The sequence below is a fragment of the Setaria viridis genome, chromosome 1 (assembly GCF_005286985.2).
Source record: "Setaria viridis chromosome 1, Setaria_viridis_v4.0, whole genome shotgun sequence".
NCBI lineage: Eukaryota > Viridiplantae > Streptophyta > Magnoliopsida > Poales > Poaceae > Setaria > Setaria viridis.
In genome coordinates, this window is record NC_048263.2 from 5,171,528 (window position 1) to 5,233,942 (window position 62,415).

Here is a 62,415-nt window from a genome sequence, read left to right on the forward strand (position 1 = left end):
ATAAAACTTTGTAGCTGACAACTTTTGTATTTGAGATCATTTAATAGCTCAAAAATACATTTTAAAATAAAAATAAAATTTGAGAAATAATTTTAGGGGTGGGTGGCGCTACCCGCACCTGGAAATAATTTCTAGGGGTGGGTAATGGTGTCACCCGCCCTGGAAATCATTTCTAGGCGCGGCTGATGGCACGACCTGCCCCTAGAAATGGTTCCACGCAAAAAAAAAATAATCATAATTTTTTCATAAAACCTCGGATGAAGATAAAATTTATATCAAAGTTGTAGATCTTGACAAGATCTAAAACTTTGTAGTTGACAACTTTTTTATTTAAAATTCTTTAATAGTCCAAAAATATATTATAAGTTCACAAAAGAAACATAATGTGCCACGTCATCGATCCACACCATCCAAACCAAACACTCCTGTTAGTCAACATTCCTTCGGATACCCTTTTTACCTTATCTCCCTCAGTTCTCTGTTTCCTCTCTCACTTCTCTTCTCTTCTATCTCTGTTTCCTCTCTCTCACTTCTCTTCTCTGTTCTCCACGCGTGGTTGGGCGGGTGACGTCATGATCAACCCTTGCATGTGATGGAGGTACATATACTTTCCTTTTGAAGTAACCTGTGGAGGCCTTTAGTACCGGATCATAACACCACCCGGTACTAAAAATGCCCCTGCTTGTAGGTTTGTGTGTCAATCGATAGACAACGTTGTAGGGCAAGCATGATAGTCTCATAATTGGAATTTAGCTTCCATCATTGGAGATAGTTATCATAACATTTTCATGCATGTATACAATGTAATACATAGAATAATTAAATTTTATCATAGGTAGAGGACGAGGAGGACAAGATTGCCCTTGAATTTTAATTGGTTTAGTTCTTGATCAAACAAACAAAGCAAAAGAAACTGGAGACCAAAATGACATGAAAGGAGAGATGAAGCAAAGGCTCATGCATGATCAGTCCTCTCGAGGAAAAAAGAAGACTCCCTAGGTAGGAGTAGCTAGTAGCTTTGGTACATATCCATTGCCCTTTTGCAGAGCCAAGTGTGTGAAGAACGGACGGCCAAGAGCGTTGCTAGAGGCAGCAGGCTTTCTTGCAAAGTAAATGCGAAGTGGAAATGGGTATGGTCCGAGGGGAACAATGAGCCGCCCCTTTCGCTTTTGCCACTTCAAAGGTCTTGATTTACACATAGACAGATATATAGATAGATGGATACGATCAAAGTAGCAGCGAAGGAAAAGATACGAGCAAAAAGTTGGCTAACCATATGTTCATGTTAGGCTTTTGCCCATCCTAAAAGGGATGATGATCGAAGAAGGTCTTTTTGTACAGTAGCCACAAACCCTGCCTCTACATCCTGCAATTGTTTCTTGGAACCCCTGAACAAGGAGTGACCTTGATGATTGCTTGTGGTAGCAATTTCTGCGCCAATCGGTTTCAAGGAAATGCATTTTTTTTTGGGGGGGGGGGGGGGGGGGGGGGGGGGGGGCGGAAGAGCAGTGGAAAATAAAATTTTGTGCCAAAGCTTACTGCAACAGGTGGCATGTTACATCATTTGTTGTTGAACTCTTGTTGAACCGTCTCCATTTCACACACGGCTACGTACTTTCGTTTTCCTTTTGGCTTGGAGCACCATTGATGCTTGGTACAGGTCCTTTGTTCTCCCAAGCCACGTATGTAGGGGTAGTGGTCCATGAATTGTGGAAACTAAAATGTATTGCTAGTTAATGGAGATCGAATTTTCCGATGACCGCGACACATCTATATACAGGATAAAATTCGGTTCTGAGGATATATTGCTTGCTTGCTTGCTTTGCTTGGTAGTGTGTGGTATATTCTTCTAGGCTATATATACAATAATGCAAGGGCATATTAATTAGGTGCACAAGAGTATATATTGATGGTCATACGCAGATACTCATTCTCGTATACGAACTAATCTGAGTGGCTCATGCGACCTTTGTATGCGTACATGCACTACTACATTTTCAACATTTTTCATGTGCTTCTACTACGAATAGCCGACGGTTAATTTGGTCTCTTTATAATTTTCTCAGATGGCTAAGAGATTTTTAGTCTAATTAAGACATTGTTTTATAGTCAGTTACTATGTGAAGACATGGATTTTTTTTATTAAGGACTTTTGGTTGCTAATTTGTTGTCATCAGGATTGTTCAAATTAGACTACAAATTAAAACACTCGATTGGCCACTGGAGAAAAAATTGTGAAAAAGAAACAATAGCTCTCAGCCATTTGAGAGAAAAAAACACTATATTGGAACAATGTTAGATATGTTTTTATGATGAGAGATTTTAGAGTGATTGAGAAAAATGAGTGTCAATTTATCCCTGGAGGAAATAAAATAGGGAGACTATCTTCATTGTTGTAATTATTATATACGTAGGTGTACTACAAAGAACAACATGGATTCCCAGACGACTACAACAGAAGCACAGTGATCCCACTACACTGGAGGAGAAATAATCCAGCCCGTTTGCTGTTCCAGCAACAGTATAGGAAGCATGAGGTTCCAATCTTCCACTTTTGCAATCTGCATAAAAAAAATCTAGCAAGTTGGGCAGAATCTTCAGAGAACATGCACACTTTTGTGCGTTTAGGTGGATCTATTCTTCGTCGCCCTTTTCCATCACGTCTTTGGCACATACTTATCAACCCTCTGTGTGCCTCTCTTTTGGCAAGGTGCATAATTAGCTCCTACTCGTAGCATCTGACCTATCCCGGTTTCTTTAACCAAGCGTGCACCCCAAAAGTGTTGCCAATCGCCTCCTTCCAAGTTTAGTTGGTGTTGCTAGTCTTCTAGCACTTGATTTTTAATTTGCTCTAACCACATTCTTTAGGTAGGAGTTAAATTCAAGCATTAACCTGCTCTACGTGTCCTGCCTGGATTACTTGTCACTTTACTCTCGGGCAAGTGGAAAGTTTGTGTCTTGATTTAGTTAGGGCGTTTCCAACAAGATACAGTGAGGTAGCTATAGGAAGATCCATGTCATTGTTTGTCCTGCATGGGAGAGTTAAGCAGAGAGAAGATTTCCAGCCACTACCTACTCCCCCTTATCCCAAGTGCAAGTCTATTAGGATATTGACACAGTCTCCATTGTTGCACCTACTACTTTGATCAATAGATTTATAAAAAGCACATTTGTTAAATAGAAAGAATCGTATAGTATGGAAATATGTACCATGAGGAATCTAGTAACATCAACTCATGCTATTAACATATTATTTTTTTTACTTATTGATGATCAAAGCTAAAAAAGCTCGACTAAAAATAAAGCTATATGGGCTCTATATTTGGAATAAGAGGGATGAGTAGTGATCGGTCTATAACATGATCCAATAAACACATCACACACGTTATAGTTAATTATGGGATCGTATTTGTAGTGTTAGTGCATTTGGAAGAGTTTGTCAAGTGTGCAATCTAGAAATAACATGCCTACGCAGACACATCCTCTCTCCCCTTTCCAACAAGCTACTCCCTCCATTTTAAATTTTATATTATATTAGATCGTTTTAACTTTTCTAGTTTTTTAAATATCATTATGCATACAGATATATACTATATATTTTAGGTACGCGTATAAAAAATCAAAACAACCGACGGAGGAAAGTGGAAATTAGCCGTCGTACTGCACGGCGCACGCCGTACATGTGGATTCCAAAGCAACGGGACATCTGCAAATCAACATCTGGTGCCCGGGATCCCCATGCCAGTATGCGTCAAAGGCGAGATCGATCTCGTTCACACGCGCAGCAGCTAGCGCCCGTGCCCCTGCCGCGCGGTGACCGCAAGACCCACGCAGCCTCCCCTCATCCCGTGTCTCCATCACGAGAAACAGCAGCAGCTACCGTGGACCGTGCTTTAGGAGTATCTGCGTGCCGGCCGATCTACCGACTAATCCTCGCCTTAAACATGCTTATGATCAGCTCACGATTAAACTAACCATCTGCCTGTGGGTAGGTGTAATAATGGTCCTGCAGTTTACATGTGGCTTACCTGAGAGCTTCTCCAGATCTGATGAGCCGGCCTGGTGACTTCAGCTCGTTGGCATGCGTTGCGTTCATCCTCTTCTGCACTGCACTGCACTGCACTGCACGCCCCGAGGCACAGTCGTCACTAGTGACGTCTCTTGGCGCATCCCCAAGTCAACTTTCCATTCCTAGTTTCCTACATGCATATATCTAAGGTCCCTGATCTTCGAGGGTGATGTTAGAGAAGAATTAATGGAGCAGGGGATGAAGAAATCATGCATGAAACTGATTCGTGTTACAGGCAATTAGGGTGCATAAAAAATGTTTAGGCAGAGGGATGGCGATGGCAATTGGAATAGAGATACAGTACTTTATTATGATTGATACTTCATTTCATTTCAGCTATGGTTTTTTATTACAATGTGCAACTCTCCGGCCTACCGAGATTTACTTTTTAAAAAGAATTAGTCCTGACAGAATTAACAGTTTCTGATGCCTAGTTAACGAATGCAAGTTTAGTTGTCTCTTCCTAGTTCCTACAAAAAAGGTTCCCTCTTGGCTGGTTGGCTCACAACATTCCTGCATACCACATACCAGTTCCTGTCTGATGTCAGACAAACTACCATTTCAACGATTGGAATCAAATGGCAATTTACAAGTGCTGACTACTAGTTTTCATTGTTTCTTTCTTGGAAAAGGAATGGAAACAAAAAGAATTTGTCTTGTTGGTGACACTCCTCATAGATGCTACCTCAATTCTCAGCAAACCCTTCATTAATTGCTCTGGAAATGCGCTGGCTGTGACTTGAATCTTGATATTGACTGATGGTGTGGATGGTTTGGCGTTCTATGGCACGGTGGGGCCACCGGATCAGTGTCATGCACTAGATGGTTTGACTCATTTTGGGATCATGTAAAGCCACATCACGCATGCATGCTTGCCACTGAACGAGGGATATCCAAGTAGGAAGCTGTCATGCAGCTTACCGACCTCCTCTTCCACAGCCTCTAACCTCGCTTTTGAGTAAATTACGTATGGACTTACGTTAATCACAGCCAAAGTGTCATGCCTGCTGGAGAAGATAGGTCACATCGTGCACCCTATTCCTTTGGGGCAACACATTTGACCATTAATAGTCGTGCAATTCAAATCTTAGTTTTTCCCACGTGTTTAAATTAAAGTCAGGTATTTTTCTCCCTAAAAGGATGACCACATTGGCACATACTTACCACCACACTCATACTCTTGCGAATATGACCCTTAGTAATAACACGCCTTTAATGCTCAAAACATAATCATAAATAAGTGATACTTATATAATTTTTTTAATAAGATAAATGATCACACATTGTGTCAAAAGTCAATAGCGACAAATATTCCGAAACAGAAGTAGTACTGTACATAGGTATATATCCACGCAAGAAAAATAAGCAATTCAAATAAAATTAGTTTTCTATTACTGGATCCGGTACCTGGTTGTCCAAACATATTGGCATGTAGAAAAAGAATGACACGAGACAAGCAAGCACGGAAGAAGATCCTCTTGACTAATGACCACTCCTAGCAGCAATTATACTTGCTTGATGGCGCATGCTCCCTACTGCGACCCTATATAAGAGCCCTCGCGCCCTCCCTCTTCTCCTCCAGAGGTTCAGTCAGAGCCTACCGCCTAAACGGCCTGAAAAGGAGGCCAAGCTAAGGGAAGCTTGGCCACAAGAGTCGTGAGACAAGTCAATTCCCTTTATATAATTGCCATCGCAATTCACAGCTCGCAAAGGGAAAGGCCACAAGCAGCACACGGCGGCGTGCCAGCAGCGCCGCGGCCGACATGGGCAAGGACGTTGGGCCGCCGGAGGCGGCGGCGAAGAAGGCGGCGCCGGCTCTGCGGTCGTTCGCGTCGGTGTTCATGCACGCGGACGCGGCGGACGTGGCGCTTATGGTGCTGGGCCTGGTGGGCGCCATGGGCGACGGCCTGTCCACACCCGTCATGCTCCTCATCACCAGCCGCATCTTCAACGACCTCGGCAACGGGCCTGACCTCCTCCAGGAGTTCAGCTCCAAGATCGACGAGGTAGGAATTAGGATACAGTCCGTCGTCGTCCTTTTCGTCTCTGTTGATGCTTGCCAATGTCGACGCCGCCGTCGCTGACGTTTCCTCACCTCCGCTACCAGAACGCGCGGAACCTCCTCTTCCTGGCGCTCGCCAACTGGGTCATGGCGTTCCTAGGTGAGCCATTGCCGCACTCATGCCTGCCAATGCCGCCGGCGACCGCACCCGCACCGTGCTGACGATCGTCGTTGGTGTATATGCAGAGGGCTACTGCTGGGCGCGCACGGCGGAGCGGCAGGCGTCGCGGATGCGGGAGCGGTACCTCCGGGCGGTGCTCCGGCAGGACGTGGAGTACTTCGACCTCAAGGTCGGCTCGACGTCGGAGGTGATCACCAGCGTCTCCAACGACAGCCTGGTCGTGCAGGACGTGCTGAGCGAGAAGGTGCCCAACTTCGTGATGAACTGCTCCATGTTCCTGGGCAGCTACGCCGTCGGCTTCGCGCTGCTGTGGCACCTCACGCTGGTGGCGCTGCCGTCGGTGCTCCTCCTCATCATCCCGGGCTTCATGTACGGCCGCATCCTCATCGGCCTCGCGCGCCGAATCAGGGAGCAGTACACGCGCCCGGGCGCCATCGCCGAGCAGGCCGTCTCCTCGGTGCGCACCGTGTACTCGTTCGTGGCGGAGCGGAGCACCATGGCGCGGTTCTCCGCCGCGCTCGAGGAGTCGGCGCGGCTCGGGGTCAAGCAGGGGCTCGCCAAGGGCGTCGCCATCGGGAGCAACGGCATCACCTTCACCATCTGGGCGTTCAACGTCTGGTACGGCAGCCGCCTCGTCATGTACCACGGCTACAAGGGCGGCACGGTGTTCGCCGTCTCCGCCGCCATTGTCGTCGGCGGCCTGTACGTAGCAACAGCACTAGTTGCAACCCAGCAATTCCCTATTAATCTGATGCTATATAGACGATGACGCCATTAACGAACCATGCAGAGCTCTGGGGTCGGGGCTGTCGAACGTGAAGTACTTCTCGGAGGCGAGCTCGGCGGCGGAGCGGGTCCAGGAGGTGATCCGGCGAGTGCCCAAGATCGACTCGGAGAGCAACGCTGGCGAGGAGCTGGCCAACGTCGCCGGCGAGGTGGAATTCAAGAACGTCGAGTTCTGCTACCCATCGCGGCCGGAGACCCCCATCTTCGTGAGCTTCAACTTGCGCGTGCCGGCGGGGCGCACGGTGGCGCTTGTCGGCGGCAGCGGGTCCGGCAAGTCCACCGTGATCGCGCTGCTGGAGCGGTTCTACGACCCGTCGGCCGGCGAGGTGTCCCTCGACGGCGTCGACATCCGGCGGCTGCGGCTCAAGTGGCTGCGCGCGCAGATGGGGCTCGTCAGCCAGGAGCCGGCGCTGTTCGCGACGTCGATCAGGGAGAACATCCTGTTCGGCAAGGAGGACGCCACGGAGGAGGAGGTCGTCGCCGCGGCCAAGGCGGCCAACGCCCACAACTTCATCTCCCAGCTGCCGCAGGGCTACGACACTCAGGTAAATTTTTCCTCTCCTTGTCTTGCCGAACTATTCTTGCCACGAAGCAATTGGAATGTGAACTCGAAATGCATGCAGTTGTTTGATTCAATACGCTTTTCTTACCTTTGGAAGTCACTGTCAAGTTCTTTCTTCCAAAAGGAATTATGCTTACTTTCCGTGCACACTAGTTGTTATAAATGCTTAGCTGATGCATGGAATTTGATGCCCCAAAATTTTCCAGAATTTTCTGGTTTTCATTTACTGCTATAATGCGCTTAGGTCCACTGCATATAGTACGGAGTACTGTACAATTTAGTGAAAAGAGTAGCAATCATGATATTCTTTCCCCCTTTTTTTTTGTAAATTAATATGTGAATGTTGGCAAAAGCAAACCATGGGGAGAACAACGTACACAAAAGCAAGAAAAGCAAATCAATGGCTCCTACAGTTGTAAATTGGGGGAGGAAAACGAGGTCCAAACTGCTTCGACAGCTAAACTGAAACAAACACTGTCCAAATAAACCTTACCCTTTAAAAGTTCGGATAATTCAAGGTGGTTAGGTGGCCATATCATGTGCCTTTGGGACTCCCAACTCATTAAGGGAACGCACAATGATGCCGTTAAGCTCTCTACAAGGGAGCCACGTAGGAGAGAGAAGCGAGGAGAGAGAAGGTGCTGTAGCTAGAGCCACGTATAAGAGAGAAGCATGGAGAGAGAAGGTGCTGCCGCTAGAGCTGGCGAGGGCCGCTAGCACACGTCCCCGTGCTAAGCAGGTCCCACCAGGTGCTCAGTAATCAGTTCCATCTTTTCTCTCCTTCGGTCGTCTTATCACCACGATCTTGCATTCCGGCAGTCTCTCGACTCCTCCACTAGGCATGACCAGTGCCGCAAGACGAGACGGGGCATCAGCGGCAGCGCAAGGTGGGACGACGAGCGCACCAGGCCACCGGCGAGGATTCTTGCGATGTCCGCGACTCGCGGGAGGAGGTGTGGCCACTGGCGCGAGCAGGCATGGCGACGGCATGTGCCCGGCGCGGGGAGGGACTGGGGATGAGGAGGTAGAGGCCAGCCATGCACAAGGCCGCCAGTCCCCCGTCGTGCAGTAGTGCAGGGGCATAGCGGAGCGCAGCCATGCCACTGCGGAGGAGGGAGGGCCGACGAGAGGAGCAGCGCGAGCTCGGGCACGGCCTCGGTGGTGCCACCGCAGGCCGGAGGGACGGCGCTTGTCTGCCGATGCGTAACAAATCGGTGAGGACCAGCGGTGCTGGGGGAGGAGACGACAACGGTGATGGTGGGCAGGGGCGAGGTGGAGCGAGTGGGCTCGGTCATGGCGCCATGGGAGAAGAGCAGAGACCACCGCTGCGGGCGTGGGGGAGGGCGAGCGGGCTCCAGTTGGGGACGGGGTGCAGTGGCGCGGAGATGGGGGATGGCGCGCGGCGGGGACCAGCCACGACGCCATGGCCATGGGCGGCGGGCGGTGTGAAAGCCGAAGTGGCAGCTAGAGCTGAGGCAGTGCCGACCATGACGCCATGGCCATTGGGAGAGTCGGAGAGAAGAGGCGTGAGGAGAGGATAAGGCTTGGAGTATAGGACCCACATGAAATTAATGTTGCAGTAGGACTGTTGGGTGGATGATCTATAGAGCTTACCACATCCTATGTGGACATCACTATAGAGAGCATCTTGCTATAACCATTGCTGAGCAATGGTGCCCTAACTCCTCTTAACACTTTCAATTTCGGGTCAATTGTGCATCTTTTCTTGCTGATTCATAGGCACTTTTAATCATTCAAAAAGGAACAGAAAAATAAAAAAAGTTAGGCTAGGAGCAAAGGTTGGTTTCGGAAGCAACAGCTTTTGTTTCTAGCGTACTGCAGTGCTCCCCCTTATGTGGAAGCAACACTACCTAGTCCACTACTCCATCTGGTTATTCTAGTGCTCGCTAGCTATAGCTGCTGGCTCGCTAGGCGCCGCATCGCTGGCCGAGGACATGGGTCCTGCCTGCCCCTGCAGTGCGCTCAAAGAAAAGTTTCCTTGCTGTCTGCACTGTGTTCCCAGGAAATCCCTGCCCACTAAAATTTTACTCTTATAAATTACATAGAACCATCACAGAAGAAATAATTACTTGAACAAATTTAAGATTTGGATGGTGCTGGAAATGGTTTAGATAGTACATGGTTGACGACTTGGAATAGGAGCACTCACAAATAGTAGGTCCAAGTAGATTAGGAAGTAGGAATTATCCAAGGACCTCCAGCTTGGTAGGTTCCAGTAGGAGAGTATATAACGCTAGTACTAGGGCTCCTGAAATAGAGGAAGAGTTCATCATGCAAAAGCAAAGTCGATAAACAGCACTGAAGAGTGGAGAAATCAAACCATCCAGTCAGGAAATGGAACCTATGATTAAGCTTGACAATTGACATCCAACGAAATGCACAGATTGAACACGCAACCTAGGTGCACCGTTCGTATATGTTGAATGAATTTAGGCAGTCACAGAAATACCTGAAATCTACTAGCACACTTCCTGGAATGAATAAGTTGTGGGTGTAATTGTCCTTGCTGTGGTACCAGCATGATTCCTTCCTCAGATCATCGATTACTTTGGCAAAATCTTCCAATTACATGGTCCACAAGATCTGTCACTGCCAGATGAAGATACATCCACATACCAACTACAAATTTCATTAGAATGTCCAGGCATTTTGAACTGAATAATGCTCTGTAATGCACCTTTCCACTAGAGACTAGTAGTTGAACCCTGTACTCCTAGCAGCCGTGCCAGTATTTCTAAGGCTGCTATGTACACCACTTCCATTGTGACCCTTTTCAAATATGGAGGGATCAGAGCACACGCTTTGCAAGATTGCTTGTGGCGGGAGTGGGACCTAGGAATCATAGAAGAGTAAGTGGTGAGTGGTGACCCCAAATTGGGAAAGGAAGAACAGTTGGCCCACCACTCAGGGTGTGTGCCTCCGTGGTCGGTGGACGCAGAAGGCAAGCAGCCAGAACCTTTTTGCAAATCTAGTAACCTGGAGAAAGCTTGCCGCCAGCAGTTTTGGGTGTGTCATCTTTCCCAGCGAACAAGATTTCACCAAGGTCCTGTCACGCACTAATAATTTTGACAGCAATACAATCGGGCAGAGATTGACAGCAGAAAGTGCCCCTGCTAATATGTCTGGGTAGTGGCGCAAGTGCTTCCACCATGAAGCTTTATCTGTAAAAAAGAGAAAACTAAAATGATTCAGGAAAGAAGCTTTAATACAGTTCGTTACCACCTTCGCAAACTGTTATTTGAAACATACTAATTACAAAAGGGGAAAAGGATGTACTTTTTCAGGCTGCCAATATCCCAACATAGCACTTTGTGAAGATGCCATGCCCCAGCTAATAATGGAAGATCCCTCTAATGATATCAGACTCAGTGGCAAGCATGTAAACCTGAGATGTTTCATTCATGGCCAGATCCCCACCACTAGCAAATTCTACTGTGCGCAAACCTGCCGTGGCGCACCGATAATCAGGACCTCAGGGGACAGTAGTCTTTGATGTGGGCAAAACTCTAATAAGATGAGGTGATAGCCACTCAAAATATCTTCACAGTTGGTATTTCACCACTACATACCTGTATTATTGTGAGTTTGACAACAATGATAGGCCACTTTGCAACTGAACTTTCATTTCCATTGTTCATGCACTCATGTGAGACCACAGGAAAGTGTCCTAGATAGTGAGAAACAGTTCAATTTTAGGAATGCGCCTATAGTTAATCTGTACCAACAATCAGAACTGATAAACTATGTGTAAATACAAAAAAATTCCTGTATGCTCCATTTCACTGTTAAAGATGGGCAATCTGAACATCTGTGAATTATAACGATCTCTGTTGGTGATTTAGACCAAGGGTAGAATGATCATTTCAAACAATCAAACATGCACATAACATGTTTGCTTTATTCCTTCACTTATCAATTAAGATTAATGTTTCACTTTCACCCACTCCAAACAAAGGCTTTGCCTGGCAATGAAAGGTTCTGTACTAAGTTTTCTAGGCAACTAGTAAATTTGTGTGGACAGAAAAACAGGATAACCCTTTAAGACAGTAAAATATTAAGCTAGAATGGTCAATATAAGCTAGTTGTAGAATTGAAAAGGTAGTCCCACTCCTACATGTCTGCATCACTTGAAGGATGCCATCAAGCAGTATGTCATTCGATAGATTGTACATACATGTCGATTTTCATAGCTAAAAAAGCTTTGAAATGAAAAAAAAGGAGGCTCATACAATTATACAAACAACAGTTAGTAGAACAAATTTAAGTTTAATCCTCTACCAAACCAAACTTGGATTATGATTTCATCAGTAGAAATGACAGATAGTTACAAGTTCAGTATAAACCTGTTGACATTATGTAAATCAAGAACCATGGGACAAGAACCATGGGACTAGAATGCTCCCTTCTGTGAAATATAAGTTGTTCGCACTCTGATACTCACCATGTCTCAAATTAAACAGGTAGGTGAGCGTGGTATCCAGATGTCTGGAGGACAGAAGCAGAGGATTGCTATTGCCAGAGCTATCCTTAAGTCACCTAAGATCCTCCTCCTTGATGAAGCCACAAGCGCATTGGACACAGAGTCAGAGCGTGTTGTGCAAGAGGCACTAGACCTGGCCTCCGTGGGTCGGACAACTATTGTCATTGCACATCGGCTCTCCACAATCCGGAATGCTGACATGATTGCTGTGATGCAATATGGTGAGGTCAAGGAGCTGGGCTCCCATGACGAGCTCATTGCCAATGAGAATGGCCTCTACACATCTCTTGTCCACCTTCAGCAGACCAGGGATTCAAGGGAGGCTAACGAGGTTGGTGGAACTGGAAGTACATCTGCTGCGGGGCAATCTAGCAGCCACAGCATGAGCAGGAGGTTCTCTGCAGCTAGTAGGTCAAGCTCAGGACGGTCGATGGGTGATGAAGAAAATGATAATAGTACCGACAAGCCAAAGCTTCCCCTCCCATCATTCAGAAGGTTACTGATGCTTAATGCACCAGAGTGGAAGCAGGCTCTGATGGGAAGCTTCAGTGCTATTGTGTTTGGAGGCATACAGCCTGCATATGCATATGCCATGGGAAGCATGATCTCAATCTACTTCTTGACAGACCATAATGAGATCAAGGACAAAACAAGGACCTATGCACTCATCTTTGTTGGTCTTGCAGTGCTCTCATTCTTGATCAATATTGGGCAACATTACAACTTTGGTGCCATGGGGGAATACCTCACTAAGAGAGTGAGAGAACAGATGCTTGCAAAAATCCTTACTTTTGAGATTGGGTGGTTTGACCGTGACGAGAACTCCAGTGGTGCCATATGCTCACAACTTGCCAAGGATGCCAATGTCGTAAGTATCCAAACAACACTTAAAGCTTATGGATATTTAAAAATAATACCTGACAACATTTTTTTTGCAGGTGAGGTCACTTGTGGGTGATCGAATGGCTCTAGTGATCCAGACAGTTTCTGCAGTTCTCATAGCCTGCACCATGGGTCTGGTGATAGCGTGGCGTTTGGCCCTTGTCATGATAGCAGTGCAACCCCTTATCATTGTTTGCTTTTATGCCCGTCGTGTCTTACTGAAGAGCATGTCCAAGAAATCAATACAGGCACAATCTGAAAGTAGCAAGCTAGCAGCTGAAGCTGTATCCAATCTCCGCACCATCACTGCTTTCTCATCCCAGGAACGCATCCTACGCCTCTTTGATCAAGCACAGGATGGGCCACGCAAGGAAAGCATCAGGCAGTCATGGTTTGCAGGACTGGGCCTAGGCACCTCCATGAGCCTTATGACATGCACATGGGCCCTCGATTTCTGGTATGGTGGCAAGCTCATGGCTGAGCATCACATAACTGCCAAGGCACTCTTCCAAACCTTCATGATTCTAGTAAGCACAGGGCGTGTGATTGCAGATGCAGGTAGCATGACAACAGACCTTGCTAAGGGTGCTGATGCAGTGGCTTCAGTGTTTGCTGTTCTTGACAGAGAAACTGAAATCGACCCTGACAACCCTGAGGGGCACAAGCCAGAGAAACTAAAAGGCGAGGTTGACATTAGAGGAGTTGACTTTGCTTACCCCTCGAGGCCAGATGTGATTATCTTCAAAGGGTTCTCCTTGAGCATCCAGCCAGGCAAGTCAACAGCCCTTGTTGGGCAAAGTGGTTCTGGCAAGTCGACAATCATTGGGCTTATAGAGAGGTTCTATGACCCACTTCGGGGGGTAGTGAAGATTGATGGTAGAGACATCAAAACATACAATCTCAGAGCCCTGCGGCGTCACATCGGATTGGTCAGCCAGGAACCAACACTATTTGCAGGTACAATAAGAGAAAATATTGTGTATGGTACAGAAACAGCAACTGAAGCGGAAATTGAGAATGCAGCAAGGTCTGCCAATGCACATGACTTTATTAGCAACCTCAAGGATGGATATGATACATGGTGTGGTGAGAGGGGTGTTCAGCTTTCAGGAGGCCAGAAACAACGCATTGCAATTGCACGTGCCATCCTGAAGAACCCTGCAATCCTGCTCCTAGATGAAGCAACAAGTGCACTGGACAGCCAGTCTGAGAAGGTGGTACAAGAGGCATTGGACCGAGTGATGGTCGGCAGGACAAGTATTGTGGTGGCGCACAGACTCAGTACAATCCAGAATTGTGACCAGATCACTGTGCTTGAGAAGGGAATTATTGTGGAGAAGGGCACACATGCATCCCTTATGGCCAAGGGTCCCTCTGGGACATACTTTGGATTGGTCAGCTTGCAACAAGGAGGCAACCAGCATTGAGGGTGTCGCATGACAACACAGAACTACTTCCAAATGTGCAGCCCCATTCAAATGAAAACCATTTTGGATCAACCGACAAGAAATAGCCAGCCTACTCCAACTTGATTGGGAGTTGGGACTACAAGGCTTTGTTGTTGTTGTTGATCAACCTGCAAGAAGGTTCAGCAGACAATTAAAATTGCTGTGACAGTGGGTTATTTTTCTTCCCATTGTTCTATCATTACACAGAAGTGTGCCGAGCTTATAGTTTCTTGATGCAACTGTTGGATATGTATTGTAGTGGTGCAATGGCCAGGGAATCTGAGATAAGATGTACATTAGGCTTTATTTCATTTTGTTCTTCTTTGACTTGTGTATTTGAGATTGTTGTGTTAGCTTCAATTTTTCATCTTATTCTTCTGTGCCACGCATATTAGTAAATTCCTAAATCCATGACCACAATATGACAAGTAGCAGAACAGAGACAAGAAAAAGAAAAAAGGGAAACAGTTACTTGTTTAGGCTATCTGCCCAAGTGTCAGCTTATAGTTTCCAGGCGCACATGTTAATGCGCAACCATCTAGGATGGAGAAGGATTTCCACCAAATACATGTCCATGCCTGCAATTTCTAAGCTCCACAACTGTAAGTGCTGCTTAGCTGATGTAGCACTCTTGAATTCCCATCCACAACTCTGCTACGCCATTACTTCAGTACATATTTGGACAGATATGATCAAATTTTGGAGGCATGGACAACAATATTATTGGCAACTACGAATATTCATCAGCTAGCATTTCATAGCAGTCAGAACCCAAACCACGCGGCAAAAAAATCGGTACAGCTATTTCAGCATCTAGAGGGCTGCTGAACAATGATAATGCTTTGGATTCACTCGTATGGAGAAAAAAAACTATAGCTATGGTACAGCCAGAATTTCAGCGTAGTGGAAAGTGGTGGTGGTACCAGTGTATCACCTGGCCGTGGCCGAAGCGAGAGGAGCCCACCGGTGTCCTGCTGGCGCGGTGGCGCCGATTGGGCCGTCGGGCGTGCGACGGCGGCTGTGGCTCGGCGCAAGCGTGTGGAGTGGAGAAGGAGATATTCAGAATTGACCGCTAGCCTCGCGGCGAGGAGGTCTGCGGCGGCGGCGCAATGGCGCAGCCAGCAGACGGCGATAACGTTTTCCGCCTACGAGGAAGTAACCGTTACGCCTTTCCCCGTCGTTAACGAATTCCACAGAAAAATTCGTCGTCGTAGAGAGAGAGAGAGAGAGAGAAGAGAAAACTTTGCAAGTGGGCCCAATTATTTACCATGCAACCTCTCGGCCCAAGTCTCATGGGCCTGTCCTCTTAAAAGAATCTCTCATGGGCCTTTAAGGGACCAGCCTGTGGCCCTGAATCGAAATTAAGGCCTCACAGAAGCCGAAAAAGGTCCCCCTTTTTTTTTTGCGAATAGCCGAAAAACGTCCTCGCCCGCCGTGCCGTCAGCTTCTCTCCTCGTCGCCGCCGCGAACCGTCGTCGGGCCGTCGGGGAGCCAACCGCCAACCCACCTCGTCGCCGCGGCATGCTGGCCCCGCCCGGCTCGCCGCCTCCAACCCAACTTCTTGCGCAGCAGCAGTCCCGTGATAGATTCGATTCCTAACCTATCTCATCCCCTGTCCTCCACCTCACGACGGGCCGCTCCCCACCGGACTCGCCTGGCTGCTCGCCCCCGCCGGCCGCCGCGGTGCGCCCAAAGGCGACCCATCCGGGCACTACCGGCATGCCGGCTCCTCCCCCTCCAATAGGGTGATGATAACAAGGTACGTCCACAGAAGCACTAGTACTACTGTACATTGGGATGACACGAGCAGAGATTTTCTCCGCACGAGTAAATTTGGAGCAGTATCGCACTTCAGCGGCCCTCCAACAGGTGGAACTGCTGTATCTATCAAGTGTCCCGATGGTTAGGATTTCAGCTCTTAGAATCGACACTGGACGCTAGGATATCTTCTCTGCTGCAAATATGCAATTATAAACTATTGGTCCAACATTGAATCTACAATTCTATGCAGCATAGTTCAGATGTGCATTTCTTGTGGATAGTTTATCAGTTACTAGAGTCAGTGTCGCTGGAATTTTGGAGAGCTACATGAGTTGTCTGCTCTGCAATTACTTTCCTAAGATTTCTGCATTTAAAAAAAAACTGTTGAGCTTGCACATTTGTAGTTACGAAAACATACTTGATGAATTTCCTACTGAAATACAGTTAATCCTAAATATATCGATTGTTAGATGTAAAGATGCATGCTTGTAGAAATTCTGGTCGTCTCACCTTGTTTTGATGTGTTTTGTCATGTTAGTATCCATTCTGCTAACTCAGCTACTGAGTTCATGGTGTTAGGGATTTACATATCTGCTTTGCAAGCAAATAAAATAATTTCAAGTGAATTACATAAGCCACATAAGTAGAAGGTGAAATACAACCAAATATAAAATCTTCCCTTAGATTTCCTGACCTCTGAGCTTTGTTAAATGATTCATCGGACGAGGTCCATACCATTTTGATGGCCTTCTTAGAGATTCGACGTGGCATGCAACTAGAGGTCTAGAGTATAGATGAGCTCCGGTGAATCAAACAAGTCCGCTCCCCGCTAGGAGGCTCGGGTGCTGGAGGTGGGGAGCGCTGTCGATAATGGCTGCTAGGGGAGCACTCCGGCGAGGAGTTGGCACAAGCGAAATCACCATGTATCTGCAGGTGAAGGGGAGCACTCCACCTTATATTTGTTATGAACGAACGGCGTATGGAATATGAAGTAAAGAATCAAACCGCAAGGAGACACACGATTTACGTGGAAAACCCCTTCAATGTGAAAGGGAAAAACCACGGGCACCAGCCGTCAACAATCTCACTATATCAAGAGTTTGGGGTTACACGCCTAAGGCGGCTTACAAGAGAATCTGAAGATCTCTCTCTCTTCTATCTCTTCTGTCTGACTCTCGGTACAAAACCCTAGCAAGGGTGCTAGTATTTATATAGTACCGACACCCCAGACAGGGGGTATTGAGCGGTACGGACTCTCGGTCCCGTGATAGAATGGAACTCCTCTTCGTCCGACCTTGAGTCCTCTTCGTCCTGGAGTCGGGTGCGCCTGGGACTCCGCCTCGTCCGACCTCAAGCCTGGGGTCGGATGCGCTTGACCCCTAGAGGGTCGATCTCCGATTCGCCCGACCCCGAGTCCTGGGGTCGGGAGATGCTCCGACTCGCCCGACCCCAAAATCCAGGGGTTGGGAGACGCTCCGCCTCGCCCGGCCCCGAGTCCCGGGGTCGGGAGATTCTCCGCCTCGCCCGACCCTAAGTGTAAAGGGTCGGGAAGGTCAGCCTTTATCCTGGAGTGAATTTGGAACAACTCCAACAAACTCCACCTTGAGACAAATTCATCTTGTATCAACATCCCTTCATCCTGAACAGAACAAAGACAAGAAAACCACTGGTGCCAACAATAGTCTCTTGGACTATCCAATTAAACCGACTAAGCCTGAGCACAGCTCAAACTTAGTGACAGGAACAGGCTTTGTCATCATATCAGCAGGATTATCATGAGTACTGATCTTGCATACCTCCAGCTTACCTTCTTCGATCACATCACGCACAAAATGATACTTGATATCAATGTGCTTAGTTCTCTCATGGAACATTTGATCTTTAGTGAGGTAAATTGCACTTTGGCTGTCACAGTGCAAACTTATGCAAGATTCCACTCCACAAAGCTCGGCATACAAACCTTTCAGCCAAATCAGTTCTTTGCATGCTTCACAAATCGCCATGAATTCTGCTTCAGTAGTAGACAAAGCAACAACCGACTGTAAAGTAGCCTTCCAACTCACAGCACAACTGCCAACAGTAAACACATAGCCTGTGAGTGATCTTCGCTTGTCCAGATCAGCAGCATAATCCGAGTCCACATAGCCAACAAGACCCTCATCAGTTCTTCCAAACTTTAAGCAGGAATTTGCTGTGCCTTTGAGGTATCTGAAAATCCACTGAACTGCCCTCCAATGTTCTTTGCCGGGATTAGACATATATCTGCTAACAAGACTCATAGCATATGACAAATCTGGGCGAGAGCAAACCATGGCATACATCAAGGACCCAACAGCACTAGAATAAGGAACCTTTGACATGTCTTTGACCTCTGCATCTGTACTAGGACACTGAGCAGTTGACAACTTGAAGTGAGGTGCAATAGGAGTACTTACAGCCTTGGCATCTTGCATGTTGAAACGCTGAAGAACTTTCTTGATATAATTCTGTTGACTAAGGAAGAGCAAACCAGAATTTCGGTCTCTCCTAATTTCCATACCAAGAATTTTCTTAGCACTACCAAGATCTTTCATATCAAAACCACTACTCAATAGCTTCTTTAACTTATTGATTTCAGTCTTGCTCTTGGCCGCAATCAGCATATCATCAACGTATATCAGCAAGTATATAGGTGATCCATTAACATGCTTGACATAAACACAGCTATCATACTTAGATCTTTTAAAACTGTGTGATAACATAAATGAATCAAACCTCTTGTTCCACTGTCGAGGGGATTGTTTCAAACCATACAAGGATCTCTTCAACTTGCACACATATTTCTCCTTGCCAGGCACTATGAAACCTTCTGGTTGGTCCATGTATATGTCCTCCTCGAGCTCTCCATGCAAAAACGCAGTCTTCACATCTAACTGCTCAAGCTCAAGATCATGTGAAGCAACAACACTTAGGAAAGTGCGGATTGAACTGTGTTTTACCACTGGAGAGAAAACATCATTGTAGTCAACACCCGGAATTTGGCTGTAGCCTTTAGCAACTAACCTTGCCTTATACTTTGGAGGCTCACTTGGAGATAAACCCTCCTTTCGTTTGAAGATCCATTTGCAGCGGATGGCCTTCTTATTCTTAGGCAAAGGTACAAGTTCCCATGTACTGTTCTTCTCAAGAGATTTCATCTCCTCATGCATAGCCAAAATCCAGTTTGCAGTATCATCACAATGAATAGCCTCTTTATAGGTTGCTGGCTCATGAACATTCTCCACCTGTTCAGCACAACTCAAAGCATGGTAAGACAAATTACATTCTTCAATGAGACGGGTAGGAGGAGCAACTGTCCTTTTGGACTTGCGGTGAGCAATGGGTAGATCCTCCTCTGGAGTTTGCTGGACATCATCATGAGCATCAGCCGACCCCGAGACTGAGGGGTCTGGCGCATCAGCAACAGCCGACCCCGGAGCCAAGGGGTCTGGCGCTTGAGCATCAGCCGACCCTGGAGTCAAAGGGTCTGGCGCATCCGACCCTGAGTCCAAGGGGTCGGGATTATCAGCATCATCGCGAGCTTGCTCCACCTGCATGCGCATACGCTGCAGGTCTTTGTCTGGAACTTGATCTGAGGGCAAGCTATCGGTAAACATCACAGATTCATTGAAAATAACACTTCGGCTCAGAAAGGTCTTTCCTGTTTCCGGGTTCCACAATTTATAGCCTTTGACACCCGAACCATAACCAAGGAAAAGACATTTAACAGCTCTAGGCTCCAATTTTCCATTATCAACATGAGCATATGCAGTGCATCCAAAAACTTTCAACTGTGAGTAATCAGCAGGCGTTCCAGACCATACCTCAATGGGAGTTCTTTTATTTAGTGGAATAGAAGGCGACCTGTTGATCAAGTAACAGGCAGTATTAGCAGCTTCAGCCCAAAAACGCTTGCTCATCCTGGCATTAGACAGCATGCAACGGGCCTTGGATATGATGGATCTGTTCATGCGTTCGGCCACACCATTCTGTTGTGGAGTATGGGGTATGGTGTGATGCCTTACAATACCTTCTGATCTGCAATAATCATTAAATTTACGCGAACAAAATTCTCCACCATTATCAGTGCGAAGCAATTTCACCTTCCTTTCAGTTTGCCTTTCAATCATGACTTTCCAGTCCTTAAAAGCAGCAAAGGTATCATCTTTCTGTTTCAGAAAATAGGGCCACACCCTTCTAGAGTAATCATCAATAATGGTGAGCATGTAACGGGCACCACCAAGCGAGGGCTTACGGGAAGGACCCCATAAATCCGCATGAATATAATCAAGAGTACCTTTAGTGGTGTGAACAGAAGTGTTGAAACGTACCCTTTTATGCTTCCCGAAAATACAGTGCTCACAAAACTTCATTTTACTCGAAGTGCAGCCATCCAGTAGGTTTCTCCTCATCAATTCTGCCATACCATGGTGACTCATATGTCCCAGACGCATATGCCAAAGGTTAGTTTTACTAGGTTCCTCATTAGTAACAGCAGCAACAGCGGAATCAGAACCAGTTAAAGTACACCCTCTAAGGACATATAACTTTGCAGAATTGAGATCACCCTTTAAGCAGACGAGATTACCTCTTGATACCTTCAGAACACCATCCGAACCAGAATATTTGTAACCTTTTGCATCAAGCGTGCTCAATGAAATAAGATTTCTGGACATCCCTGGTATGTACCTGACGTTTTTCAGAGTGCGTGTCATGCCATCATGTGTCTTGATCTGAACCGATCCAATCCCCACAATATCACACGGGCTATTATCTCCCATCCGCACAACATCTCCTTTCGGCATAGACTTATAAGAGCTAAACCAATTTCTGTTAATGCAAATATGAAATGAACATGCGGAATCAAGGATCCATTCATCATGACCAGCAACACAACCGGCAAATACCACCAGACTATCTCCAGATTCTTCATCAGACACGGCAGCAGCAACAGAGACCTTACCAGCCGACTTGTTTTTCTTCTTCTCCTTATTCTGTACTTTTCTGCAATCCTCAACATTGTGATTTGTTAGCTTGCAATAAACACAGAATTTTTTATTACCATGCGGCTTGGACTTTGAACGGCCTCGTCTTTCATAGTTTTTTCTTCCATCATCATTGGAGGATCTGTTATCAGTTCTGCCTCTCACAAGCAAAGCATTGCCTCTGGAGGACGACGTCCTGTCATTCTGCACCATACCTTTCATCTTCTCCCTTGATTGGAGAGCCTCATAAACTTCCTTTAAGGTTAGTTCATCACGGCTCAAGAGTATGGTGTCACGAAAATTTGTATACGAAGTTGGCAAAGAACATAACAGTAAAAGACCTAAGTCCTCATCATCATACTTCACCTCCATTGATACTAGATCGGCGACGATCTTCTTAAATTCAGCGATGTGGTTTATCACTGAATCTTCTTCCTTCATCTTCAGGGTGAACAACTTCATCTTCATCTGCATCTTACTGGTTAGATCTTTGGACATACAGATCGATTCCAGTTTCAGCCATAGTTCTGCAGCAGTTTTTTCTTTCAGACACTCCTGCAAAATATCATTATGAAGATGTAACTGTATTAAGGCAAGAGCCTTCTGATCCTTGCGGATCTCTTCTGGAGTCCACTCGGCCTTCGTCTTCTTCCCGAAGCTATCCAGCGCCTCATCATAATCGTGAGTTTGCGCCAGAATTCCCCTCATCTTGACTTGCCATAGCGAGAACCGCGTGTCGTAGTTCAGCAACGGTAGATCAAACTTCATCGACGTCGACATGAAATCCAAACAGCAACCAAAGCTCTGATACCACTTGTTATGAACGAACGGCGTATGGAATATGAAGTAAAGAATCAAACCGCAAGGAGACACACGATTTACGTGGAAAACCCCTTCAATGTGAAAGGGAAAAACCACGGGCACCAGCCGTCAACAATCTCACTATATCAAGAGTTTGGGGTTACACGCCTAAGGCGGCTTACAAGAGAATCTGAAGATCTCTCTCTCTTCTATCTCTTCTGTCTGACTCTCGGTACAAAACCCTAGCAAGGGTGCTAGTATTTATATAGTACCGACACCCCAGACAGGGGGTATTGAGCGGTACGGACTCTCGGTCCCGTGATAGAATGGAACTCCTCTTCGTCCGACCTTGAGTCCTCTTCGTCCTGGAGTCGGGTGCGCCTGGGACTCCGCCTCGTCCGACCTCAAGCCTGGGGTCGGATGCGCTTGACCCCTAGAGGGTCGATCTCCGATTCGCCCGACCCCGAGTCCTGGGGTCGGGAGATGCTCCGACTCGCCCGACCCCAAAATCCAGGGGTTGGGAGACGCTCCGCCTCGCCCGGCCCCGAGTCCCGGGGTCGGGAGATTCTCCGCCTCGCCCGACCCTAAGTGTAAAGGGTCGGGAAGGTCAGCCTTTATCCTGGAGTGAATTTGGAACAACTCCAACAATATTTCCCTATAGCTGTTCTGTTACAATGACAACCACATGGGGTGAGAAAATCATATAGTAAAACCGAAAGTGGATTATGTCCAGGAAGGAATTCCGTGCCTAACCAGACAGCGCCATATATGGGGTTGTTTGGATCTTCAGGACCTCCTAAAATTCATGTCACATCAAATATTCGGAGGCTAATTAGGAGGATTAAATATGAGCTAATTATAAAACTAATTACACAGATGGAGGCTAACTCACGAGATGAATCTATTAAGCCTAATTAATCCATCATTAGCACATATTTACTGTAGCATCACATTGTCAAATCATGAACTAATTAGGCTTAATAAATTCATCTCGCAAATTAGTCTCCATCTGTTCAATTGGTTTTGTAATTAGTCTATATTTAATACTCCTAATTAGTATCTAAACATTCGATGTGACATAAATTTTAGAAGGGACTAAAGAAACAAACAGCCCCATAGTGCAAATAAAAGGAACTGCCATATCTGGTTGATTCATTCTGAAGCAAGATCTGCGTGCCAGGGAAATTAAAACGCATACGTTAGTGCATGCACGATGGTGCCACCGCTACAAACACCACACACACAAAGGTGAAAAGCTAATGTCCCAACGTACGTGTCGCCAGGAATTCAGAATGCCCAAACACGTCACTTCACTGACGTACATAAGAGAACAAAAACAAAAAGAAAACAATTGCCGACCTTGTAGGGCGCCCTGTTTTTTCCAAAAGCGGACGAAATTGCCACCCACGAAAGAAGCGAGATGTAGCTTGAAAAGCATTTGCAAGCGAGGGTCATGGGTGCCGCCCCTGCAAATGGCACCTATTTCCAGGGGCGGGCGATGGGTGACCCGCTCCTAGAAAACACCATTTTCAGAGACAGGTGATGGCATCATCCACTTTCGAAAATGATTTCCAAGGATGGGTAATGACATGATCCGTCCTAGAAATGGTCCCGTGAAAATAAATTCATAACTTCTCCATATGATCTTGGATGAAGACAAACTTTATATCAAAATTGTATGGCTCGATGAGACCTAAAACTTTGTGGTTGAAATTTTTTTTGATTTGAGATTTTTTATTACTCCAAAATGTCATTCTAAGTTTTCTATTTTTGAAATCTATTTTTTTTGAATTTCAAATGACTTTGGCTCTACATCAAACTTGTAGGTCTCGAGGAGACCTAAAATTTTGAAGTTAACAAGTTTTCAATTTGAGATTGTTTAACACTTTAAAATATCAATATAAGTTCTCTAGTTTCAAAATCTAAAACTTTTGAATTTTTCAAATGACTTTGGCTATACAAAAGCTCTATATCAAACTTGTAGAGCTCGATAACACAAAAACTTTGAAGTTGATAAGCTTTCAATTTGAGATTGTATAGTACTTCAAAATGTATAAATATATGTGAATGTATGGGTATATGTGTGAGTACATGTGAATGGGTGAATGGGTTTAATGATGTATTTTTTTAATACAAACTTTTTCATGTCATCTCGGATGAATACAAACTTTATATCAAAATTGTCGAGCCGGACAAGACATAAAAATTTGTAGTGGACAACTTTTGTATTTGAGATCATTTAATAACACAAATATACATTTTAAAATAAACACAAAATTTGAGAAATAATTGTAGGGGCGGGTGATGGCACGAGCCGCACCTGAAAATAATTTCTAGGGACAGGTAATGGCGTCACCCGCTCTTGCAAATCATTTCTAGGGGCGGGTGATGGCATGACCCGTCCCTAAAAATGGTTTCGCGCAAAAAAAATCATAACTTTTTCATACAACCTCGGATGAAGATAAACTTTATATCAAAGTTGTAGAGCTAGACAAGATATAAAACTTTGTAGTTGACAACTTTTTCATTTAAAATTATTTAATAGTCCAAAAATATGTTATAACTTTTCAAAAGAAACACAATGTGCCACATCATCGATATGCACCATCCAAACCAAGCACTCCTATTAGTCAACATGCCTCTGGATACTCTCTGTACCTTAGCTCCCTCAGTTCTCTGTTTCCTTTCTCACTTCTCTTCTCTTCCATCTCTGTTTCCTCTCTCACTTCTCTTCTCTGTTTCCTATCTCGTTGGCTCCAAGCAACAGCAGCCGGTGCCCGGCGGCCTCAAGGGCGTGCGGCAGGCAGTGTTCTCGGGGCCTGCGGCAGTGCACGGTGTGGGGGTCTGAGGTGGCACGACAACCGATGCATAGGGGCCCATGCCTGGCGGGGCGCGCGGCGGCCGGCGCATGAGGCTCGCGGCGCATGGTGTAGGTACTTGACTTCTCGCATTACTCTATTTTGTGCTGCATGCGTAGGTAGTTGCGTTGCTTCATGTCTGAACATCAACTTGAATGCATGCATGCTTTGCTTGCAGAGAGCCATGGCAAGGAGCTTGCAAGGAGCCGGTCGTACTCATACGTGGGGCCGTGGCAACGGCGGCCAGCGCCTGAGGCTTATGGCGCGCGGCTGCCGGTGAGCGCACAGGGCTCATGGTGGGCGACGCCGCACACGGGCACCGTACCTGCGGCGGCTGGCGTGGCTAGGGCAGCGCATGGGGTTCATGGCGTTGTGCCTGGGGCATGGGGCTCGCGGTGGCCGGTGCGGCGCACGATTTTTTTTTCCTTTTTGGATTTTGATTTTTTTAATCTATTACTAGGGGTGGGTGACCCCTGAAAAATAGTTTGCAGGAGTAGGTCATGGCATCACCCGCCCCTGAAGATACCAATTCCAGGGGTGGGTGATGTCGTCGCTCGCCCCTGGAAATACACTTCTAGGGGCGGGTGATGGCGACACCTGCCCCTGAAAACAGCTTTATAGGGGCTGGTCAGTTACCCGCTCCTGCAAACAGCTATGTGTAGCTGCGAAGGCTAGGAGCGGATAGCGCGCCCGCCCCTGCAAATACTGTTTCAACCGCCCCTGGAAACTTTTTTTATAGTAGTGTGTTTGGATAGGCTATTGCTAAAGTTTAGCGCTTTCACCCATGAGCACTCCTGTTTGAAGACACGACTAATGGATAGTAGAATTAAAATCCATGTAATTAATGTCACTTTTGTCCGATCTTTTCACAGGTCATTAGCACTCATTATTAGCTCATTTACATCGGCTAATGCTTTCACAATTTTTTAGGGTGAGTTAAAGTTTAATCCTTCCATTAGTCCTCTATTTGGTTAGTCATTGGATCCAAACAAATTCTAATTAGTCTGAAGCAAGATCTGTGTGTCAGGAAAAAACTAACAAAATACTCCCTCCGTTCCAAATTGTAGATTGTTTTGGTTTTTCTAGGTTCATAGATATTATTATGCATCTAGATATCGTCTAGAAAAGCTATAACAACACTTTGGAACGAAGGGAGTATGTTATAGTGCGTGCACGATGGTGCAAACATAATGGGAAGATTCGGTCATTTTATGCTGAATAACTTCGTCGTGGTTGCCCATTTTCTCCCATCCGTGATTTTAAGAAAGCAGGGGTAGTCCTTATATGGTCTCAGTGCACTCTTCCTTCATTGCACTCTCTTCTCCAATGATTTGTTTAATCATGGTGGGCAGCTAGCGTTTTGGTGCTTTTTCCTTTTTTAGCTAGTGAAGAGCAGAAAAGGAGCAAGGTAGAAGGGAGTCGTCGTCGGTGCTAATTAATCCGTCGGTGCAAATCAAAACATTATCTTGAACAATATAATATTTTCACTCACTCTGGCTCTCTCACTTCGATCTCTCCGGTTATTTAACCGCCATGGGCAGTGTGCTCGCTATAGCTCGGTGGACATGGCCGGCAAGGACGACGATGGGCCGCCGGGGATGGCGAAGGTCAAGGCAGAACCGGTGCAGTGTCCGTTCGTGTCGGTGTTCATGCACGCGGACGCGGCGGACGTGGCGCTGATGGTGCTGGGCCTGGTTGGCGCCATGGGCGACGGCATGTCGACGCCGGTGATGTTGCTCATCGCCAGCCGCATCTTCAACGTCACCGGCAGTGGACCTGACCGCCTCCAGCAGTTCACCTCTAAGATGAATGAGGTACGTAGTACAAATATCGATCCTATCCTGGACACCGTTACATGATGAGCACACCATTGCTGACGAATCCACCCGGCCGATCTCTGAAACAGAACGCAAGAAATCTCCTCTTCTTGGCAGTCGCCAACTGGATCATGGCGTTCCTGGGTGAGCACACGCATTGCATTTGCATATGCCTCTGCACACCGATGCCGCGCCTGCCTCTGTGTGTGACACTTAGCATGTGTGAATGCAGAGGGTTATTGCTGGGCGCGGACGGCGGAGCGGCAGGCGTCGCGGATACGTCTGCGCTACCTTCGGGCGGTGCTCCGGCAGGACGTGGAGTACTTCGACCTCAACGCCGGCGCGACGTCGGAGGTGATCACCGGCGTCGCCAGCGACAGCCTCGCCGTGCAGGACGCGCTGAGCGAGAAGGTGCCCAGCTTCGTGATGAACGTCACCATGGTCGTGGCGAGCTACGTCGTCGGGTTCGCGCTGCTGCCGCGGCTCATGCTGGTTGGGCTGCCGTCGGTGCTGCTGCTCATCGTCCCCGGCTTCCTCTACGCCCGCGTCCTCATGGACCTCGCGCGCCGGATCAGGGAGCAGTACACGCGCCCGGGCGCCATCGCCGAGCAGGCCATGTCGTCGGTGCGGACCGTGTACTCGTTCGTGGCAGAGGGGAGCACCATCGCGCGGTTCTCCGCCGCGCTCGAGGAGTCGGCGCGGCTCGGGATCAAGCAGGGGTTCGCCAAGGGCGTCGCCATCGGCAGCAGCGACGTCCGCCTTGCCATCTTCGCCTTCAATCTTTGGTACGGCAGCCGCCTCGTCATGGATCACGGGTACAAGGGTGGCACCGTCTACGCCGTCTCTTGCGTCATTGTAGTTGGAGGCTTGTAAGTAATACTCCCACCATCTCTTCTTAAACCCTGTAACCCATACACCATAGAACGAATAGTTGGACCGGTCATTAAATCGGTAAGGCAGCTAGTTCACTGATTTAGTGGTCGGACCGGCGAATCAACTGATTCAACCACGATTCAATAATATTTATATACTGTACTCTCTTCGAATATATAGCTAAGTTTAATTTTTTTTAAGTCAAAGCTCTTTAACTTCGACCAATATCTCTAAAAATAATTTATTTTAGATAGAAAAAAATTATATATTATAATAGTTGTTTTTCACGATAAATCTACCAACATCATTTTTATGCTATTAATCTCTATGATTACTTTGCTATTCATAATCAAAACTGAAAAGGTTTGACATTAAAAAGTCTAAACGTAGTTATATTTTAGAATAGAGGGAGTATATACTTTCATTTACCACATGTGTAATATTGGTCAGACAATTGTTGGAGGTGGCTCTTATCTTGTGGAGTAGGGTCCCGCAAGCCTAACCCACATTCCTGACACGCACCAGGGTGAAACGATCCACCCGCAATCTCACAGTTTACCATGAATATATGACTTGGCGTGATTTGGACTGTATACACACCAAAGTGTTAAATAATTGTATTGGATTAAACATTTTACAAGTTTTTATAATTCGGATGCAATTTACTATTTTATTATTACGGGCAAACGCACTGAAAATTTATTAAGGTGATATTAGACGTGTCACACTATTGACGAACCATGCAGAGCGCTGGGGTCGGCACTATCGAACATCAAGTACTTCGCGGAGGCAAGCTCAGCGGCGGAGAGGATACAGGAGGTTATCCGGCGGGTGCCCAAGATCGACTCGGAGAGCAACGCCGGCGAGGATCTGGCCAACGTCGCCGGCGAGGTGGAATTCAAGAACGTGGAGTTCTGCTACCCGTCGCGGCCGGAGACCCCCATCTTCGTGAGCTTCAACCTGCGCGTGCCGGCGGGGCGCACGGTGGCTCTCGTTGGCAGCAGCGGATCAGGGAAGTCTACGGTGATCGCGCTGCTGGAGAGGTTCTATGACCCGTCGGCCGGCGAGGTGACCCTCGACGGCGTGGACATCCGGCAGCTCCGGCTCAAGTGGCTGCGCACGCAGATGGGGCTCGTCAGCCAGGAGCCGGCGCTGTTCGCGACGTCGATCAGGGAGAACATCCTGTTCGGCAAGAAGGACGCCACGGAGGAGGAGGTCGTCGCCGCAGCAAAGGCGGCCAACGCCCACAACTTCATTCTTCAGCTGCCGCAGGGTTACGACACGCAGGTAATTAACGACCCTGAGGCCTGAGCAATCTGTAACGACCTCATATAAAGTTGTTGCCGTGCTCATGCTTCCGTATGTCCTGCAAACAAATAAGACACGAAATTTTTTTATCTGACAAGACATATAGTTACCTATAGCTGGATTATAACGCTAACGTCGCTTGCCAGTAACCAAACAATAAAAGATAGATCCAGGAGCAGTGGCTTCAAAGTCTATAATATATAGCAAACTCAGCTATTAAGTTACTTCAATTTCTTATGCTGTAACATTTTTGTAACATTTTTTCTAGGTTCGAGTTCTAAACTCAGTACATGTGCACTTTTTTCTAAATTTATTTTAGCATGAAACGGGTGATATCCATTTAGTGATAGGTTCATCTATGGCCATCAGTCCAACACATTTGATGACTTTGTGAATTTCAAGATGTGCCGACTTAGTATTTCTTAGGCATTCATAGGGGCAAGGTGCGCGTGCAAGGGGTCATTAGATTGGGTCAGGGGCGGACCCATGTAGAGACTAGTGATGAGGGCACAGGCCCTCACTCAAAATTTTGAACCAAGGAAACTAACAATTTTTACCATATAAAAGTTTCATAAATTTAGACTATCTTGAGGTGCGCCCCACTCAAATATAGTTCTAGATTCCCTAGGGGGTGTGTGCGTGTGTTTGAGCATCTATGTTTGCACTGTATTTTAAAAAAACTCAATAATGATGTACTCAGCAGAACTTTATGTTTACTCAGCAAAATTTGATGCTTTAGGACAAAGTCTCAGCATGCCATCCACAGCTCCTGCACTCAGTTTTCTAGGATGCCTACACAGAAAAGGAAAAAATTGTCATTTGTGTACATCAAAGAGTAAGATAACCGTTTAAATCATTAGAATGTAGCACTAGATGATCAAGTGAAATAATTTTGATTCAAAAGAAAAACTTTGAAATGGCGGTTCTACATGTCTACATCAGTGGACGGACACCATCAAGCAGTATATCATCTGAAAAAAGAAAGTCTCTCCCTCCATCAATATAGGGCATACACATTAATTTTTAAGTCTGCAGAAATTATCGATGTCCCTTTCTGATACTCTGCCACAGGCCAACTTGGTTTATGTTTTTGTCAAATTATAGATGGGGTTACAACTTACAATTTGTTAATTAGCTCACCATGAAACTAGTTCTTTTTAATCTTTTGATGTTGACCAAACCAACGACCTTGGAATTATATATCCATTCTGTACTAACTATGAAATTTATTTCGTACTTTGACACTAGTCACTAACCATGTATAGAACAAAAACAGGTGGGCGAGCGTGGTGTCCAAATGTCTGGAGGGCAGAAGCAAAGGATTGCTATTGCTAGAGCAATCATCAAGTCACCTAAGATCCTCCTCCTTGATGAAGCCACCAGTGCATTAGACACTAATTCAGAGCATGTTGTGCAGGAGGCGCTTGAACTGGCTGCCATGGGTCGAACTACTATTGTCATTGCACATCGACTCTCCACCATCCGAAATGCTGATATGATTGCTGTCATGCAGTCTGGTGAGGTCAAGGAGCTGGGATCCCATGATGAGCTCATTGCCAAGGAGAATGGCATGTACTCATCTCTTGTACACCATCGACACACCAAAGACTCAAATGGTACTCACGACTTTGATGGAACTGGAAGTACATTTGTTATGCAGCAATCAAGTAACCAGGGTATGAGTAGGAGGTCCTCTGCAGTAAGCAAGTCAATGTCAACACTGTACATGAGTGATGCTGAAGATGCACGCAGCACAGAGAAGCCAAAGCTTCCTGTACCATCCTTCAGAAGGCTACTGATGCTTAATGCACCAGAATGGAAGCATGCAGTGATGGGAACAATTAGTGCATCTGTGTTTGGAGGAATACAACCCGTGTATTCATATGCCATGGGAAGCATGGTCTCGATCTACTTCTCGACAGATCATGAAGAGATCAAGGAAAAAACTAGGACCTACACATTATTCTTTGTTGGTCTTACAGTCCTATCATTCATTGTCAATATTGGACAGCATTACAGCTTTGGTGCCATGGGGGAATACCTTACCAAGAGGATTCGAGAAAAGATGCTTGCAAAATTCCTCACTTTCGAGGTTGGGTGGTTCGACCGTGACGAGAATTCTAGCGGCACCATATGCTCAACCCTTGCCAAGGATGCCAATGTTGTAAGTGCAAAGACAATAAAACAAAGCTTATGATCATTTACCGAATAAATTATAATACCTAAAAACGAAATATATTTGTTTTGTAGGTTAGGTCACTTGTTGGTGATCGAATGTCCCTCATCATCCAAACAGTTTCTGCGGTGCTCATCGCCTACATCATGAGTCTGGTGATTGCTTGGCGCTTGGCTCTTGTGATGATAGCAGTGCAGCCTCTTATCATCGCAAGCTTTTATACTCGCCGTGTCTTACTACAGAATATGTCCAATAAATCAATACGGGCACAATCAGAATGTAGCAAGCTAGCCGTCGAGGCTGTATCAAATCTTCGCACTGTAACTGCTTTCTCATCCCAGGACCACATCATGTGCCTCTTTGAACAAGCACAGAATGGCTCTTTCAGTGAAAGCATCCGGCAGTCATGGCTTGCTGGTCTCGGCCTTGGTACTTCCATGAGCCTTTTGAGATGTGTATGGGCTCTGACCTTTTGGTATGGTAGCATTCTCATGGCTAAACACCACATTACTTTCAAGGCTCTAATGCAAACCTTCTTGATTCTAATAAGCACAGGACGTGTGATAGCAGATGCAGGAAGTATGACAACCTACCTCGCTAAGGGCACCGATGCAGTCGCCTCAGTGTTTGCTATTCTTGACAAGGAGACAGAAATTGACCCCGACAGCCCTGAGGGATACAAACCAGTGAATCTCGAAGGCGAGGTGGACATTAGAGAAATTGATTTTGCATATCCATCAAGGCCAGATGTGATCATCTTTAAAGGATTCTCCTTGAGCATCCAACCAGGCAAGTCAACGGCTCTTGTTGGCCAAAGTGGTTCTGGAAAGTCAACCGTCATCGGGCTTATAGAACGGTTCTATGACCCACTTATGGGGATTGTGGAAATCGATGGCAGGGACATCAAAACATATAACCTCCGAGCCCTGCGAAAGCACATTGGGTTGGTCAGCCAAGAGCCAACATTGTTTGCAGGTACCATCAGAGAGAACATTGTGTATGGAACTGAAATAGCCAGTGAGGAAGAAATTGAGAATGCTGCAAGGTCTGCCAATGCACATGAGTTCATTAGCAGCCTCAAGGATGGGTATGACACATGGTGCGGTGAGCGAGGAGTTCAATTGTCAGGAGGCCAAAAGCAGCGCGTTGCAATTGCCCGTGCAATCATGAAGAACCCTGCTATCTTGCTACTGGATGAAGCTACAAGTGCACTGGACAGACACTCTGAGAGGGTTGTACAAGAGGCTCTGGACCGATTGTTGGTCGGCAGGACAAGTATAGTGGTGGCACACAGGCTCAGCACCATCCAAAACTGTGATGTGATCACTGTACTTGAGAAAGGTATGGTTCTAGAGACAGGCACACATGCATCCCTCATGGGCAAGGGTCCTGCTGGAGCATACTTCGGATTGGTTAGCTTGCAACAAGGACGCAACCAGCACTTAGATTTTGCATGACAGCACAGCACCACGTTCTGAACTTGCAGCCATGATCAATGAGTCACCATTCCGGGTTAACCAACAAGCATTCAGCAAAAAACAACTTCGTGTCACAATTTACTCTTTCGATACTGTCCCTCCCACTGCTCTATGCCTCTATCAGTACATAGAAGTGTATGTGGCATCTCAAGATAAAAGTGCATCTAGCTATCATTTTCTTGATATAGCTGCTGGATGTGTATTCTAGTGGGGGCAAAAGTCAAGAAAGCAGGGTTTCATAGGATACCACTACATGCCACCCGCCCCCCTTCTCTCTCCGCCGCGCAGCATCCCGCCGGCGAAGACGCCCTCCCCCCCCCCCCCCCCCCCCCAACCACCACCATGCATCCTCCGCAGAACTCCAACCCAGCAGCAAGCCCAGCCACCATGCTCCCCACCCGCCAACCTGCGCACGCGCTCCTACTGCGAAAGGTTCTTCTCTGACTCCCCGCCCTCACCTCCCCGGTGCAGCCACCAGCAGTCCTTGACGGCGACTGGGTGCCGGAAATGCCGGATTCGTGAGTCATGACGCCGGATCTGCGGGCCTCTCCGCCGGATCCGTGGCCAGCTGCCCTGGAGCCTCCCCCAGCCAAGCCGGATTCCAAAGCGTCCTACACGGAGGTCGTCAGAAGGGGGGAGTCAACACCCCCACTGGCCCAACTGCTCAGCTCTGCCATGAAGACAAGTGTGCCCCTGCTCGCAGGAGAAGCAGTAACTCCGGCAAAGTGACAAGGCCGCGGCGCATTAACTACCCTAAGGCGCCAACGACATGGCGGACCAGGCCCCAACACTCCACGGCTCCACGCCACCTACCGCAAGCTCCACCTCTGCAACCTTCAATGCAGCAGGAATGGCAGCCAGTGAAGCGCCGTAGAGCACGTCAGCTTGCGCCGCCCGAGAAGCTGCGACACAATGGCGGGATCGATCGGCACTACAGTGGCGATTCATGGAGACCATCCACCAAGGCTCTACGCGTTTCAACCATGTGACTGTGGGACGATGCTTCATTTGCCTCGCTCTAGACCACCGCGCAGCTTCGTGCCGCGACCTAGTACACTATTTCCGGTGTCGTAGTTCCGGCCACAAAGAACGCAGCTACAAAGCGGTGCGCCACCTGCTGTGCGACCCTCCGCCATCGCCCCACGACCCTACGCCTCTGTCGCGCCGTGCCCCCCAGCAGCTGCCAACTGCTGGCCGGAACCGCGGGAGCCAACATCCACCCCACCGCTGCCACAACCTGCGCGACCCCACGCCATCGCCCCACTACCCCCTGCCTCTGCTGCGCCACGCCCCAAAGCTGCTGCCAACCGCCGGTCGGACCCGTGGAAGCCACCGTCCACCCCGCCGCCGCCAAGACCACACCCCTGCAACCACATCCTCCACCGCCGCCACCACCACCACCGCAAGCAAACCGCTCTGGAGCCACAACCATGGCAATAGGGGATCCTCATACGCGGCCAGAGGTGGAGACGGTCTTCATCTCCAGCTCGTTCCATCTCGAGCACGATGCGCGGATTGGGAATCCTGCGCCCTTGTCTCGTGGGTGCTCCACCTGCCGTTGGACGCTGGAGCTCAGGACATCGCCAGCCTCATCACCAGAGAACTTCATCTGCAGCCAGGTGATGTCACCGTCACGCTACATCAACCGGAGCCCTATCTGGTCCGGTTCGAGAACACGGCCCACGCGGTGGAAGCGCGCCATCACGGACGCTTCACCGGAGGAGGCATTGACATCTGCCTCCGCACATGGCGTAGCCTCACGCATGCCCTCGACTTTCGCATCTTCTATAGAGTGCACCTCTGTCTCAACGGTATCCCGTCCTATGCCTGGACGCCAGAAATTGTCAAGAGGGTCGTCGGCCACAAGTACGCTCTACAGTGCATTGTCACTGACCTCTTTCAACCGGCAGACTCCAGGCACATCGAGCTATGGGCGTGGACAGCGGACCCGAGCGAGATTCCCAAGAAGGTCTGGCTCGCCTTCACGCACAGACCAGCGGACAAATCCTTCGCCTTCTTCGTGTCCGTCGAGCCTCCGCCGGAGTCCTGGCAACAAGGCACCCGCTACGAAGTCTTCATCCACATGCCTCTACTGGAAGACTACATGGCGGCCGCGCGCAACCTCCAACTGGCGGTCGACAACCCGGAGAGCGCCACGCTGATTCAACGGTGATACGAGCGGCGCTACGGCCTTGTCGATGGTGCACCACTAGACGTGAGGTCGTGCTTCCCGACTCGCCTGCCTCGGCCGCTACGGGACCGAAACCCTGGTGACCACGAGCGGGGATGGCACAGCGACTCAGGCACCACTGGTGCCAAGCGCGGCATCCGTGGCGCGGGTGACACAGTAGATGGGGGACGCGAGCGCAGACAGCGCATGAACTGTGACTAAAAGTGCATTTGGCCCCCTATGTGGGTTTTGGTGTTGATGACATGCATGGTTAGGAGACTAATAATTTTATCATGTGATTAACAGGTTTTAATTCTAAAGAAGTGCAAAGGTTATGAAAGGAATCTCAAGAACCCCAAATTTCAAAGAAAGAACGGTGTTGAGCTCAAAAGAAGACTTTTCTATAATTTCTAATTTTGAATTTGAGTATAGGAATGCCGTACTATTAAGGGGGATGCCGATGGATAGCTTGAAGATGCTAAAGTGCTCAATTGAAATGCTAACCACCCATTGAGAGACACAACTCACTCACTTGCACACTTGTTTTCTCATATTTTTTGTGAGTGTCGGAAGTTCCGACACCAGCCGGAAGTATTCAGAAACTTCCGACCGGGGGTGCTCAGCCGTTTTTATCTGGCAGTGTCAGAAGTTCCGACACTATACCAGAAGTTCCGATAAAGGTCACCGGAAGTTTCTTGAAACTTCCGAGGAGAAGCTCTCAGTTGTTTTAATTTAACTTCATTCGAAGTTCCGACCCTGTGTCGAAAGTTCCGACAAGCACATAAATGTACTATAACGGCTAGTTTTTGGGACTCGGGTATAAATACCCCCTCAGCCCCCTCCCCCCCTCCCATTCATGGCTGCTGAACAACTCGAGCTAAAACAGCCCCCAAGCATTGAATACTCCTCCCACACTCCCCTTTGAGCTAAATCCTTGAGAGTTTGAGCTAGGGATTAGGTAAGAGCAAGGTTGAAGGTGTGACTCTTGAGGATTTGAGTGTGAGGTCCAACAAATTCATCTCAAGAGCACTCCAAGCATCTTCGGCCATCGATTCGCGTTTGTTACTATTGAAGCTTGCTTCTAGATGGCTAAGCGTAGCCCGTTTGAGCGCCCTCTTTGTGTGGTGCGTCCGAAAACGTTTGTATTACCCATCCTTCGCGGATTCATAGTAAGTGACTCAATCCTCCTTTGTGGTTGATTAAGAGAGAAAAAGGGTTAGTGAGGACCCATCTCTTTGTGAGCTCCTCAATGGAGACGTAGCTTCCTTCGTGTAAGAGAACTTCGGTAAACAAATCCTTGTCCCTTGTGCTTATTATGTTATTCATGTTCATATTGACCTAGAAGCTTGATTTAAGCTTATCTATAAATTTGTGTGGTCCCTTGAATATCTATCACCTGCAGTAGTCTCTACACTTCATTTATAATCTTTTGATTGAAGCAGAATTGGTAGATTCAAGTTTCATTTTGAATTTTGTTCAGCTCACTTTCTACTGTCAGAAGTTCCGACATATCTAATATCGTTGCGAAGTTTTTCAGAAAAAATTTGAAGTGAACCTATTCACCCCCCTCTAGGCATCACAGGATCCTTTAAGTGACCCACAGGAAGACCGGGAACGCAGCAAGCACCGGGTGGCTAGACACACCTGCAACGACCAAGCCTTCATCTGCCCATCTCACCATGACGATGATGATGACCGCGACTACGACCACCCAGGGCACGGGTGCAAGTACGGCGATGCCTACTGGGGCTGCGCTGACGTTGTCCATCATGACCGTACCAGGTCACCCCGCGCCGCAGCTACGCGCCTCCACATGGATGACGCCACGACATGGGCAAACAAGGGCTGAGCAACTTGGCTCCTGCTCAGCTACAAACCAGTTAATCCTTGCTTCTTGGGGTCCGTGCGGGCTAATATGCTGCTGCCATGTTGCTCTTGGCAGCTTCCCTCGACTGCCAAAATGTTGGCGAGCAGTTTCCTCGCTAGCGTTTCGGCTGTCTTCGCTTATCGGTGATGAACCAAACGTCTGCCAAATCATATGGGAATGTCGTATGTCAAATTTTTTTTAAGGATTAGGGTATATATCACACAAACAATAAAACAGACAGCTTATCCAATAATTTATCTATAAACTATTTAATTCATTCATGAACTCATATTTTACGAGGATCAAGTATGAAATGGATCTTTGTATGTTGCTTTGTCTCTTATTTTAGAGAACACACCGAGTATACCATTTGAGATAATAGCATCCTATAAGGACTATAATGTAATTTAATATTTTTATTTCATGTCCTTTTATGTCTAAAAGTATTCTTTGTGACTTCTATCTTTGCTGAGGACTATAGTGTCAAAAGCAAAGGGTCGCATTGTAAAAATGACAAATATGTCCGCACGGTGGACGGACTCGATCTCTCTTATCCTCATCTCTTTCTGTTGTCTCTCTCTTCTGCACATCTCCGTGGTGCATTAAGCGACTGCTCAGCACGGCTTCCGATGTCGGCGGCACTCTATGCGAGCTGCGCAACACGAAGAACCGGCTTGGGTGGCGCGGCGTCGTCCGGCTGGCCGCACGGGCAACACAAGCACCATGCAAGGAGCATGACGCGCGTAGGCTAGGTTTGCCGCCTTCGCTCGATTTTGCCAGCCAAAAGGAGGCTCCCCGCAGCAAATCTTGTGGAGCTGTCGTCTCCTATGAGCTCTCCATACAATGGGCATTGTCCCGGCTATTTGCTATCGGATCACGAGCCCCTTCCGTCGTCTTGCGAGGCAAAGGCTCTTTTCTCTATCTTCATTTAATTACGTCCACGTAGGATAAACATGATGACTTGGCAGCAAATAGATGAGTCATTTAATGGCATTGTACATGCCCTTTGAGTTGGTAACCATACAAATGAGCCTGGGTGTGGACTCCTAAGCACGCCAATCTAATCCAAACGCAGTCAACGACCAAATAATTGGTCAGGCTTCCATTGGAAGCGATCCAAACATGTGCACTTGGCAGCTACTCCAATCTCCAAATCCAAGTAGCATTTTGGCAGTTTGGCGCATGTATAATCTATGGTTAGAAACTTGCATGGTAGAACCTCAAATCGTGGCATGTGCACTGCACACTATTCTTCTCTGAGGTTTAAAAAAGACAATGAAATGTTAAAATTACTACGGAGTAGCCGGTAGCTGTGATTAGCCCGATTGCCAATGAAGAAAAGAGTAGGTGGTGCATTTACCACATTTTCCCATGGTTCGGCAATCCAGAACCACGGGCGCCTGGGTTTACCATGTACGCCAGCCGCGTGCCGGAAAAGTGGCGCCACGGGGTGTTCGACATCGTTTCTTTAGCAAATACGGTAGGTGCTCCACTTTTTCATAATAGTAGACTAGTACTCCCTCCGTTTCAAATTAGTATTTGTTTTGACTTTTCTAGATACATTGCCTTTGCTATGGATCTATATGTATATCTAGATCTGAATCCTTTTCGGGGGCATGAGTGTAATTGGGGGTCTGATTTTGTATGGGATCGCATCGCAGCTCGTCGGGGATGAGGATCTAGGGGGCCACATTGATGAGATGACGGCCATCGTCCTCCAGGTGTCGCCGGGAAGCCTCGCATCCGGATCGGAGGAAGAGTTGATGGATCGCAAGGCGCAGGAACAGCGCGTGATCGCCCAATTCAACTTGGTGTGCCTATGTGTCAAGCACCGGGTACTGACTGCGGAGAGAGACGAGCTCGTGGAGGACCTGGAAGAACTTGCGGATGAATTCCTTGCACTACCGACTCGCCTCGGAAGCAGCTCAGCTGACTTTGTTCGTGTTGTGGACCATTCCATGTGTGCAGGTGAGTTATTGTGAGGAGCAGTTGTGCTTCAACTTCAATTTCTGCACAGACCAGTTTCAGATATTGTTTGTTGTTGATTCTTATTCTCTTGCATGATGGTTCCAGGAGAATTGACGGGTAACTGATGCAAGGACCACTGGCTTAAGTGAAAACCTGAAAGCTCAGGTACTTGAATTGTCCTTTGAGTTCAAATGCACTGGCATTGAAAATGAGTGGCCTGGATAGAAGCAAGATAGTGTTTGAGAATAGAAGCAAGATAGCACCTTTCTCCAGTTTGGTTGTGTTTGTTAGATAGATCCCTTCACCAACTTCTTGCAATTCATATTGATTACTCTCTATTCAATCCATGTGTGATATTCAAAAATTTAACTAATTCCTACCAATTCGCATATGCAGGTGCCGGAAATGAGAAGTCAGAGAGAAGGGAGAATCGGTCTCTATCAATTAGGAAATCATGCCAAGTTTATTAGGAAATATATTTTTTTTGCTTTCTTCTATAAAAAATTGGTAGTCTCGGTGTTATAGTATATAATTCTTTGAAAATGTTGAAAATAGCAAGTGGTTGTACTTGAGTCTTTGTGTCAACAGACATGACTTCAGTTATCAAATAGAAAAAACGCATGTGGTGGTACTCAGGTTCTATGCCATGATTTCTGCTCTGAATTCATTTTAATTTCCATAAACTTTTGTCATGCATGCATTTCTGCACTTTTGTAGGACACTCGGAGTTTTTAAGACGATCGGCGAGAATGTCCTTTTTGTTCTAGCTGAAGCTTGTCATGTGGTTATGTTGATTTATAATATTTTGTTGAGAAATCAGCGCTCAAACCTTAACACCGACTTTCTAGAAGTGGCATTAAAATAGTGCGCTACCACTTCTTTTGTAGACCCTTACTCACACTATTTCGAGAAGACCTTCGCACTGACACCAATGCGAGAGGTCAACTCTCTACGAGGGAACCCAAATCTTTTATTCACCTACTCACAACTTGATATAACACTCACTCTTAAACTCTTTATGTGGGTACTCTACCATGACACTACTATACTACATGACTAACTTGCAATCTCCTACTTGAGACTTCTTATGCCATGGTATGGCTAGAAGGGAGGGGAGCACCTCTATTTATAGGTGCTCATGATTATTGTGGTGTTGCTATGTGGCAACTTTCACACTCTTCCATACAAAATATCCTAACTCTAGAACCCTCATCATCTTTATCTAGTTTTTTATATTTCTACCATGCTAAAATATCTAATTTTAGAGTATTCTACACTTCACCATGAAGCATGACAACTATGGCTCATGTATTCTTTTCAATTTTTTAGAACCTTCTTACCTTGCCATGATTTTATCCTTATATATAGCAAAGTTAGTCTCTTGAGATCTCCACAATCTTCTATTCAACATGTTTGTTTCTTACATTTTAATTGTTCCTTTGTGCTGTTTCTGCTTCATCCATACTAACAGTAACTAAAAACATTTTGCCTCTTTGCATCACGTTATGTTAAGCATTTCTGACAACAATTACCTCAGGTATGTGGTTATTTGGTTAATCACAATATGAGATGTATGGCAATGACACCGCACTATTCACATTGTTGTGTTTGCTGAGCACTAGCATGTTTCTCCCGTTTCTGAATCTTGCCCGGGAAAGATGGTTGTACTAGCATGATTGAAGGCAGGTTGTTTCAGCCCTGGGGAGTTTTGTTTGCTTAATTCGTTGCACAGAGTTCATGCCAAGGGTGAAGAAATTAGTTTTGCATTTCTAGCGATGATCGTTTGCCAAAGAAGCACTTAACATGTTAACATCTACAGTATATCCAAATGGAACTCTGAAACTGAGTTTTACAAAAGTTTATCGGGCTGTATCTTTCAAACGGTTTGTCCTTGGAACTTAAACCATATATAGGACTTGTAGCCCTATGTGCGAACTTCAAAATTTAGTAAAAGTTCTCCGGGGGTTGGAGTTCAAATTTAATCGAAATTCATCGAGCAATTTAAGAGTGCAGAACATGGCGCTGCACTGCATCTCGCCATCAGCAACCTGCCTGTCTGCTTCACATGCTCACCGCCGCAGCAAGACTTGGGGGAGATCGTGTCTAGGAGCACCTAGCGCAACTCATGAGCCCGGCCGCTCGCCAAATCCCTGGCGGAAACCGTCGTCTTTGCGCGCGCCGACGACCCGCAGAACCCCGCCGCCGCCATGGCCCATGGGCGCCGCTGACCGCCAGCAAGTTGCCGGTGCTCGAATGGTACCCCATGGATCGATGCACAAGGTCACGATGAGTCTACTAGAGTATCCCGACGTCGACGGCGAGGTTGCTGCCGGCGATGGCGGCGTTACCCGCTCGCGCCCGCGGGTCAACGCGGGTAAAATGTCAGGAGAAATTTTGATATTTGACACTAAATTCGCACGCCTAATGTATTATAACCCTCAATTTGCAAGGCTCCGACTGCGAATTCTTTTGATTTGGGGATTCCATCAATTTTTCCCAGTTTCACAAAAAAAAAAATTAATTCTCCAGACCAATTGAATGGACGACTCTACCCCTGACCTTATCTCTTTGCATCCAGGATTGACGATTCAATATTCTCGAGACTCATCGGCCCTTCCTGAGAGCCGTCGAGACTCGTCGTCCTCCCTCCGTCGGCCTCAGCTCCGCCTTCCCCGTGCGCCGTGCGCCCTCCCCTCCACCTCCCTGTGCTGCCTTCCACTCCGCCCCAATCCTCCTCCTCCCTTCCGCCCCAATGTCGCAGGGTCCTCGTCTGTGGGGAACCGCGGCCGTGCGGCGGCGGGTTTGGCGGCGGCTTGGAGACGCGGCTCGTGAAACTGGGAAAAATGGATGGAATCCCCCAAATCGAAAGAATTCGCAGGCGGAGGGTTATATTTCGAAAGACTTGCGGATTGGGAGTTATAACGCGTGAGGTACGCGGATTCAGTGTCAAATATCAAAATTTCTCAAATGACAGGAGAGGTGGGGAAGAGAAGATGAGTGTAAAACATTTCGACTGAGAGGAAATGGTGTTCAGTTATTCAGAAAATGATTTAAATGCCTTCAATGTTTGAAAATGCACTATAACTGTTAGAAAAATCAAACAATAGCAAGTCCTGTTTTGTTACACTTTTCATAATTCTCTATACAATAAAAATCTCTAGCCCTATGAAATTACCACTATGTCCTCAAGAAATTGATAAATGTGTGAACTGGTATTTGATTTAGTTATAAGCTTTTACAGTCAGGTAAAACATTATGAAAAATTCAGTATAAGCTTTTAAGGCATACAAAAACTGTAGGACAAATGCGAATATTTCATTGGTATAGGGATCAATGTGTGTTTCATTTTTGTTGTTTAAATATCCTTCCAATTCAAAAATGATTTTATTCAAATTTAAATTATATCAAAAACCTCCCAAGCAAATATTCAAGTCCTTTCTGAAAACCTAAAAGATCTTATGCTGGATTCCTTCTTCCAAACCAGCCTTGCACAGCGTGCCACCGATTCGGCCCGTTTCTTTGTATGCCCTAGCACCAGGCTCAACTCTCTGTTCCTTCCTAATATTCCATTGTCATGTGCTACGTCAATTGATTCGGCCTCTTAACATAGAGCTAAAATTTCAAGTGAGGTCCACATCACTGGAAGGATACCAAACCATTAAGCAGTATGTCATCCAACAGACTGAAGACATGTCAATTTTGCATGGGATGTCCTGGCCATCTTTTTTATTTGTTGGCATTGTCCAAATAAAAAACCTTAGAACTAGACTTGTTCTATGAAATCTAAGAAGTTGTTATCATGACACTAACCAGATCCAGATAAAAACATGTGGGTGAGCGTGGTATCCAAATGTCTGGAGAACAGAAGCAAAGGATTGCAATTGCCAGAGCAATCCTAGTCACCCAAGATCCTCCTACTTGATGAAGCCACTAGTGCATTGGACACTAGTTCAGAGCGTGTTGTTCAGGAGGCGCTTGAGTTGGCCTCCATGGGCCGCACTACTATTGTCATTGCACATCGTATTTCCACTATTCGAAATGCCGATATGATTGTTGCCATGCAGTCTGGTGAGGTCAAGGAATTGGGATCACATGATGAGCTCATTGTCATTGAGAATGGTCTCTACTCATCTCTTGTCCACCTTCAGCAGAGCAGAGATTCAATGGACGCTCACAAGGTTGGCAGAACTACAAGTACATATGTTTCACAGCAATCAAGCAGCCAACATATGACCAGGGGTTTCTCTACTGCTAGCAAATCAAGTTCAACACAGTCCATGGATGATGCAAAAGATGATGAAGAGAATCCAAACCTTCCTGTCCCGTCCTTCAGGATGCTACTTATGCTTAATGCACCAGAGTGGAAGCAAGCACTAATGGGAAGCTTTAGTGCAATCGTTATTGGAGCCATACAGCCTGTATTTGCATATGCCACGGGCAGTATGATCTCAGTCTACTTCTTAACAGATCATGAAGAGATCAAGAAGAAAACAAGGACATATGCACTTATCTCTGTTGGTCTTGGAGTGCTTACATTTCTGATTAGTATTGGGCAACATTACAACTTTTCTGCCATGGGGGAATACCTCACCAACAGGGTCAGGGAACAGATGCTAGCGAAATTTCTCACTTTCGAGATTGGGTGGTTTGACCATGATGAAAATTCTAGTAGTTCCATATGCTCACAGCTTGCCAAAGACGCCAATATTGTAAGTACTAAATAAAGCATGTAAGCGTTTAGAAGAGAATAATACTTGACCAGAAATAATATTTGTGTTGTAGGTGAGGTCGCTCGTGGGTGATCGAATGTCTCTGGTGATCCAGACAGCTTCTGCGGTTCTAACTGCCTACATCATGGGTCTGGTGATTGCTTGGCGTTTTGCTCTTCTAATGATAGCGGTGCAGCCTCTTATCATTACCTGCTTTTATACTCGCTATGTCTTGCTAAAGAGCATGTCTAAGAAATCGATACAGGCACAGGTTGAGTGTAGTAAGCTAGCTGCCGAGGCTGTCTCTAATCTCTGTTTGGTAACTGCTTTCTCATCCCAGAACCGCATCGTCTGCCTCTTTGACCAAGCACAAGATGCTCCACGCAAGGAAAGCATCCGACAATCCTGGTTTGCAGGTTTCGCCCTCGGCACCTCCATGAGCCTTTTGAGATGCACATGGGCATTCACCTTCTGGTATAGTGGAATGCTCATGGCTGGGTAACAAAGGCTTAGATACCTAAAATGTCCCACCCCCGCCCCCGCCCCCGCATCCCGCCGCTCCGCCACCCCTCGCCGGCGCCGCTAGCCCCGGCGGCGCCGCCCAAGCTCCTCCGCCGACAGACTGACCGCGTCCTTGGCCATACCCCACGAGCCGCTCCACCCCCGTTGCCTCTCGCGTCCAGCCCCCCCCCTTTTCCCAATCACGCTCCCCCGATCCAGATCTGGATCTTCCGACTCCTGCTCCCGCCGGCCGATCCCATCCGCCCCTACCCTGCTCGCCTCTCTACTGGCGAGAAACCCCTCCTCCCCCGCCGCCTCGCACTCGCCGGGCCGGATCTTGGGAGGATCTCGTCGTCCCGCCCACGCCAGATCCGGTCCCAACCTACGCGGAAGTGGTAAGGCGGGGGGCGACCGCCTTCATCCCGCCGCCTGCCCCGCAACCACCTGCGCCACGCCAGCTCAGATCCACCATCACCATCCCGCCAAGGAGCAGTTACTTCCCTCGCCAACCCCGTCGTCCCCCGAGCGTCGACCAGAGCAGTTATAGCTGCCTGCGTCACCATGCCGCTACGCGGCCAGAGCCGCGGAACCTCGCCTCCAGGATCCGCCACAGATCTCCCCCTGGCGTCACACCCCGCCGGTCAGGCCACCAGAGGAGTAATGGCCTCCCCCTCCGCCGGCCCCCGTCCTCGAGCCCCGAGCACCATCCTCGACGCGACGTCCACTCTGGCTCCGAGCCTGGCTGGACCCGCGTCAGCCGGCGCAAGCGGCGGGAGCGAGGCCGTGCTGCCAGACATTCAAAGCTTTCTTCACCTTTCGCCAACCAACAACCTTCCTCTGCGGCGACCTCTGCTTTCCTCCAGAAGACAAAAGGGCGCTGCTTCAGGTGTCTGGGCCGCGACCACAAGGCTTCCGCGTGCAGGGACCCCATCCGGTGCCTGCGCTGCTTCCGCTCGGGGCACAAGCAACGCTTCTGCCGCCCGGACCCGCGCCCACGGTCTGCTTCCCCGCCGCGACGCCACCCACGCCGTTCGAAGCCGCGCCCTCCGTCGGCCTCTCTCAAGATGGCGTCCGCACGGGTTGGAGACCCGGCTCTGAGGCCGAGTGACGACACGCTGCACATCCCCACCTCCTTCGAGATCGACCACGAGCTTCGGGACTGGGAGGGGAACGCACTGGTCACCTGGGCCATGCGTGTCCCCCCAAGTACCACTGCAAGACACATCGAAGACGCCATCCTGGAGGAGTTCCGGCTGCGCCCCGGCGAGGTTTCGGTCACTAGGCATCGCCCGGAGGCGTTCCTGTTGCGCTTCCAGCACCGCCGCCACTGCGAGGACGTCAACGCCAAAGGTAACATTAACTTCCGTGGTAATGAAGTTTGTGTCAGGCCGTGGAGGAGCCTCACCGGTGCTCTTGGCGCGGCACTCTTCTACCGCGTCCGCATCTGCCTCGACGGGGTGCCGCGGCACGCTTGGCTGCCGGACATCGTCGAACGCCTCGTCGGCCGGCACTGCGCGCTCCAATGCATCGACACCAACCTGCTTCATCCGTCGGACACGCGCGGCATCGAGCTGTGGGCCTGGACGGCGGACCCGAGTAGGATTGCCAAGGTAATGTGGCTTGTCTTTACCACACGTTCTATGGACGGCTCGTCCTCATCGGTGCAGATCAATGAGGTCCCCCCTGAGCGTTGGCACCGAGGGATCAAGCACCGGGTCCTGGTGCATCTATGGGAAATCCACGACTACTCCGCCGTCACCACCGACCCGCACGACCCCGACGTGGCGGTGGGGGAGCCGGAGAAGCGGCGGCTGCCCTGGTACTGGGGGGTCCGCGACGGTGACCAGGAACCCACGCCGGCCTTCACCCCATTCCAGCACCCCCCGCCTCCCCGTCGTGATGAGCGCAGGGGCCACGACCATCGGGGCGACGGCCGGCGGGAGCGGCCGGATGACCACCCCGACTTCCATGACTGGCACGGCCGGCGGGACGACGACGACGACGACTACGACGACTGGCACGGTGAAAGGCGGGGACGCGCCGACCCCAGGCCTTCCAGAGGGACGGCTCATGGCGGTCAACACCGAGTGCGTTCCCGCTCGCCGCGACGTCGCCACGCCGGCCACGGCAACCAAGGGGGCAGGCGGAGGAACCTGGACGGAGACGCATCACTGGCCGCGGACACCCGCAAGGAGGCTGACTTCAAGCTGTTGTATGATCTCCAAGTGGGGTCCATGGCGGAGGCGGCACAGTTGATGTTTAACCTCCAGCGACGCCATCCTCCGGCGGCGACGCCACGGCCACTCATGGACATCTTCCGCAAGGCGTCCAGCATCGTCGAAGCCACCGGGGATGAAGCCTGGTTCGACTACAGTGGCAACCTCGACCAACCTTCAAAGGTACCAGTGCACAACGCCCAGTCTCTCGTGCCCCTCCAGAAGGTCTTCCACAGGATTACTTCTGCACTGCCTCCCCCCTCTATTCCATCCATCCAGGAGGTAGACGACGAACTCCGCAAGATGACCATGCGTTTGGAGGTGGCCGGTCAGGACACCCCTGGGCAGGCAGTCGACGCCTTGCTTGGGGACCCCGGCCGTGTTACTCAGGTACCGGCGGGGGGCGACGAAGTTCAGCGGCCTCCAGAGCCTCACGACAACGACCGCACCACCGATGAGCACCCTGTCCCCCTCCCACTGGAACATCAAGCTGCATCTGCCTTCGGGGTCCTCTTCACCAGGCCAGAACCGCCCCTGCACTGCGCGCCGACGCCGCGGCAAGAACCAGCTCCGCTCGCACAACCGGAGTCACCAAAGCGGCGCCGTCCTCGCCGCGTCTTCGATATGTCAACGGTACGTCGCAGTGCACGCCTCTCTTCTAGACGCCCGATGCCAGCAATGCAACGTGCACAGCACAACTTATGCCGCAAACTTGGCCTCCTGAATGATGATCTACAGCCGGTGGAGGCCGCGCTACAGGAGTATCTCGCCATGTTCCAGGGCCCTCTCCCTCCAGAAGTTATCGCGGCTCTTACGGCGGCGTTCAACCTGGATGACGAACAGGCCGAAGCGCTCGATGCAGCCATGGCAATGGTGGCTGGTGAAGCAATACAGGACATCCAAGAAACGGTTGAGGCTCTGCAAGCTGAAGGTCCACTGGCGGCTGTTTAACTGCCCCGCCTTGTATCATTTAGTGCCGCTTAATTCTCTATGTCAGCTACAAGTTTCAGCAGTATGGGCAGCCTGTGTTGCTGCTGCACTCCTTCTGTTTACTCCACAGACTATGTCTCTGCCCGGTTTGTAATCTTAAAGCTACAGCTACGTCACGGCTGGGCTCAAGCTCCGGACTTTCTGTTGTTCCTCTTAGCTTCTATGTTACTTCATGCGCATGTGTGTCAACTGATCCAGTCAAGGCCACCGCCCTTCCCGCTAGCGACTGAGACGAAGCCGTGGCCCTTCCGGCCCTTTTCGTGCGAACTAAGGGGATTGAGGCAACGCTCATTCCCCAATTTAATCGGCCGGCGTTCAGAACGGCGTCAACGCATGCACGCCACCTCCTTAACCGAACGAGTCCTCACGGTTGTTCCAATATGGTGCAAATGAATATGGAGATCCTTTGCTGGAATGTGAGGGGTCTAAACAGTAGAGCCCGAAGGGACATAGTCCGCGAAACAATTACGGGTACCTTATGTCATATTGCATGTCTTCAAGAGACAAAGCTTGCGGACATCGATCAATTCACAGCGGCTTTCTTAGGAGGACATAGGCTTGACAACTATTGCTACAAGCCGGCGGGGGGCATCCTCGGCACGCGTGGCGGCATCCTCCTTCTATGGAATGCTAATTTCGTCAATCTTTCAGATGTCATCATCGGGCAACATCACATTACGGCAACAGTCACCATGTTAGAATCCTTAAACACCTTTGTCTTGACGACAGTGTACGGGCCGACCAACGCTAGCCGGAAAGCCGAATTTCTTGCTGAGTTGCAATCTACAAAACCGCGAGACAGCTCTCAATGGCTGGTCCTCGGCGACTTCAACCTCATTTACAAAGCGAACGACAAAAACAACACTAGAATAAATCGACGTCATATGAACATGTTTAGGGATGCTTTGGATGCATGTGACCTCCGCGAGATCCGCCTTAACAACAGGAAATTTACGTGGAGCAACGAGAGGAGAAACCCCACCCTGGTTCGGCTCGACAGGGTTTTCGCTAATGTACAATGGGAAGAGGCTTTCAGTAGCCATGCACTACATGCGTTGTCAACTTCACTTTCTGACCATTGTCCGCTACTACTTTCCAATCACGGTGGCCCTAGACGACCAAAATCGTTCAGATTTGAAAACTACTGGACGAAATTACCAGGTTTCATGGACAAGGTCACAAGTGCTTGGGCTGCCCCAACAGCACACGTCGAGCCTTTTCACCGCCTTTATTATAAGCTTCATCACACGGCTGTCGCCCTAAGGGAATGGTCTAACAATCTGATACCGGACGTGAAAATGCAGCTTTACATGGCCCTCGAGATCATTTTGAGGTTGGACATAGCTCAAGAACATCGCTCCCTATCCGATGGTGAACACCTGTTACGCAGTCGGCTAAAATCCCGTGCCCTGGGTCTAGCGGTCATTGAACGAGCACGTAGAAATCAAGCCAGTAGAACAAGAAATATGAAGCTGGGCGACGCAAACACGCGTTTTTTTCATCGACGGGTAAACGCTAGGCGTCGAAGGAACTTCATCCACAAGCTAAAGAAGGATAGCGGCTGGGCATGTACCCATGCAGAAAAAGCAGTAGAGATACAAAACTTCTTTATGCGAACTATGCAACAGCCACAACCACGAGGGGTAGAATTAAATTGGGACATCCTCGGGATCAACAATCACGACCTCTCCTCACTTGATGCACCATTCTCTGAGGAGGAAATTAAGAGGGCTGTTGACGCATTGCCGGCAGACAAGGCTCCCGGACCAGACGGCTTCACGGGTCTTTTCTTTAAATCATGCTGGGATATTATCAAACAGGATGTAATGGCGGCCGTCCACGCCTTTTACTCACTGCGATGTAACAGTCTTGCCCTCGTTAACTCGGCAAATATCATACTACTACCAAAACGAGAGGAGGCTGACACCGTCCAGGACTTCAGACCCATTAGTTTGATACACTCCTTCATCAAAATAATAACCAAATCGGTGGCGCTGAGGCTCCAACCGCACATGAACGCCATTGTTTCTACATGTCAGAGCGCCTTTATCAAGAAAAGGAGTATCCATGACAATTTCATGTCGGTACGCAATACAGCGAGACGCCTTCACCGCAACGGAGTGCAGGCCATCTTCCTTAAACTGGACATTGCAAAGGCATTCGACTCCGTTCGATGGGATTTTCTGCTTATACTATTGCAACGTCTTGGTTTCCCGACACGGTGGAGGGAGTGGATAGCGGCGATATTGTCCACATCATCTTCTAGGGTCCTACTGAATGGGGTCCCAAATCCACCTCTCAAACACAGGAGGGGGTTACGTCAGGGTGACCCCCTCTCACCGCTTCTCTTCGTCATAGCAATTGACCCGTTACAAAGGCTACTACACATAGCAACGGAAATGGGTATATTTTCCAAACTAAGAGGCCGCGGGCCTTCTTGTCGGATTTCACTCTATGCGGATGATGCGGCTATTTTCATTGCGCCAAGAAAAGCGGAGATTGATGCGCTAGTGAACTTATTGACTATGTTCGGCGAGGCGACTGGACTTAAAGCCAATTTCCAAAAGTCAACAGCTCTGCCGATCCGCTGTCAAGGGATAGTGCTAACAGACATTTTACAGAGCATGCCAGCCAAGATTGGAACTTTTCCAACCAAATATCTTGGTCTTCCGCTATCTACTTCACGTCTTAAAATGGTAGACTTCCAACCGTTGATCGACAAGGCACTTAAGAAACTCAACACCTGGAATGCACGAAACATGACCACAGCGGGGCGTTTGACACTTGTCAAATCAGTGTTGACAGCCCAGCCGGTTTATTTACTCACGGCTCTACAAGCACCAAAGCAAATCATGAAGGCCATCGATACCAAAAGGAAACAGTTCCTCTGGGCCGGTAACGAGAATGTCACTGGCGGGAAATGTAAGGTGAACTGGACGCGGACCGCCAGACATAAGAAAGGGGGCGGCCTTGGGATTCTACACCTGGGGAAATTCTCCAGAGCGCTACGTCTGCGGTGGTTGTGGCAACAATGGATACATGAGAACGCATTATGGGATGACTGTGATATCCCCTGCACGCAGTCTGATCGGAAGTTATTCGCGGCAGCCACCACTATAACAATCGGCGATGGCAACAAGATCTCTTTTTGGGACAGTGGCTGGATCGACGGCCAAAGGCCCAGGGACATGGCGCCCAACCTTCACCGCATTTCAAAACGAAAGAATAGATCGCTGCGCGAAGCCATCACGAATAATGCCTGGGTCACAGATATTGATCTTCAGCACCAGAGCTTTTCGGTCACACACTTCATCGAGCTGCAGAAAATCTGGAATGCGGCGAGCCGCCTGCAACTTCGACATGGGGTAACGGACACCATTCGTTGGAAATTGACGGCCGACGGCCATTATAGCACGAGATCAGCATACCGAGCACAGTTTTTCGGGTCCACAAACACCAACTTAGAAGCTATCATCTGGAAACCATGGGCACCTCCAAAGTGTAAGTTCTTCAGCTGGCTGGCGATTCAAGACAGAATCTGGACAGCGGACCGGTTGCAAAGACGGGGTTGGCCATGTAACCCAAATTGTGTTCTCTGCGAAGCAACGCAGGAGACGGGACCCCACATGTTCACCGCTTGCAGTTACACAAGGAATGTCTGGGCTCAACTTAGCGAGTGGACGAGGTGCCCGGGCATTGAACCAGAACGTTGGGATGCGCATGACACTCTGCATGACTGGTGGACGGCTTTAGCAGGCGAGCAGGTCCCTGACAAAAGAGGATTTAGATCCTTCATCATTTTAGTCCTGTGGGAAGTTTGGAAAGAGCGCAACGCGCGAGTTTTCCATCGACAGGAGCAATCCTTCCCCCGTTTGGTAGCTCGCATAAGAGATGAGGCAGCTACATGGGTGTCGGCTGGTGCGGTGCACCTCGGTCGGTTTTTGGACGCCGCGAGGCGTAGTTGAGTGTATATAAGGCGCTCTTTCAGTTTACCTCCTACCAGTGTTCTAAGCTCGCAGTGCGCAGCATGTAATTACTTAATTGTTTCGCCTTCGGGCACTCCTCTTTTTTAATACAGCGGCAGCTCTCCTGCCTGCTCGTTTCAAAAAAAAAAAAAAAGAATGCTCATGGCTGGGCACCACGTTACTTCGAAGGCCTTCTTCCAAACCTTCTTGATTCTAGTAAGAACAAGTATGGTGATTGCAGATGCAGGTAGTGTTACAACAGATCTTGCAAAGGGTGCTGATGCAGTAGCTTCAGTGTTTGCCGTTCTTGATCGGGTAACAGAAATAGATCCTGACAGCCCTGATGGATATAGACCAGAGAAGCTCAAAGGCGAGGTGTACATTAGAAGAGTTCATTTTGCATATCCATCGAGGCCAAATGTGATCATATTAAAGGATTCTCCTTGAGCATTCAATCAGATAAGTCAACAGCACTTGTTGGGCAAAGTGGTTCAGGCAAGTCAACCATCATTGGGCTTATAGAGAGGTTCTATGACCCAATTAGCGGGGTAGTAGAGATTGACAGCAGAGACATCAAAACATATAACCTCCAAGACTTGCGAAAGCACATTGGATTGGTCAGCCAAGAGCCAGCATTGTTTGCAGGTACCATCAGGGAGAACATTGTATATGGCACAGAAACAGCTGATGAGGAAGAAATTGAGAATGCAGCAAGGTCTGCCAATGCACATGGCTTCATTAGCAGCCTCAAGGATGGATATGACACATGGTGTGGTGAGCGAGGTGTTCAATTGTCAGGAGGCCAAAAGCAGCGCGTTGCAATTGCCCGTGCAATTCTGAAGAACCCTGCTATCTTGCTACTGGATGAAGCTACATGTGCATTAGACAACCACTCTGAGAAGGTTGTACAAGAGGCACTCGATCGACTGTTGGTTGGCAGGACAAGTGTCGCGGTGGCACACAGGCTTAGCACTATTCAGAACTGTGACCAGATCATTGTGCTTGAGAAAGGAATTGTTGCTGAGACAGGCACACATGCATCCCTCATGGCCAAGGGTCCTGCTGGGACATACTTTGGGTTGGTTAATTTGCAGCAAGGAGGCAACCAGACAACCAGCACTGTGATTTTGCATGAAAACACATGAGCTCTAGATTTGCAGTCCTGTTAAAATGTGCCACCACTTTGGATTAACCAATAAGGAAGACTGCTACCAGACTATTAAAATTTCCTTCAACGCTATCTTTAATTGCTCTATCAGTGCATAGTAGCGTATCACGGTTGTAGTTTCTTGATTGATATGGGATATGTATTGTAGTTCTGAGAAGGTCAAGGAATCTGAGAGAAAATGAACATTATGCTGCATTTCATCTTATTCTCTTGCAGCTTACAAGAAAAAAAAAACACGGCCAAAACAATAAAGGGGGAGCAGAAGTTATTTTTCCCAGGTATTACAATTCTAGCTTATAGTTTCAGAGCCAAGTTCTTCACAGCCCATTTGAACCAGAACTATAAAGTTGAACAAGTTAGATAAAATTTTGAGGTCATTTCCAATAATTTCATCCATATCCAGTATCAAGAATTCACACCGTACCACATATTTGCAACTAGGAGTAAAAATCCTAGCGTATGCTCAAGCGCGATATTGATTTGGATTTGCCTGGAACTAGAGCCTGATTCCGGTTCAGCAGAATTGGTGGCCATACGAGTGTATCACCTGGTCGGAGCGAACGGAGCTGCTGGCATCGTGGTGGCGCCTGATGGACTGCGGCGCGGGGCGACGAGATGTGCGATGCTGCTCTGAATTTATTCATACGGGAAGATCTGTAGTATGCTAGTAGTACGTGCTAGTGCATTAGAGTTGGAGGCTGTACCAGCTCAAGGTCGGAGAGAGACCCCTGGTGTCGCCGGTACAGGGTCCATCCGGCGCGCGGCGTCGGCGGCGCAGTGGCTGCCGAATCCGGTGGGGGTTGCAACCTTGCGCCCCGATTGCGACGCCGTATCGCTTGAAGGAGGCGGCAAGCCGCGTCAGGCAGGCCCGCCGCCGCGCTGACCAGTGACCACCACCCGCGGCGAGGACGCCGCCGTTGGCTTTGGTCCCCAATGCTGCTATTTTGGTGCGGGTTCACGAATTCTAAATCTTGGGCTTCTGTGTGGGCTAGTTCTGGTTGTGGGCCTCATGAGATAGGCCTGAAAAGGCCGATGGGAATTGGGCCCGACATCGTATACGTTTGCAAAAACCAAACAATCGTTGCCCTCAGTTTGCAATATTTGTTTTTCAGAATTATCAAGTCGCGGCATTTTTTTTAGAAAGAAGCAGAATCAAGTTGCTCTGTTAGTCTGTTTATAAAACTGTTGAAGAACCCGAAAAAAAGGATCTGTATATAAAACTGAAGAATAATGCAACAAGCAGTGGGTGCAGTCCATGTATGCCGTGCGCCCGTGCCAGTTGTTCCACGCACCAATCAAATTTGGCAACTGCCAACGTCGTGCGTACACTCCCACGAACCGTTCAGGAGTGGAAGGCGTTTTTGCTGTTCGCTCCATTCCCTTTCTTGTAAACTGTTGGATAACCCGTGCCACAGCCAAATTCTATGCATAGGCCAGTTTTAACATACAATTTCATTACACTGTTACTAAGATTGCAAACTTGGTAACTGTGCATACTAGGTTTCATGGTGAGAAAATTTCTCTCTCATTTTATGAAACTCCATCCTCTTTCCTTATAAAAGGCCTTATCAAATTAGAAAAATAATGACGTGGCATAGAAATTAATGTTGATGAAACTCTTTATGAAATTTTTACAGAGACTTGCCTTAGTGCATGTGCAGTGCTAGATCTTTGACACTCCAAAATGTGATCATGTACCATTATAAAGTTATAAAACCAAGAGTGCAAGCTTCTGCGAGAGAGATGTACGTACGTATACGTTTGCTTTTCAAAAAACCGTGTTCGTGTGTTTTTGCATATAGGTTGAAATATTGTTATCCAGTTCATGGAATATGCCTTTACGCATAAATGCATACAAATTTAGTTTTACACTATGCTCGTCCTTTGCTGCAAATGGCTGGAATACCTATCCGTGCCAAGTTTGTTGGGCCGCCGTGGTCCGTGGCATCATTCGGGAAGGGTCGTGGGGCGGCGCTGCTAGGCGCTCAATTCTCATGATGGTGATGGCTGATGGGTGGTCTTCCTCTCCTCTGTCGCGCCGGACGCAAGGAATTATGTGCGCCGGCACTCGTCAGGCACGCACCCGACCGGCACCTCGGCCGCGCGCGTCCGTTGGGCAAGCCGTGCGTTCATCATTACCACCGGGGGGCGGGCGTGGGCGCGTGGCGCATCATCGCCCATCATGTGCTCGCGGGCGGTACGAGCGTTTATGAGAGCTACGCACCCCATGTACACACATGCTGTGCCGTGCAAGTCAATACTCTATTGTGTCTCTTGAATATTAGTGCTATATAGAAATTTCATTCTAATTTAATGATGTGATGCCTCAACAATTTTGATGACATAGCTGCTAATGAGAAGGAATAAGTTTCATCAAGATAAAATTTTGTATACACTATTTCCAAGACTCTAAAATATGATGAAACTAGTATTGGGGACTAAAGAGGTTCATCTCATCTCATTACATCCAATCATATGCCTCGCAATTTAAACCGCGAAATAAAACATTGTTCATTCATCTACTCAAACTTAAAGTTTGATGACACGCTACTCTTGAAAACCACAAGATGAAACTCCCAACTAAAAATGATCTTATTATGGACCAGCTAATCGCACGTACATCTTGTGTGTTTATAATGATGGCACGGGGTTCCATTTATGTGTAAAGATCAACATGGAGTAGGCGAATGGCTAGGGGACATTTACATCCATACTCCTACTTTGGAGTGTAATTGTGATTTTATCCTTATTTTCTCAACTTTGTGATTTTGCCATCAACTATTCACAAGTCAATGCGATTTTGCCCCTAATCAATGGTCAAAATAGAGGCAAATATGCAAAGATCAAGGGCAAAATTGCATTGACTCGTGAATAGTTAAGGGCAAAATCACATAGCGTAAAAATATAATTGCACGATAAGATAAAAAAAAGTCTTCGTGAGTCTTCGTGTAATGCAATAACCTCTCTACTTTTGAAATTAATACAATTCATGAGCCTACTCAGCATCAGCCAGTGAAAACATCACGATAACTAACTTTGAGAATCTTTGGCATGTTTAGTGGACATAAGTATTAGTACATAAAAAAGTACTCTTCCGAATCCTTATAAGTTAAAAACAGAGCCAAGAAAAAAAAGGAGCGCGCTAGACTTGTAGCTGGGAAAACTCCGCTGGCGTGGCCCAATTTAATAGCCTGCGCAAGCGCAAGCCATGAAACGCGGCGACCTGTCAGCGGAGCGGCGAGCCCCACCTCCCTCCCGATCTCGCCCACCGCGCAGGCAGCGGCAGGACCCATGCACGATGCACCCATGCCTGATGCCTGCCCGCACGGGACAGCCGCGGCAGCTCACGCACATGGCGCCCGCAGCCCCCCCAGTCGCCACCGCCGCAGTCCCCGCAGCGTAGGCCGCTGCAGGCACGCCACCGCTCTTCGGCGAGCGAGGCGCGGCAGCCCACCGCGGATTCGCGAATAATTTAGGGATAGTATGGTACTGTAGGAGTACTAGTACGCGGAGTCGAAGGGGGTGTTTGGGAGCACTTTACTTCACGAAAAATTACTCCACTTCACCAACTTCAAAAATTTCGCAGCCAAATACGTCTAGCTCTAGCAACTCCGGCTCCAGGAAAAAAGGTGGAGCAGGGGGTAGATCCACGTTTTTTGTGGAGTACCTCAAGAGGTGCTCCAAAAATCCGTTTTACAGACCTCCTCGTGGAGTTGGTGGGTATTTACCCACCACTGCCACTCGTTACACAACGTAACGGTTCGCGAAATAAAAAAGGCTCCCGTCGCGCCGGTCGGCCATGCCTGCCGTGCCGCTCCCGCCCGTCGCGCCCTGCGCCGCCCGGCGCCGCCGCCCGCCGCCCGCCACCCGCCACCGCTCCTCACCCGCCGCACCCCGCGCCACCCACCGCCGCGCGTCGCCCGCCCCTGCCCGCCCCGCGCCGCCCGTCGCCCGCCCCCGCCTGCCGACCGTCCCCACCCGCCGCGGCCCGCGCCGCCCGCCCGTCCCCACCCGCCGCGCCGCCGCGGCCCGCCACGCGCCGCACGCCCCCGCCCGCCTGCCCGCCGGTCCTGCGCGGCCTGCCTGCTCCGAGCAAAGGAGAAGAGGAGAAGAAGGGGAGAAGTAAAGGACACTGACAAGTGGGACCCATTCACATGGGTATAATGGACTTTACACAGCAAGATCTTCTATTTTCGGAGCTGGATCTATGCATTTTGCCAAACATGTGGACAGCTCTGGTATTTTTTTGGAGTCGGTGGAGTGGAGCTGCAATGTGGTGGAGTTGGTGGAGTGGAGCTCAAAAATTTGGAGTGGAGTGCTCCCAAACACCCCCGAAGTCACGGTGAGCCACTTTTGTCTTCACTGACTTCACCTTCTTCCCGTTCATTTTAAGATCTCGATATCCGTTTCGATATCGTGCTACGGTAATGCACAGTGTTAAATAGTATCGTGCTACAGTACCACAGTGTTAAATAGTATCGTGCTACAAGCGCCGAAGTCTCTTTGACCTAAGTTCTGGTTTGGTTGGTATTGGTTGGTTAACCCACCGCCACCGGACGGAGCCTCCTCGCCGGCCGGTCTCCGCCACCCGTCCCAGCTTTCAGAGAAATCAGAGAAGGCAGCGATGTGGGCATGCAGGCAGAGGCAGGGGCGACCACGACCAGACGCTCGCGGAGCCACGGCTGTGGCAGACTGCCAGCCCTGCCTGCACTGAGGGGCAATCCACGATGGTAGAATAGTGGAGGCCACGAAGCGCTAGACAGAAAATATATGGAAACAAAAACAAAGGCGCAGAAGAGAGTGCGAGAAAAAACAGAGAAAGTGAAAGGACGAGGTAATAAAGAGGAAAGGTGAACGAATGGATAATTAAAGAGTAAATCATGTTTTTTTAACTAAATCTCCGTTCCCTTTATAAAAAAATATTATATGCAAACAAAATGTACGTGTATAAATTTACGCGCACATAATTTGTATAAACAATTTGGAGACAAAATATTTTAGAGATATCAATTTTTTGAAAAATCTAGAGAAACAAAAAATTCAAATAAATTTTTTTGAAAGTTAGGAACATAATTTGAAAATAAAGAGTTATAGACAAAACTTTGGAACCAAATTCGAAGGAAACAAAAGTTATGAAAAAAGTTAGGGAAAAATTGTGTTCCTAACATTTGGAAAGAAATATCACGGAGGAAAAAAAATCCAAAAAGACAAAAATATAAGAGAAAATAGGAACAAAAGTTGTGTTTCTAATTTTTGAAGCAACAATTATGAAAAGAAACCCACCGGATAGCTCCTTCCACCGCCATCGGAGAAACTTTTTCCCCATGGATCTACCGCACCACCCAGCCTCGATGCGCTGCCGTCCAAAGATTCATCGCCGGAGAGCTTCTCCACCTGGAGTCTGTTGTCACCTAGCGCCAGCTCGAGGGCCTTCTTCTTGAGCATGTCCTCGCCACATGCGTGCTTCCAGGCGAGGTCATGCGAAGAATGGTAAATCAAAAGAAAAAAAAGATATACTAAGAATTATAAGTTTGTAGGATAGTTGTTTTTAGAAAAAATATAGTTCAGACCCTAATTCTGACGCCAAAGTTATGTGCAATATTGCAATACCTACCGTTCTATTTTTATGGATGCCCGATCTCGTTTGATAGTCATGTGGCATCCGGCATGGACGCGATGAGTTTTGTGAGAGAAATCAACGGCAATTAAGTAGGCTCTCGGTGCACTCTTTTCTCTGCATTAAGATCTACAATTAACTATAAAATATTTTAAACTCCATCAAGAGGAAAATTTAATTTTAAGTCAATTTCACACCAATCCAGTTAACATGCGAATTCCTGAAAGTAGATCAATTTTGACATCGAGAATGTAGTTGATGGGACGGATGCCGTACTCTCCTCGTTTGCTAGAGCTTGGGTGGGAACAGATGAAAACCGGCGGCGTCGACCGGGCAAAGAAAGCTTCAAAACAAAAATAAAGCAAAGCTAAAAGGCAAATTGCTCCTAAAATCGTAAAAAAGCCATGTCTATGGACTAGGGAGGAGGAAGGAAAGAGAAGAAGGGTCAAGGGGAAAAAGAAAAGGGAAAAAAAAAGAAGAGAAGATAGGGAGAAGAAAAAGGCAAGGCGGGCAGGGAGGATGGTGGTGGTGGAGGTGGGAGGCGAGCGGGTGGGGGTGGGGTGGGCGTCGTGGGCGGTGGCAGCGCAAACAAGCAAGCCTTCCAATTAACTCCTCCCCACCTTCCTCCCTCTTCCCCTCCTCCTCCACCCCCTCGATTCCCAAATCCCCAGCTCCGATTCCGACCCCAATTCCGTTTCTACCCTCACGGGCCTGGAGCCGTGAACCAGCGAGTCCGGCGGCATGCGGCGCGGCGGCGCGGAGGCGGCGGACTTTGACGTGGAGTCGCGGTTCCGCGGCGTGCGGAAGCGGCCGTGGGGCAGGTACGCCGCGGAGATCCGCGACCCGGCGAAGAAGGCGCGCGTCTGGCTCGGCACCTTCGACTCCGCCGAGGACGCCGCCCGAGCCTACGACGCCGCCGCGCGGATGCTGCGCGGGCCCAAGGCCAAGACCAACTTCCCGCTCCCCGCCGCCGCCCACCACCACCACATGCCCGCCGCATACACGCCGTACACCACCCCGGGTGTCTCTACGCCGCCGGTCGCCATGCCGGCCTGCAGCAGCCTCAGCTCCACCGTAGAGTCCTTCAACGGCGCTCGCCAGCGGCCCGTGCTCCCGCCGCGGCCCCCGCCGCCGCCGATCCCCGACGACGACTGCCGCAGCGACTGCGGCTCCTCGGCCTCGGTCGTCGACGACGACTGCACGGACGCGGCCGCCTCGCCGTCCTGCCGGCTCCCGCTACCGTTCGACCTCAACCTGCCCGCCGGCTCCGGCTGCGGAGCCGGCGTTGGGTGGTACGGCGACGAGGAGGACGAGATCAGGCTCACGGCGCTGCGGCTGTGACGTCAAGCTCAAGTTAGCCGCTGCTTAGAGAAAGAGGAAAAGGAGAAAAATATTTGGTTCTTCCCTTCTCTTGTAGCCTACACGAACTCCCTCCACTACGACGTTGTTGTTGTTGTTGTTTACCTGATCTGATGATGATTACTATGCACTGATCTGCGCATCTGCATGCTTGTTGCCGGCGATTGAGGATTATCGCTGAATCTGGCGGCAGCTCGCCGCAGTTGTGCTGTAATATAGCAACATTTTACTTCCTTCCTCTAGTGAGGAAAGAGACAGCTAAAGTAACTTTTTTTTTCTTCTTTAGCTACATTTCCTTCTTGTTTTTTTTTGGCCTATACGGCTATACTTGAAGTATCATCTGTTTCGAATTGAGGAAGTTCAAAAATGTTTCATGGCCAAATGGCTTGTAGTAAAATGGCTGTTAAATGCTACAGATGTTGATATCAAAGTTGTGTTGACCAGATGAACATGATCTGCATTGACTTACTTTCAACATTTTCAAGTAGCATGAACAAATTTACTTTGTTTTCCTCTGAAAACCATTTGTTTACTCTGTGGTCATAAATGCCTAATGCTTTTGCTATTAACTTGTCATTTACAATGATCCATTATTTCATTTCCCATTACTTTCTTTTTGCATTTTTGTAGTTTCACGTGATAGAAGAATGTTGTGTTTTCTGTTCAGGATGATGCCTTCGTTTTGGTCCTTGAAAGTAAGTTTATTGGCTAAATTTGATTTTTTAGACTAAAGTGGCGACCTCACCTATGGGTAGTGGGTCTGTTGGAAACTGGAAACAAAACTATTTGCATTAATAATTCTGGAATATGGTTACGCATCAACCATTAGCCAAAAACATAAAGGCATGCTGGAAATAGAAGATTCTGCTTGGTGGTGTAACCTCAGCTTTACTGCCCTATGGAACATCAGACACATTCATATAAAGCATCAATCAAGATGCTCAGTTGCTTGCAAGATCAACTACTACAACTGTCAAAGAAATGCTAATAGCATCACGCTGGATGGCATAGCATAAAAAGTGGAAGGTATTTGAATATACTGTTCTCTTGTTGTCAGTATATTCTGTTATTTAGGAGTACCGAGTACTAACAAATTTAACAAAATGTCTTATGTTTCAGGCTTAGATTTCTTCTGTCGTTTGTACATGGGAGTATGGCGTTGCAACGGTAATCCTGTTTCATCTCTTACCGTTTGGCAATAAGGAAGTGGAAAGAAATGTTGTGAGCATAATATATTAGTATTGCGTTGGTTATATTGTCACACTAGTGTATTTGCTTGGAGTGATAGATACAATTGCAAAGACTAAATCACTTTTGCAAGAACTCTTTATGCACAACTCTTCTGGATAAACTTTGTTTTTTAATGGAAAGTATGGCTTAAATCTTGATGGATACACCATTTTAAAATTCAATAGGTAGTAATATTATTTTCATCTGATGTCAATACTTATACTGGGCAATACAACACTGCACTGTCTCCCTTTTGTTATTAACCCTATCAGTGTTTTGTTTAGGTGTCTCCTAGAAGGCATACTCTGGCTGTTACTATTGTAATGTGTCTAAATATGTAGGCAAAACTGTCTTATTCTGACCCTACACTCCAGTGGACCTTAGCATGGTGCATTGAAGCAATCAAGAATAAGTGTAAATCTAGAATGCATGCAATCAAACTATTTTCACTTTGATCAAAAATATCTTTATAAATATATACATCTGCTGTACGTGCGACAAGTAGATTTGTCATGAAAAACACTATCCTAAATCCTAATATCATCACACATTTCTTGGTAGAGGGGCTGCACCATTCCAGCTGCTAAAGCACTGCAAGTGATAACCAATGATAAGAATAAGCACTTTCAAAATCATATGTGTGAGATACATCAGTGCAAGATTGTATGTTCATGTACGAAGCCTTATAGCTTATATTTCAAAACAGAATAACTGAGATGCACTTCCTTGAGTTCTTTCTTTCTTCATGTTTCGCTGTAGCAAGCAACAAATACTGTGAGTTAACAGTAAACCTACCTTTGGAGAAAGGTGGATGCTTGATGGAACGGCTTTGTGAATTACTCCCTCCGTTCCAAATTGTAGGTCGTTTTGGCTTAGTATATCTAGATGCATAATAATATCTATGAACCTAGAAAAGCTAAAACGACCTACAATTTGGAACGAAGGGAGTACTGGAGAAGTGCTGCCAATGATGTAGTACAGATCCATTGAATCTGGGAACGATTTGAAACTTGACAACAGGAAGTGGAAGTGCAGCATCAAGCCATCAATTAAGATACATCTGGCCAGTTTGTTGTGGGTGCTTTAAAGTAAAGCGACTGAAAGGAAAGGGACGATCTAGACTGCACTGTAACTTAAATAGCAATATCATCTAATTACACTGAGCAACCCCGACAGCCCATGGGGTGCCTTTTTCTGTAGCTGCTAAGAATTATGCTATGGCTATATATTCTTGTCTGTCAACACATGACTATTAACTTGTTGATGGCTGTAGACTCTGGGATGAGCGAAGTGTATTCAATAGAAGTGGAATATGAGGACCATATAGATAATATGGCAAAGGCTGCCTGGTTAGATTTCAGGATGAGGGGAGTAGGGTGTTGTTTCCTGACATGCTATGCTATTGGATAGTGATGGTGACAATGGTTATAACTATATTTGACACCTAGATTCAGGTCTGTTGGGAAAATCGACTTTCTAAGTTGCAGCATCTCTTCGTGGAACCACACCTCTCTTTCTCGCTCATGCCATTTTTGAATCATTTTGCTCTTAGTCAAGTAGATATACTAAAAACTTTGTTCTTTTGAGAAACTTCAATATTACTATGACATACTTCCCTAGCAGCTTCTGCTTGCATACTACTTGATAACGACTTTAGGAGCCCTGTCCTGATCACACCCTGATGGTGGCATGGTGCCCTCATGTAATCAGACAGTATATCTCAATGTCTTAGCTAATCTGGTGGGGTTGAAGGGTCATTCTTTGAGAGGAGTACAGGTGCAAGGATACAGTGGAACTACTTTGTCTGAAGCACCTGTTCAATGAGTCGTAATCCAATGAACTATATTGTCACTTGAAAAGCAGTTTCTCTTTGTTTATATCCAGAGTAAGGCGCAAACAAAATGCACACAATACCGCAATACCACATTTCCATTGATGGGCTGAAGAATTTCTGTATCGTAACTTATTTAATGAAAAGGTAGGGCCATTTGTACATTTGATTTGAAAATTTGTTACTTTGATCAGGTCTGTATACTTTTTATTTAATATTTCCAAATAAATATGTACTTTTTAACACAATGACTAGTAACTTTTCTTTCATTTTGTTCCTTTTCTTGCTTGGTGTAATCATTCTTGTAATCCATTATTT

General features: G+C 47.8%; 3 protein-coding genes, 1 long non-coding RNA gene and 1 pseudogene across 8 annotated transcripts; 4 read left to right on the forward strand and 1 right to left on the reverse strand.

Annotated features, from left to right (window-relative positions):
* Positions 1-5,638: 5,638 nt before the first annotated feature.
* On the forward strand, positions 5,639-14,803 carry LOC117845480 (putative multidrug resistance protein). Its single transcript, XM_034726532.2, has 6 exons — positions 5,639-6,075; positions 6,177-6,231; positions 6,318-6,954; positions 7,043-7,583; positions 12,082-12,969; positions 13,040-14,803. Exons 1-6 carry the CDS (start codon positions 5,833-5,835, stop codon positions 14,408-14,410), a joined length of 3,735 nt encoding a protein of 1,244 aa, XP_034582423.1. The 5' UTR covers positions 5,639-5,832; the 3' UTR covers positions 14,411-14,803.
* On the reverse strand, positions 9,374-12,203 carry LOC117845512 (uncharacterized). 4 transcript variants are annotated; one of them, XR_004638079.2, is made up of 6 exons: positions 12,063-12,203; positions 11,191-11,288; positions 10,898-11,065; positions 10,578-10,782; positions 10,071-10,453; positions 9,374-9,869 (listed from the first exon to the last, which is right to left on the reverse strand). It is a non-coding gene; the product is annotated as an uncharacterized lncRNA (long non-coding RNA). The 4 variants fall into 4 exon arrangements; XR_011897396.1 differs by having other exon boundaries at positions 10,071-10,240; positions 10,299-10,782; XR_004638077.2 differs by having other exon boundaries at positions 9,374-9,637; positions 9,771-9,869; positions 10,071-10,782.
* An 11,598-nt stretch (positions 14,804-26,401) lies between the features above and the next one.
* On the forward strand, positions 26,402-32,693 carry LOC117845469 (putative multidrug resistance protein). 2 transcript variants are annotated; one of them, XM_034726520.2, is made up of 6 exons: positions 26,402-26,668; positions 26,761-26,815; positions 26,904-27,540; positions 28,291-28,831; positions 30,129-31,016; positions 31,103-32,693. In XM_034726520.2, exons 1-6 carry the CDS (start codon positions 26,420-26,422, stop codon positions 32,483-32,485), a joined length of 3,753 nt encoding a protein of 1,250 aa, XP_034582411.1. In that variant the 5' UTR covers positions 26,402-26,419; the 3' UTR covers positions 32,486-32,693. The 2 variants fall into 2 exon arrangements, with proteins under 2 accessions (XP_034582411.1, XP_072147654.1); XM_072291553.1 differs by having other exon boundaries at positions 31,108-31,268.
* Positions 32,694-42,249: 9,556 nt separating this feature from the next.
* Positions 42,250-52,037, forward strand: LOC117853096 (putative multidrug resistance protein; annotated as a pseudogene).
* Positions 52,038-58,144: 6,107 nt separating this feature from the next.
* On the forward strand, positions 58,145-59,504 carry LOC117857838 (ethylene-responsive transcription factor 3). Its single transcript, XM_034740718.2, has one exon. The coding sequence runs from the start codon at positions 58,419-58,421 to the stop codon at positions 59,016-59,018; it is 600 nt and encodes a 199-aa protein (XP_034596609.1). The 5' UTR covers positions 58,145-58,418; the 3' UTR covers positions 59,019-59,504.
* Positions 59,505-62,415: the final 2,911 nt, after the last annotated feature.

Bases quoted from the DNA above. Each gene is read 5' to 3' on its own strand.
- LOC117845480 (XM_034726532.2), top strand. From the start codon at position 5,833: ATGGGCAAGGACGTTGGGCCGCCGGAGGCGGCGGCGAAGAAGGCGGCG. The intron at 6,955-7,042 runs GTACGTAGCAAC...CGAACCATGCAG, and splicing joins GCCATTGTCGTCGGCGGCCT to AGCTCTGGGGTCGGGGCTGT. The intron at 7,584-12,081 runs GTAAATTTTTCC...CAAATTAAACAG, and splicing joins CGCAGGGCTACGACACTCAG to GTAGGTGAGCGTGGTATCCA.
- LOC117845469 (XM_034726520.2), top strand. From the start codon at position 26,420: ATGGCCGGCAAGGACGACGATGGGCCGCCGGGGATGGCGAAGGTCAAG. The intron at 26,669-26,760 runs GTACGTAGTACA...TCTCTGAAACAG, and splicing joins TCACCTCTAAGATGAATGAG to AACGCAAGAAATCTCCTCTT. The intron at 26,816-26,903 runs GTGAGCACACGC...GTGTGAATGCAG, and splicing joins CTGGATCATGGCGTTCCTGG to AGGGTTATTGCTGGGCGCGG.
- LOC117857838 (XM_034740718.2), top strand. From the start codon at position 58,419: ATGCGGCGCGGCGGCGCGGAGGCGGCGGACTTTGACGTGGAGTCGCGG.